General features: G+C 46.2%; 2 protein-coding genes across 3 annotated transcripts; both read left to right on the plus strand.

Annotated features, from left to right (window-relative positions):
• Window positions 1-27908: 27908 nt before the first annotated feature.
• Window positions 27909-29894, plus strand: LOC147959270 (uncharacterized). Its single transcript, XM_087534507.1, has one exon. It carries the CDS (start codon window positions 28004-28006, stop codon window positions 29513-29515), a length of 1512 nt encoding a protein of 503 aa, XP_087390633.1. The 5' UTR covers window positions 27909-28003; the 3' UTR covers window positions 29516-29894.
• Window positions 29895-30040: 146 nt separating this feature from the next.
• On the plus strand, window positions 30041-37361 carry LOC125520242 (uncharacterized). 2 transcript variants are annotated; one of them, XM_087534508.1, is made up of 14 exons: window positions 30041-31516; window positions 31998-32093; window positions 32380-32456; window positions 32828-32898; window positions 33792-33902; window positions 33985-34039; window positions 34486-34547; window positions 34631-34712; window positions 35222-35292; window positions 35370-35451; window positions 35921-35995; window positions 36074-36148; window positions 36732-36851; window positions 36961-37361. In XM_087534508.1, the coding sequence occupies exons 2-14, from the start codon at window positions 32000-32002 to the stop codon at window positions 37141-37143; spliced, it is 1158 nt and encodes a 385-aa protein (XP_087390634.1). In that variant the 5' UTR covers window positions 30041-31516; window positions 31998-31999; the 3' UTR covers window positions 37144-37361. The 2 variants fall into 2 exon arrangements, with proteins under 2 accessions (XP_087390634.1, XP_048541061.1); XM_048685104.2 differs by lacking the exon at window positions 33792-33902.
• Window positions 37362-72089: the final 34728 nt, after the last annotated feature.

A 72089-nucleotide genomic window follows, 5' to 3' on the forward strand; every position in this document is an offset into this window, starting at 1 on the left:
AGTATTTCTCCCCCACTTCCTCCGCGGACTGGGTTTTCCACTCCACCCATTTGTCCGGGGGCTCATGTTCTACTACGGCCTGGATTTCCACGATCTGGCTCCGAACTTCATCCTCAACATCTCAGCGTTTATCGTCGTGTGCGAGGCTTTTCTCCGCGTCCGCCCTCATTTCGGCCTCTGGCTCAAGACCTTCAACGTCAAGCCCAAGGTGGTGCGCGGCAGCCAGGAGGAGTGCGGAGGCGCCATGGCGGGCAAGATGGCCAACGTCCTATGGTTCGAGGGCTCTTTCATGGAGACCCTAAAGGGATGGCAATCCGGGTGGTTTTATATCGCCGAGCCGCGCGATCCGAAATGGACCGCAGCCCCCGAGTTCCGATCTGGACCCCCCACGCGGCTTATGTCCTGGAAAGAGACGGGCCTGTCGTGGGGTGACGAAAAAGAGGTGACCGGATTGCAAACATGCATCCAGTCCCTGGTGAACAAGCCAGTCCGGCTTGTTAATGTAATCCAGGTTATGCTCGTCCGCCGGATCCTCCCGTGCCGACAACGGGATTTTAATCTGTGGGAGTTCGACCCGGCGCAGCATCAAACCCTCAGCAGGCTCTTCGACATGATGTACGAAGATGCCTGGAAGATGCTATTCAAGGGCGCCGAGGCTCCCGCATCCGCTTCCGAGGACCGCGGATATAGCTCGCAGCGTCGCGCTAGGGAGGTATGCCATCTACACCTTTTACATGATGTTAAGCTTTTTCATAGTTTGACTCTATGCGGGATCTAAACTCCCTTACCTTTGACAGGCTTGGCGGGCGATATCCGGACCGATTAACTGTCCGGCTCCGCTGCCCGAAGACCAGCCCCAGCTCTACTAGCGAAGCTGCTGGTTCCGGCGCCTTATGTGGTGCCGGAGAAGAAGGCCAAGAAGAAGAAGACCACGGGGACTCGAAAGAGTGCCCGCAACGTGGTGGTGTCGGACTCGTCATCTGACGAGTCCGAGACGCCCTCCTCCCACGAAAACGAGGGGGAGGAAGAAGAAAACTCTCCCCCCCTAGCGGAGGGCGGAGAGAAGAAGAAGGCCGCCCCAACGGGGGAGGCCGAGAGGTCTAGGAAAAGGAAGACCCCTCCACCGGACTACGCCCCCAACGCCGAAGAGGGCAAAGAGGAGTGGCCAAACAGGGCCAAGCGTCCGGCGAAATCATAAGTTCGGATATCAGAGTAACTCATGATGTTCCTTTGTTGAACAGCTTTCCCTAATGTCGAATGTAATTATGCAATCCGCCCCGGGCCGAATTCGACGAATCGTCGGGCGGCTCCCTGGACTCATCGGACGTGAACTCAGTTCCGCCCGCTGTCTCCCCCCGTACTGCAGACGACGCCGAAGTGGCATCGCGACAAGCTCCGGGGCAGGAGGAGGTGGTCCCGGAGGAGCCGCAAGGCAACCTCCCGGACTCCAGGAGTGAAGGGGATAAGGCTCCCCAGGGCTTTCAGTCCGGCTTTGTGCCGGACACCGCGCCGGAATCTTCCACAGTTCCGGACCGCGGTAGGTGAACTCCTTCCAAGAGGAGCAAGCCTTCTGAGCCGGTGGCCTCCGCCCAACCGGAGGTGCCGGACAATCTGCTGGAGGTGCTTGACGACGCCTCCATCGACGAGGGGCACCGTACTATTATGAGTACGGTGATCCAGAAGGTTCAGTCCGCCAAGAGCGGACTGACTGAAGCTTGCGCTAGCCTTCTAACAGGCTTCGAGGTAAGTAAAAATATGTAAAAATATTACCGCATAGACAGTAGCCCCTGATGCTCTGTTTGGCGTTTGGAAAGAAAAGCCGAATAGAGGATCTATTAAATTTTGCAGGAGTCTAACAAAAAAGAGTCAATATGCGTATGCAGGCTTCGCTGCTATCCACCGCCGCACTGACTGCAGAGGTGGGTGTCCTGAAGCAGGACCTCGAGCGGACTGAGCAAGAGCTCGGCCTTGCCAAGCGGCAGCTCGAGGAGGAAGAAGGTAAGAAATACCTTACAGAAAAAGTGCCTATAAAAAGGCTTGATTGCAAAAAGAGTAACAGGATTGTACTGCTTATTGTAGGGGCCACGACTGAGGTGGCGACCCTTAAGCAGGCGCTGTCTGCGGCCGAAAAGAAAACGGCCGCGGAGCGCACCGAGCGAGATAGACTTGGGGCTCAGGTCGGCGAGGTGCAGCAAGAGCTTCAGGCTCTCATGAAAAAACATGAGAGTTTGGAGCTGGAGTCGAAGGCGCAAGAATCCGAGCTTGCAACGGCCCTAGAGGCTGCCAAGTCTGCCAAGGCCGAAGCCCAAAAGGCCCTCCAAGAGTTGGAGGAGATGAGGAAGATAGCAGCGGGTAAGGCATTCTTTATGCAAAGCAGAAATATAAAAGTGAACTACCTGTTACTTACCCGAATCCGGAGCTCTCCAGGGGCATTGCAGATCTTCCCAGTAGCGTATCTGCTGCCGCCGCATTCTACCGAGCTGAAGAGGGTAGCTCGACGGAGAAGGTGTTCTAGTCTCAGTATTCTGAGGCCGGACACCCTGTGCCCTTGAGCGACCAGCTGAAACAGCTGGTCGAGCTCCACAAGGTGGCCGAGCAGGCCATGAAGGGCTTCATAGTTCGGTTGTGGCCCGGAGAGGCCCTGCCTGGGAGCTATTTCGGGCTGGTGCGGCGGCTGGTGGAAGCCTGTCCGAGGCTTGAGGTCATCAAGCGCTCCGTCTGCATCGAAGGTGCCCGTCGGGCCCTTGCCCGTGCAAAGGTGCACTGGGGTAAGCTGGACGATGAGAAGCTTGTGAAGGACGGGCCGCCGCCGGGGAAGGAGCATCGGAAGCCCGAGAACTACTACAAGGATGTTCTTGTAGGTGCCCGCCTTGTGGCGGATGAATGTACCAAGGATGTGATATTTGAATGAACTCGCTCGTGTTTATCATGTGCGCTGAAAACTTGTTCATATGCGCTAAGCAATGCTTATTGAATTTAAAATATTACTTTCTGTGCGGCCGTTTATCAAAAATTGAGAGATGGCCAGTCGTCGGCTTCTGCCCCCGTGCCACTAGTGCTGGGGTGTTCGGGATAAACCTGAGCGCTCTTTTTCCCATAGTTGGGTCCTTCGAGGGAGGCGCTCAGCACAACGAACCAGACAATTGGACTATAATGCTTGAACACTCTCACTTAGCCATAGAACTCTATAATTTTAAATTTCGGCGAAGCCCCTAGTTCGGAAGACCGAGTTCGGGGCGCTATCCATGCCTTGGCCGGACAAAGCCAGCTCCTCGCTCGAAGCGGCATAAGCCTTTAGGGACTCGAAAAAACCTCTCGAACAGCGACCGGTCTCTCGCCACATCATGACAGTCAGTTTTAGCTTTCTCCACTGAGGTGCTTAACCCAGCTGAACCGGGGCACAATCGCAGTGGTTCTCCTAGTGTTACCTTAGCCGATAGAGCGGAACGTAAGGCACCAAAACATAGGAGCCGGGCAAACCCAACTATTGACCCAAATCATGATTCGGAGCCGATGCATACAGTGCTATAAGTTCGGGGTGCCGCACTTGTGAAAGTGTACAGACTTCTCACACCATTATGAGGGGTACTGAAGCCCCTGGCATGTTTGCCGTACCATGGTGTACGGGTGCAATCATGTCATTTAATAAACATAAATGTGAAAAGAAGATAATGCAAAAATAGACAAGAAGCTAAGCATTGTTTATAGAGAGGCTATTTATCAAAGCCGAACGATACAAATAGTGCGGTAAGCAAAAGATATTGGACTATTCAGTATGTCCTGACCAGGGGCAGGCCGCGGAATTGTATTTAAAACAGGTATACCGCTCGTAACAGAGACCACCTGGGAGTTCCATAATGCGGCATGGCTTGTCTGCCTCCCTGGATCTTGCATCGTTTGTGCGGCAGTCGAATTGCCGAACAGGTCGTCCAAAGTATGGAGTCCTGAAAGTAAGAAAAAATTAAAAAAAGAATCCGGCAGCCCCTAGTACGTTTTAAGCCGTATTTTGGGCATGTTATTGTGCCCCTTCCCCTGTGCCCATGGTATTTCGAGGGCGTAGTTATGTACGCGAGGTACTGGTTTTGCTATGTCGCGAGATCTGGGGTTGGGGCCGCATTGCTACGCTTGCTCAGAGTGTGCCAGGCGGTCTTGCTGTGGGTTACTCCGGGCGCGCTTGGCAGTGTCTGGCTTTTTAATGGCCGGACTGGAGAATTGCCTGAGAAGGCTACTTTGTACCTCCGCTGCGAGAGCCGCCGTATGCTCCTCCGTACGGAGGGAGCGTTCGGTGTTTCCGTTGACCATGATTACTCCTCGAGGGCCTGGCATCTTGAGCTTGAGATATGCGTAGTGCGGCACCGCATTGAACTTTGCGAATGTGGTTCGTCCGAGCAGGGCGTGATAACCACTGCGAAACAGGACTATATCGAAGATTAACTCTTCGCTTCGGAAATTGTCCGAGGATCCGAAGACCACGTCAAGTGTTACTGAGCCTGTACAGTTGGCTTCTACACCTGGTATAACGCCTTTAAAGGTCATTCTTGTGGGCTTAATCCTTGAGGGATCTATGCCCATTTTCCGCACTGTATCCTGATAAAGCAGGTTCAGGCTACTGCCGTCGTCCATGAGGACTCTTGTGAGATGAAATCCGTTGATGATTGGGTCAAGAACCATTGCGGCGAAGCCGCCATGACGGATGCTAGTGGGATGGTCCCTTCGATCAAAAGTGATCGGGCAGGAGGACCATGGGTTGAACTTTGGGGCGACTGGCTCCATCGTGTATACGTCCCGTAGCGCACGCTTCCGCTCCCGCTTGGGAATGTGGGTTGCGTATATCATGTTCACCGTTCGCACTTGTGGGGGAAAGCCCTTCTGTCCATTGTTGTTCGGCGGCTTGGGCTCCTCGTCGTCGCTGTGCAGCCCCTTGTCTCTGTTTTCGGCCCTTAACTTGCCTGCCTACTTGAACACCCAACAATCCCTGTTAGTGTGATTGGCTGGCCTTTCGGGGGTGCCATGTATCTGGCACAAGCGATCGAGTATTCGGTCCAAACTGGACAGGCCCTGAGTATTCTTTTTGAATGGCTTTTTCCGCTGACCAGATTTATAGCTTTGAATCCGGCATTGACTGCCGTGTCTTCATTGCTGTCGCTGCTAACGCGGCGTTTTTGCTTATTCCGACGTGTCCTGCCACTTTTGTCCTTGGTATCCGAATTACCAGGGTTCTTTGATAAGTTGTTACTGCGAGCTAGCCAGCTGTCTTCTCCCGCGCAAAAGCGGGTCATGAGTGTCGTGAGGGCTGCCATGGATTTCGGCTTTTCCTGTCCCAGGTGCCGGGCAAGCCACTCGTCGCGGATGTTATGCTTGAAGGCTGCTAGGGCCTCTGCGTCCGGACAGTCGACTGTCTGGTTTTTCTTTGTTAGGAACCGTGTCCAGAATTGTCTGGCCGATTCCTCTGGCTGCTGAATTATGTGGCTTAAGTCGTCGGCATCCGGTGGTCGCACGTAAGTGCCCTGGAAGTTGTCGAGGAATGCGGCTTCCAGGTCCTCCCAAGAACTGATTGAGTCTGCTGGAAAGCTGTTAAGCCAATGTCGGGCCGGTCCTTTAAGTTTGAGCGGGAGGTATTTGATGGCGTGTAGATCATCGCCGCGTGCCATGTGGATGTGAAGGAGATAATCCTTGATCCATACCGCCAGATCTGTTGTGCCATCGTATGATTCGATGTTTACGGGTTTGAAACCCTCTGGGATTTTATGATCCATTACTTCATTCGTGAAGCATAGCGGGTGTGCGGCGCCTCTGTACTAGGCTATATCACGACGCAGCTCGGAAGAGCTATGTCTGTTGTGTTCGGCCCGGCCGGATTTGTTGTATCCGGAGTGAAGATCATTGTTACATGCCGTAGGGCGCCTGCGCGATCCGTAGATCGATCTTGTTTGTCTTGCCTTATCCTCCAGTATGTCTCGCAGGTCTGGCGCATTTTCCCGTGCTTTAGTTGAGCGGCATCGGGGCATGGCTTGGGTGGAGGGCCGAGAGGCCTCTCTGTCGCGGCCGCGAGGTGGCCGGTCTTCCATGTCATGCACTGGTGATGTAGGTGCTTCCTCCTCTGACCGGGGTAGCGGCCTGCGCTTCGGGTAACTCTTGGAGGGGCGTTCGAGTTCATACTCTTCGGCCGTAAGGACTTCAGTCCATCTGTCAGCTAGCAAATCTTGGGCAGCTCTAAGTTGTTGCTGCTTTTTCTTGAGGCTGCTTGCTGTGGCTAAAAGCCTGCGTTTAAAACGCTCTTGTTTGGCGGGGTCTGATGGTATGACGAATTCGTCGTCATCGAGGCTTGCCTCGTCTTCGGAGGGAGGCGTATAGTTATCATCCTCGACCTCTCAGTCTGCCGCTCTCTCATGAGGGCTGGCTTCTCCATCTTCCTATGCCGAATCTTGCTGAGGTGGGTGTTCTTCGGCGCTATCCGGGGTAGTATTATCTCCCGTGCCGGAATCACCGTTTTTGCTTTGGCGGGATTTAGAGCGGCGCCGCTGACGCCGGCGCTTTGGCTGTTTCTTGGGGGCGTCATCCCCCACTGTTCCATCGCCATCTCCATCTTTTGGAGTATCCACCATATATATGTCATATGACGAGGTGGCCTTCCAGCGCCCTACAGGTGCTGGTTCCTGTTCGTCTCCTACATCGTCGTCCATGCCGTCGATGTCTTCGGAGCCGAAGTCAAGCATGTCGGTTAGATCGTCGACAGTGGCTACAAAGTGGGTGGTGGGTGGGCTTTGAATTTCCTCATCGTCCGTATCCCACCCTCGCTAACCGTAGTCCGGCCAGGGCTCTCCTGATAAAGAGAGAGACTTAAGAGAATTCAGGATGTCGCCAAAAGGCGAATGCTGAAAGATGTCTGCGGCGGTGAACTCCATTATCAGCGCCCAATCGGATTCGATTGGCAGGGGCGCGGGGGGTTCAGAGTCCGGGGAGGACTCCGGATCCTCGGAGTCACGGGTCATGCAGAGTGCGGGGCTAGCATTCGACTCGATCGCTTTTGGGATCGCAGCCCCCGAGGTGACGTCCAACCGCTCATCCTCGATTGGCGCAATAGGCTTCGAGTTAGGGGTCGGAACCGATGCGTGTGCGGCCTCCAGGACACTGTCCGGGGGCAGAGCTAGATCATGGCCCTCGAGATAGTGCGGCGCGCTTGGCCGTGGCTCGAGCCCGTCGAAGATCAAGTCTCCACGGATGTCAGCCGTGTAGTTTAAGCTTCCAAACCTGACTTGATGGCCAGGGGCGTAGCTTTCAATCTGCTCCAGATAGCCGAGCGAATTGGCCCGCAGAGCGAAGCCGCGGAAGACGAAGATCTGTCCAGGGAGAAAAGTCTCACCCTGGACCGCATCGTTGTTGATGATCAAAGGAGCCATCGGGCCTAAAGGCGACGACACAGAGGAACTCTCAATGAAAGCACCAATGTCGGTGTCAAAACCGGCGGATCTCGGGTAGTGGGTCCCGAACTGTGCGTCTAGGCCGGATGGTAACAGGAGGCAGGGAACACGATGTTTTACCCAGGTTCGGGCCCTCTTGATGGAGGTAAAACCCTACGTCCTGCTTGATTAATATTAATGATATGGGTAGTACAAGAGTAGATCTACCACGAGATCAAGGAGGCTAAACCCTAGAAGCTAGCCTATGGTATGATTGTTGTATATGGAGTTGATTGCCTACGGACTACAACCCTCCGGTTTATATAGACACCGGATAGGGTTAGGGTTACATAGAGTCGGTTACAATGGTAGGAGATCTTGAATATCCGCATCGCCAAGCTTGCCTTCCACACCAAGGAAAGTCCCATCCGGACACGGGACGAAGTCTTCAATCTTGTATCTTCATAGTCCAGGAGTCCGGCTGAAGGTATAGTCCGGCTACCCGAACACCCCCTAATCCAGGACTCCCTCAGCCATCATCATCTTGTGCTTGTGATCTCCATCTCCGAAGCACCGTCATGATCACCATCATCACCGGCGCGACACCTTGATCTCCATCGTAGCATCGTTGTCGTCTCGCCAACTATTGCTTCTACGACTACCACTATCGCTTAGTGATAAAGTAAAGCAATTATAGGGCGATTGCATTGCATACAATAAAGAGACAACCATATGGCTCCTGCCAGTTGCCGATAACTCTGTTACAAAACATGATCATCTCATACAATAAATATAGCATCATGTCTTGACCATATCACATCACAACATGCCCTGCAAAAACAAGTTAGACGTCCTCTACTTTGTTGTTGCAAGTTTTACGTGGCTGCTACGGGCTGAGCAAGAACCGTTCTTACCTACACATCAAAACCACAACGATAGTTTGTCAAGTTAGTGTTGTTTTAACCTTCTCAAGGACCGGGCGTAGCCACACCCGGTTCAACTAAAGTTGGAGAAACTGACACCCGCCAGCCACCTGTGTGCAAAGCACGTCGGTAGAACCAGTCTCGCGTAAGCGTATGCATAATGTCGGTCCAGGCCGCTTCATCCAACAATACCGCCGAACCAATGTATGATATGCTGGTAAGCAGTATGACTTGTATCGCCCACAACTTACTTGTATTCTACTCGTGCATATAACATCTACGCAAAAACCTGGCTCGGATGCCACTGTTGGGGAAGTAGTAATTTCAAAAAAATTCCTACGCACACACAGGATCATGGTGATGCATAGCTACGAGAGGGGAGAGTGTGTCCACGTACCCTCGTAGACCGAATGCGGAAGCGTTAGCACAACGCGGTTGATGTAGTCGTACGTCTTCACGATCCGACCGATCCAAGTACCGAACGCATGACACCTCCGAGTTATGCACACGTTTAACTCGATGACGTCCCGCGAGCTCCGATCCAGCAAAGCTTCACAGGAGAGTTTCGTTAGCACGACGACGTGGTGACGGTGATGATGATGCTACTGACGCAGGGCTTCGCCTAAGCACCGCTACGATATGATCGAGGTGGATTATGGTGGAGGGGGCACCGCACACGGCTAAGAGATAAATGATCAATTGTTGTGTCTCCAAGGGGTGCCCCTCTCCCCGTATATAAAGGAGTGGAGGAGGGAGAGGGCCGACCCTCTCTATGGCATGCCCTAGGGGAGTCCTACTACCACCGGGAGTAGGATTCCCCCTTTCCTAGTAGAACTAGGAGCCCTTCCAAGTACTAGGAGTAGGAGAGAAGGAAAGGGAAAAGAGAAGAGAAGGAAGGAGGGGGCGCCGCCCCTCCCCCTAGTCCAATTCGGATTAGGCCTAGGGGGCGCATGAAGGAAATATGCCCTAGAGGCAATAATAAAGTTATTATTTATTTCCTTATATCATGATAAATATTTATTATTCATGCTAGAATTGTATTAACCGGAAACATAATACTTGTGTGAATACATAGACAAACAGAATGTCACTAGTATACCTCTACTCGAATAGCTCGTTGATCAAAGATGGTTATGTTTCCTAGCCATTGACATGAGTTGTCATTTGATTAATGGGATCACATCATTAGGAGAATGATGTGATTGACTTGACCCATTCCGTTAGCATAGCACCCGATCGTTTAGTATGTTGCTATTACTTTCTTCATGACTTATACATGTTCCTATGACTATGAGATTATGCAACTCCCGTTTACCGGAGGAAGACTTTGTGTGCTATCAAATGTCAAAACGTAACTGGGTGATTATAAAGGTGCTCTACAGGTGTCTCCGAAGGTACTTGTTGGGTTGGCGTATTTCGAGATTAGGATTTGTCACTCCGATTGTCGGAGAGGTATCTCTGGGCCCACTCGGTAATGCACATCACTTAAGCCTTGCAAGCATTGCAACTAATGAGTTAGTTGCGGGATGATGTATTACGGAATGAGTAAAGAGACTTGCTGGTAACGAGATTGAACTAGGTATTGAGATACCGATGATCGAATCTCGGGCAAGTAACATACCGATGACAAAGGGAACAACATATGTTGTTATGCGGTCTGACTGATAAAGATCTTCGTAGAATATGTGGGAGCCAATATGAGCATCGAGGTTCTGCTATTGGTTATTGACCGGAGACGTGTCTCGGTCATGTCTACATAGTTCTCGAACCCGTAGGGTCCGCACGCTTATCGTTTCGATGACAGTTATATTATGAGTTTATATGTTTTGATGTACCGAAGGTTGTTCGGAGTCCTGGATATGATCACGGACATGACGAGGAGTCTCGAAATGGTCGAGACATGAAGATTGATATATTGGAAGCATATATTTGGATATCAGAAGTGTTTCGGGTGAAATCGGGATTTTACCGGAGTACCGGAGGGGTTACCAGAACTCGCCGGGGGTTAATGGGCCATAGTGGGCCTTAGTGGAGAAGAGGAGAGGCGGCCACGGCAAGGGCCGTGCGCCCCTCCCCCCTAGTCCGAATAGGACAAGGAGAGGGGGGCAGTGCCCCCCTTTCCTTCTTATCCTCCACCTCTTTCCCCCTCTTCTCCTAATCCAACAAGGAAAAGGGAGGGAGTCCTACTCCCGGTGGGAGTAGGACTCCTCCTAGTGCGCCCCTCCTGGCCGGCCGCACCTCCCCCTTGCTCCTTTATATACGGGGGCAGGGGGCACCCTAGAGACACAACAATTGATCATTTGATCTTTTAGCCGTGTGCGGTGCCCCCCTCCACCATAGTCCACCTCGATAATACTGTAGCGGTGCTTAGGCTAAGCCCTGCGTCGGTAGAACATCATCATCGTCACCACGCCGTCGTGCTGACGAAACTCTCCCTCAACACTCGGCTGGATCGGAGTTCGAGGGACGTCATCGGGCTGAACGTGTGCTGAACTCGGAGGTGCCGTGTGTTCGGTACTTGATCGGTCGGACCGTGAAGACGTACGACTACATCAACCGCATTGTGCTAACGCTTCCGCTTTCGGTCTACGAGGGTACGTGGACAATACTCTCCCCTCTCGTTGCTATGCATCACCATGATCTTGTGTGCGTAGGATTTTTTTAAAAATTACTACGTTCCCCAACAGTGGCATCCGAGCCAGGCTTTATGCGTTGATGTTATATGCACGAGTAGAACACAAGTGAGTTGTGGGCGATATAAGTCATACTTCTTACCAGCATGTCATACTTTGGTTCGACGGTATTGTTGGATGAAGCAGCCCGGACTGACATTACACGTACGCTTACACGAGACTGGTTCTACCGACGTGCTTTGCACACAGGTGGCTGGCGGGTGTCAGTTTCTCCAACTTTAGTTGAACCGAGTGTGGCTACGCTCGGTCCTTGCGAAGGTTAAAACAGCATCAACTTGACAAACTACCGTTGTGGTTTTTATGCGTAGGTAAGAACGGTTCTTGCTAAAGCCCGTAGCAGCCACGTAAAACTTGCAACAACAAAGTAGAGGACGTCTAACTTGTTTTTGCAGGGCATGTTGTGATGTGATATGGTCAAGACATGATGCTAAATTCTATTGTATGAGATGATCATGTTTTGTAACCAAGTTATCGGCAACTGGCAGGAGCCATATGGTTGTCGCTTTATTGTATGCAATGCAATCGCCCTGTAATGCTTTACCTTATCACTAAGCGGTAGCGATAGTCGTAGAAGCATAAGATTGGCGAGACGACAATGATGCTACGATGGAGATCAAGGTGTCGCGCTGGTGACGATGGTGATCATGACGGTGCTTCGGAGATGGAGATCACAAGCACAAGATGATGATGGCCATATCATATCACTTATATTGATTGCATGTGATATTTATCTTTTATGCATCTTATCTTGCTTTGTTTGACGGTAGCATTATAAGATGATCTCTCACTAAATTTCAAGATAAAAGTGTTCTCCCTGAGTATGCACCGTTGCCAAAGTTCGCCGTGCCCAGACACCACGTGATGATCGGGTGTGATAAGCTCTACGTCCATCTACAACGGGTGCAAGCCAGTTTTGCACACGCAGAATACTCAGGTTAAACTTGACGAGCCTAGCATATGCAGATATGGCCTCGGAACACTGAGACCGAAAGGTTGAGCATGAATCATATAGTAGATATGATCAACATAGTGATGTTCACCATTGAAAACTACTCCATTTCACGTTATGATCGGTTATGGTTTAGTTGATTTGGATCACGTGATCACTTAGAGGATTAGAGGGATGTCTATCTAAGTGGGAATTCTTAAGTAATATGATTAATTGAACTTCAATTTATCATGAACTTAGTACCTGATAGTATCTTGCTTGTCTATGTTAATTGTAGATAGATGGCCCGTGCTGTTGTTCCGTTGAATTTTAATGCGTTACTTGAGAAATCAAAGTTGAAAGATGATGGTAGCAATTACACGGACTGGGTCCGTAACTTGAGGATTATCCTCATTGCTGCACAGAAGAATTATGTCCTAGAAGCACCGCTGGGTGCCAAGCCTGCTGCAGATGCAACTGACGACGTTAAGAACGTCTGTCAAAGCAAAGCTGATGACTACTCGATAGTTCAGTGTGTCTCCAATAAGTTGTACAGCTGCAAGATGGAGGAGAATAGTTCTGTCAGTGAGCATATACTCAGAATGTCTAGGGTATAACAATCACTTGATTCAACTGGGAGTTAATCTTCCGGATGATAGCGTCATTGACAAAATTCTTCAATCACTGCCACCAAGCTACACGAGCTTCGTGATGAACTATAACATGCAAGGGATGGATAAGACGATTCCCGAGCTCTTCACAATGCTAAAGGCTGTGGAGGTAGAAATCAAGAAGGAGCATCAAGTGTTGATGGTCAATAAGACCACCAGTTTCAAGAAAAAGGGCAAAGGGAAGAACAAATGGAACTTCAAGAAGAACAGCAAGCAAGTTGCTGCTCAAGAGAAGAAACCCAAGTCTGGACCTAAGCCTGAAACTGAGTGCTTCTACTGCAAGCAGACTGGTCACTGGAAGCGGAACTGCCCCAAGTATTTGGCGGATAAGAAGGATGGCAAGGTGAACAAAGGTATGTGTGATATACATGTTATTGATGTGTACCTTACCAGAGCTCGTAGTAGCACCTGGGTATTTGATACTGGTTCTGTTGCTAATATTTGCAACTCAAAACAGGGACTACAGATTAAGCGAACACTAGCCAAGGACGAGGTGACGATGTGCGTGGGAAATGGTTCCAAAGTCGATGTGATCGCCGTCAGCACGCTACCTCTACATCTACCTTCGAGATTAGTATTAGACCTAAATAATTGTTATTTGGTGCCAGCGTTGAGCATGAACATTATATCTGGATCTTGTTTGATGCGAGACAATTATTCATTTAAATCAAAGAATAATGGTTGTTCTATTTATATGAGTAATATCTTTTATGGTCATGCACCCTTGAAGAGTGGTCTATTTTTGATGAATCTCGATAGTAGTGATACACATATTCATAATGTTGAAGCCAAAAGATGCAAAGTTGATAATGGTAGTGCAACTTATTTGTGGCACTGCCGTTTAGGTCATATCGGTGTGAAACGCACGAAGAAACTCCATACTGATGGACTTTTGGAACCACTTGATTATGTATCACTTGGTACTTGCGAACCGTGCCTCATGAGCAAGATGACTAAAATGCCGTTCTCCGGAACTATGGAGAGAGCAACAGATTTGTTGGAAATCATACATACAGATGTATGTGGTCCGATGAATATTGAGGCTCGTGGCGGATATCGTTATTTTCTCACCTTCACAGATGATTTGAGCAGATATGGGTATATCTACTTAATGAAACATAAGTCTGAGACATCTGAAAAGTTCAAAGAATTTCAGAGTGAAGTTGAAAATCATCGTAACAAGAAAATAAAGTTTCTACGATTAGATCATGAAGGAGAATATTTGAGTTACGAGTTTGGTCTACATTTGAAACAATGCGGAATAGTTTCTCAACTCACGCCACCCGAAACACCACAGCGTAATGGTGTGTCCGAACGTCGTAATCGTACTTTACTAGATATGGTGCGATCTATGATGTCTCTTACTGATTTACCACTATCGTTTTGGGGATACGCTCTAGAGACGGCCGCATTCACGTTAAATAGGGCACCATCAAAATCCGTTGAGACGACGCCTTATGAACTGTGGTTTGGCAAGAAACCAAAGTTGTATTTCTGAAAGTTTGGGGCTGCGATGCTTATGTGAAAAAGCTTCAACCTGATAAGCTCGAACCCAAATCGGAGAAATGTGTCTTCATAGGATACCCAAAGGAGACTGTTGGATACACCTTCTATCACAGATCCGAAGGCAAAACTTTTGTTGCTAAGTTCGGAAACTTTCTAGAGAAGGAGTTTCTCTCGAAAGAAGTGAGTGGGAGGAAAGTAGAACTTGACAAGGTAACTGTACCTGCTCCCTTATTGGAAAGTAGTGCATCACAGAAAACTGTTTCTATGACACCTACACCAGTTAGTGAGGAAGCTAATGATGATGATCATGAAACTTCAGAACAAGATACTACTGAACCTCGTAGATCAACCAGAGTAAGATCCGCGCCAGAGTGGTACGGTAATCCTATTCTGCAAGTCATGCTACTAGATCATGATGAACCTACGAACTATGAAGAAGCGTGGGTTAGCCCAGATTCCGCAAAATGGCTTGAAGCCATGAAATCTGAGATGGGATCCATGTATGAGAACAAAGTATGGACTTTGGTTAACTTGCCCGATGATCGGCAAGCAATTGAGAATAAATGGATCTTCAAGAAGAAGACTGACGCTGACGGTAATATTACTATCTACAAAGCTCGACTTGTCGCAAAAGGTTTTCGACAAGTTCAAGGGATTGACTACGATGAGACCTTCTCACCCGTAGCGATGCTTAAGTCTGTCCGAATCATGTTAGCAATTGCCGCATTTTATGATTATGAAATTTGGCAGATGGATGTCAAAACTGCATTCCTGAATGGATTTCTGGAAGAAGAGTTGTATATGATGCAACCAGAAGGTTTTGTCGATCCAAAGGGAGCTAGCAAAGTGTGCAAGCTCCAGCGATCCATTTATGGACTGGTGCAAGCCTCTTGGAGTTGGAATAAACGCTTTGATAGTGTGATCAAAGCATTTGGTTTTATACAGACTTTTGGAGAAGCCTGTATTTACAAGAAAGTGAGTGGGAGCTCTGTAGCATTTCTGATATTATATGTAGATGACATATTACTAATTGGAAATGATATAGAATTTCTGGATAGCATAAAGGGATACTTGAATAAGAGTTTTTCAATGAAAGACCTCGGTGAAGCTGCTTACATATTAGGCATTAAGATCTATAGAGATAGATCAAGACGCTTAATTGGACTTTCACAAAGCACATACCTTGACAAAGTTTTGAAGAAATTCAAAATGGATCAAGCAAAGAAAGGGTTCTTGCCTGTGTTACAAGGTGTGAAGTTGAGTAAGACTCAATGCCCGACCACTGCAGAAGATAGAGAGAAAATGAAAGATGTTCCCTATGCTTCAGCCATAGGCTCTATCATGTATGCAATGCTATGTACCAGACCTGATGTGTGCCTTGCTATAAGTCTAGCAGGGAGGTACCAAAGTAATCCAGGAGTGGATCACTGGACAGCGGTCAAGAACATCCTGAAATACCTGAAAAGGACTAAGGATATGTTTCTCATATATGGAGGTGACAAAGAGCTCATCGTGAAAGGTTACGTTTATGCAAGCTTTGACACTGATTCGGACGATTCTAAATCGCAAACCGGATACGTGTTTACATTAAACGGTGGAGCTGTCAGTTGGTGCAGTTCTAAACAAAGCATTGTAGCGGGATCTACATGTGAAGCGGAGTACATAGCTGCTTCGGAAGCAGCAAATGAAGGAGTCTGGATGAAGGAGTTCATATCCGATCTAGGTGTCATACCTAGTGCATCGGGTCCAATGAAAATCTTTTGTGACAATACTGGTGCAATTGCCTTGGCAAAAGAATCCAGATTTCACAAGAGAACCAAGCACATCAAGAGACGCTTCAATTCCATCCGGGATCTAGTCCAGGTGGGAGACATAGAGATTTGCAAGATACATACGGATCTGAATGTTGCAGACCCGTTGACTAAGCCTCTCCCACGAGCAAAACATGATCAGCACCAAGGCTCCATGGGTGTTAGAATCATTACTGTGTGATCTAGATTATTGACTCTAGTGCAAGTGGGAGACTGAAGGAAATATGCCCTAGAGGCAATAATAAAGTTACTATTTATTTCCTTATATCATGATAAATGTTTATTATTCATGCTAGAATTGTATTAACCGGAAACATAATACATGTGTGAATACATAGACAAACAGAGTGTCACTAGTATGCCTCTACTTGACTAGCTCGTTAATCAAAGATGGTTATGTTTCCTAACCATGAACAAGGAGTTGTTATTTGATTAACGAGATCACATCATTAGGTGAATGATCTGATTGACATGACCCATTCCATTAGCTTAGCACCCGATCATTTAGTATGTTGCTATTGCTTTCTTCATGACTTATACATGTTCCTATGACTATGAGATTATGCAACTCCCGTTTGCCAGAGGAACACTTTGTGTGCTACCAAACGTCACAACGTAACTGGGTGATTATAAAGGAGCTCTACAGGTGTCTCCAAAGGTACATGTTGGGTTGGCGTATTTCGAGATTAGGATTTGTCACTCCGATTGTCGGAGAGGTATCTCTGGGCCCTCTCGGTAATGCACATCACTTAAGCCTTGCAAGCATTGCAACTAATGAGTTAGTTGCGGGATGATGTATTACAGAACGAGTAAAGAGACTTGCCGGTAACGAGATTGAAACTAGGTATTGAGATACCGACGATCGAATCTCGGGCAAGTAACATACCGATGACAAAGGGAACGACGTATGTTGTTATGCGGTCTGACCGATAAAGATCTTCGTAGAATATGTAGGAGCCAATATGAGCATCCAGGTTCCGCTATTGGTTATTGACCGGAGACGTGTCTCGGTCATGTCTACATTGTTCTCGAACCCGTAGGGTCCGCACGCTTAAGGTTTCGATGACAGTTATATTATGAGTTTATGAGTTTTGATGTACCGAAGTTAGTTCGGAGTCCCGGATGTGATCACGGACATGACGAGGAGTCTCGAAATGGTCGATACATAAAGATTGATATATTGGACGGCTATATTCGGACACCGGAAGTGTTCCGGGTGATTTCGGAGAAAACCGGAGAGCCGGAGGGTTACCGGAACCCCCTCGGGAGAAGTAATGGGCCATATGGGCCTTAGTGGAGAGAGAGAGGGGCTGCCAGAGGTGGGTTGCGCGCCTCCTCCCCCTGGTCCGAATTGGACTAGGAGAGGGGGGCGGCGCCCCCCCTTTTCCCTCTCCCTCCCCACTTCTTTCCCCCTCCTAGTAGGAGTCCTACTCCTACTAGGAGGAGGACTCCTCCTTGGCGCGCCATAGAGGGCCGGCCGGCCTCCTCCCCTAGATCCTTTATATACGGGGGTAGAGGGCACCCCTAGACACTCAAGTTGATCCACGTGATCATATACTTAGCCGTGTGCGGTGCCCCCTTCCACCATAGTCCTCGATAATATTGTAGCGGTGCTTAGGCGAAGCCCTGCGACGGTAGTACATCAAGATCGTCACCACGCCGTCGTGCTGACGGAACTCTTCCCCGACACTTTGCTGGATCGGAGTCCGGGGATCGTCATCGAGCTGAACGTGTGCTAGAACTCGGAGGTGCCGTAGTTTCGGTGCTTGATCGGTCGGGTCGTGGAGACGTACGACTACATCAACCAAACGCTTCCGTTGTCGATCTACAAGGGTACGTAGATCACACTCTTCCCTCTCGTTGCTATGCATCACCATGATCTTGCGTGTGCATAGGAATTTTTTTGAAATTACTACGTTCCCCAACAGTGGCATCCGAGCCTAGGTTTTATATGTTGATGTTATATGCACGAGTAGAACACAAGTGAGTTGTGGGCGATATAAATCATACTGCTTACCAGCATGTCATACTTTGGTTCGGCGGTATTGTTGGACGAAGCGGCCCAGACCGACATTACGCGTATGCTTACGCGAGACCGGTTCTCCCGACGTGCTTTGCACATAGGTGGCTTGCGGGTGACAGTTTCTCCAACTTTAGTTGAACCAAGTGTGGCTACGCCCGGTCCTTGCGAAGGTTAAAACAGCACCAACTTGACAAACTATCGTTGTGGTTTTGATGCGTAGGTAAGATTGGTTCTTGCTTAAGCCCGTAGCAGCCACGTAAAACTTGCAACAACAAAGTAGAGGACGTCTAACTTGTTTTTGCAGGGCATGTTGTGATGTGATATGGTCAAGACATGATGCTAAATTTTATTGTATGAGATGATCATGTTTTGTAACCGAGTTATCGGCAACTGGCAGGAGCCATATGGTTGTCGCTTTATTGTATGCAATGCAATCACGCTTAATGCTTTACTTTATCACTAAGCGGTAGCGATAGTCGTGGAAGCACAAGGTTGGCGAGACGACAACGATGCTACGATGGAGATCAAGGTGTCTCGCCGGTGACGATGGTGATCACGACGGTGCTTCGGAGATGGAGATCACAAGCACAAGATGATGATGGCCATATCATATCACTTATATTGATTGCATGTGATGTTTATCTTTTATGCATCTTATCTTGCTTTGATTGACGGTAGCATTATAAGATGATCTCTCACTAATTATCAAGAAGTGTTCTCCCTGAGTATGCACCATTGCGAAAGTTCTTCGTGCTGAGACACCACGTGATGATCGGGTGTGATAGGCTCTACGTTCAAATACAACGGGTGCAAAACAGCTGCACACGCGGAATACTCAGGTTATACTTGACGAGCCAAGCATATACAGATATGGCCTCGGAACACGGAGACCGAAAGGTCGAGCGTGAATCATATAGTAGATATGATCAACATAGTGATGTTCACCAATGAAAGTACTCCATCTCACGTGATGATCGGACATGGTTTAGATGATTTGGATCACGTAATCACTTAGAGGATTAGAGGGATGTCTATCTAAGTGGGAGTTCTTTAAGTTAAATTAATTGAACCTAAACTTATCATGAAACTTAGTACCTGATAGTATCTTGCTTGTTTTTTGCTTAATTGTAGATAGATGGCTCGTGTTGTTGTTCCGTTGAATTTTAATGCGTTCCTTGAGAAAGCAAAGTTGAAAGATGATGGTAGCAATTACACGGACTGGGTCCGTAACTTGAGGATTATCCTCATTGCTGCACAGAAGAATTACGTCCTGGAAGCACCGCTGGGTGCCAGGCCTGCTGCTGGAGCAACACCAGATGTTATGAATGTCTGGTAGAGCAAAGCTGATGACTACTCGATAGTTCAGTGTGCCATGCTTTACGGCTTAGAATCGGGACTTCAACGACGTTTTAAACGTCATGGAGCATATGAGATGTTCCAGGAGTTGAAGTTAATATTTCAAGCAAATGCCCGGATTGAGAGATATGAAGTCTCCAATAAGTTCTATAGCTGCAAGATGGAGGAGAACAGTTCTGTCAGTGAGCATATACTCAAAATGTCTGGGTATAATAATCACTTGATTCAATTGGGAGTTAATCTTCCAGATGATTGCGTCATCGACAGAATTCTCCAATCACTGCCACCAAGCTACAAGAGCTTCATGATGAACTATAATATGCAAGGGATGAATAAGACTATTCCCGAGCTCTTCGCAATGCTGAAAGCTGCGGAGGTAGAAATCAAGAAGGAGCATCAAGTGTTGATGGTCAACAAGACCACTAGTTTCAAGAAAAAGGGCAAAGGGAAGAAGAAGGGGAACTTCAAAAAGAACGGCAAGCAAGTTGCTACTCAAGAGAAGAAACCCAAACCTGGACCTAAGCCTGAAACTGAGTGCTTCTACTGCAAGCAGACTGGTCACTGGAAGCGGAACTGCCCCAAGTATTTGGCGGATAAGAAGGATGGCAAGGTGAACAAAGGTATATGTGATATACATGTTATTGATGTGTACCTTACTAATGCTCGCAGTAGCACCTGGGTATTTGATACTGGTTCTGTTGCTAATATTTGCAACTCGAAACAGGGACTACGGATCAAGCGAAGATTGGTTAAGGACGAGGTGACGATGCGCGTGGGAAACGGTTCCAAAGTCGATGTGATCGCAGTCGGCACGCTACCTCTACATCTACCTTCGGGATTAGTATTAGACCTAAATAATTGTTATTTGGTGCCAGCGTTAAGCATGAACATTATATCTGGATCTTGTTTGATGCAAGACGATTATTCATTTAAATCAGAGAATAATGGTTGTTCTATTTATATGAGTAATATCTTTTATGGTCATGCACCCTTGAAGAGTGGTCTATTCTTGTTGAATCTCGATAGTAGTAACACACATATTCATAATGTTGAAGCCAAAATATGCAGAGTTGATAATGAGAGTGCAACTTATTTGTGGCACTGCCGTTTAGGTCATATCGGTGTAAAGCACATGAAGAAACTCCATTCTGATGGACTTTTGGAACCACTTGATTATGAATCATTTGGTACTTGCGAACCGTGCCTCATGGGAAAGATGACCAAAACACCGTTCTCCGCTACTATGGAGAGAGCAACAGATTTGTTGGAAATCATACATACAGATGTATGTGGTCCGATGAATATTGAGGCTCGTGGCGGATATCGTTATTTTCTCACCTTCACAGATGACTTAAGCAGATATGGGTATATCTACTTAATGAAACACAAGTCTGAAACATTTGAAAAGTTCAAAGAATTTCAGAGTGAAGTAGAAAATCATCGTAACAAGAAAATAAAATTCCTACGATCTGATCGTGGAGGAGAATATTTGAGTTACAAGTTTGGTGTACATTTGAAAAATTGTGGAATAGTTTCGCAACTCACGCCACCCGAAACACCACAGCGTAATGGTGTGTCCGAATGTCGTAATCGTACTTTACTAGATATGGTGCGATCTATGATGTCTCTTACTGATTTACCACTATCGTTTTGGGGATACGCTCTAGAGACGGCCACATTCACGTTAAATAGGGCACCATCAAAATCCGTTGAGACGACGCCTTATGAACTGTGCTTTGGCAAGAAACCAAAGTTGTCATTTCTGAAAGTTTGGGGCTGCGATGCTTATGTGAAAAAGCTTCAACCTGATAAGCTCGAACCCAAATCGGAGAAATGTGTCTTCATAGGATACCCAAAGGAGACTGTTGGATACACCTTCTATCACAGATCCGAAGGCAAAACTTTTGTTGCTAAGTTCGAAAACTTTCTAGAGAAGGAGTTTCTCTCGAAAGAAGTGAGTGGGAGGAAAGTAGAACTTGACGAGGTAACTGTACCTGCTCCCTTATTGGAAAGTAGTGCATCACAGAAAACTGTTTCTATGACACCTACACCAGTTAGTGAGGAAGCTAATGATGATGATCATGAAACTTCAGAACAAGATACTACTGAACCTCGTAGATCAACCAGAGTAAGATCCGCGCCAGAGTGGTACGGTAATCATGTTCTGCAAGTCATGCTACTAGATCATGATGAACCTACGAACTATGAAGAAGCGATGGTGAGCCCAGATTCCGCAAAATGGCTTGAAGCCATGAAATCTGAGATGGGATCCATGTATGAGAACAAAGTATGGACTTTGGTTGACTTGCCCGATGATCGGCAAGCAATTGAGAATAAATGGATCTTCAAGAAGAAGACTGACGCTGACGGTAATATTACTGTCTACAAAGCTCGACTTGTCGCAAAAGGTTTTCGGCAAGTTCAAGGGATTGACTACGATGAGACCTTCTCACCCGTAGCGATGCTTAAGTCTGTCCGAATCATGTTAGCAATTGCCGCATTTTATGATTATGAAATTTGGCAGATGGATGTCAAAACTGCGTTCCTGAATGGATTTCTGGAAGAAGAGTTGTATATGATGCAACCAGAAGGTTTTGTCGATCCAAAGGGAGCTAACAAAGTGTGCAAGCTCCAGCGATCCATTTATGGACTGGTGCAAGCCTCTCGGAGTTGGAATAAACGCTTTGATAGTGTGATCAAAGCATTTGGTTTTATACAGACTATTGGAGAAGCCTGTATTTACAAGAAAGTGAGTGGGAGCTCTGTAGCATTTCTGATATTATATGTAGATGACATATTACTAATTGGAAATGATATAGAATTTCTGGATAGCATAAAGGGATACTTGAATAAGAGTTTTTCAATGAAAGACCTCGGTGAAGCTGCTTACATATTAGGCATTAAGATCTATAGAGATAGATCAAGACGCTTAATTGGACTTTCACAAAGCACATACCTTGACAAAGTTTTGAAGAAATTCAAAATGGATCAAGCAAAGAAAGGGTTCTTGCCTGTGTTACAAGGTGTGAAGTTGAGTAAGACTCAATGCCCGACCACTGCAGAAGATAGAGAGAAAATGAAAGATGTTCCCTATGCTTCAGCCATAGGCTCTATCATGTATGCAATGCTATGTACCAGACCTGATGTGTGCCTTGCTATAAGTCTAGCAGGGAGGTACCAAAGTAATCCAGGAGTGGATCACTGGACAGCGGTCAAGAACATCCTGAAATACCTGAAAAGGACTAAGGATATGTTTCTCATATATGGAGGTGACAAAGAGCTCATCGTGAAAGGTTACGTTTATGCAAGCTTTCACACTGATCCGGACAATTCTAAATCGCAAACCGGATACGTGTTTACATTAAACGGTGGAGCTGTCAGTTGGTGCAGTTCTAAACAAAGCATTGTAGCGGGATCTACATGTGAAGCGGAGTACATAGCTGCTTCGGAAGTAGAAAATGAAGGAGTCTGGATGAAGGAGTTCATATCCGATCTAGGTGTCATACCTAGTGCATCGGGTCCAATGAAAATCTTTTGTGACAATACTGGTGCAATTGCCTTGGCAAAAGAATCCAGATTTCACAAGAGAACCAAGCACATCAAGAGACGCTTCAATTCCATCCGGGATCTAGTCCAGGTCGGAGACATAGAGATTTGCAAGATACATACGGATCTGAATGTTGCAGACCCGTTGACTAAGCCTCTTCCACGAGCAAAACATGATCAGCACCAAGGCTCCATGGGTGTTAGAATCATTACTGTGTGATCTAGATTATTGACTCTAGTGCAAGTGGGAGACTGAAGGAAATATGCCCTAGAGGCAATAATAAAGTTATTATTTATTTCCTTATATCATGATAAATGTTTATTATTCATGCTAGAATTGTATTAACCATAAACATAATACATGTGTGAATACATAGACAAACAGAGTGTCACTAGTATGCCTCTACTTGACTAGCTCGTTGATCAAAGATGGTTATGTTTCCTAGCCATTGACATGAGTTGTCATTTGATTAACGGGATCACATCATTAGGAGAATGATGTGATTGACTTGACCCATTCCGTTAGCTTAGCACTCGATCGTTTAGTATGTTGCTATTGCTTTCTTCATGACTTATACATGTTCCTATGACTATGAGATTATGCAACTCCCGTTTACCGGAGGAACACTTTGTGTGCTACCAAACATCACAACATAACTGGGTGATTATAAAGGTGCTCTACAGGTGTCTCCGAAGGTACTTGTTGGGTTGGCGTATTTCGAGATTAGGATTTGTCACTCCGATTGTCGGAGAGGTATCTCTGGGCCCACTCGGTAATGCACATCACTTAAGCCTTGCAAGCATTGCAACTAATGAGTTAGTTGCGGGATGATGTATTACGGAACGAGTAAAGAGACTTGCCGGTAACGAGATTGAACTAGGTATTGAGATACCGACGATCAAATTTCGGGCAAGTAACATACCGATGACAAAGGGAACAACGTATATTGTTATGCGGTTTGATCTATAAAGATCTTCGTAGAATATGTGGGAGCCAATATGAGCATCCAGGTTCCGCTATTGGTTATTGACTGGAGACGTGTCTCGGTCATGTCTACATAGTTCTCGAACCCGTAGGGCCCGCACGCTTAACGTTTCGATGACAGTTATATTATGAGTTTATATGTTTTGATGTACCGTTGGTTGTTTGGAGTCCTGGATATGATCACGGACATGACGAGGAGTATCTAAATGGTCGAGACATGAAGATTGATATATTGGAAGCCTATATTTGGATATCGGAAGTTTTCCGGGTGAAATTGGGATTTTACCGGAGTACCGGAGGGGTTACCGGAACCCCCGGGGGTTAATGGGCCATAGTGGGCCTTAGTGGAGAAGAGGAGAGGCGGCCAGGGCAAGGGCCGCGCGCCCATCCCCCCTAGTCCGAATAGGACAAGGAGAGGGGGGGGGGCGGCGCCCCCCTTTCCTTCTTGTCCTCCACCTCTTCCCCCCTCTTCTCCTAATCCAACAAGGAAAAGGGAGGGAGTCCTACTCCCGGTGGGAGTAGGACTCCTCCTAGCGCGCCCCTCCTGGCCGGCCGCACCTCCCCCCTTGCTCCTTTATATACTGGGGCAGGGGGCACCCTAGAGACACAACAATTGATCGTTTGATCTTTTAGTCGTGTGCGGTGCCCCCCTCCACCATAGTCCACCTTGATAATACTGTAGCGGTGCTTAGGCGAAGCCCTGCGTCGGTAGAACATCATCATTGTCATCACGCCGTCGTGCTGACGAAACTCTCCCTCAACACTTGGCTAGATCGGAGATCGAGGGACGTCATCGGGCTGAACGTGTGCTGAACTCAGAGGTGCCGTGCGTTCGGTACTTGATCGGTCGGACCGTGAAGATGTATGACTACATCAACCGCGTTGTGATAACGTTTCCGCTTTCGGTCTACGAGGGTACGTGGACAATACTCTCCCCTCTCGTTGCTATGCATCACCATGATCTTGCGTGTGCGTAGGAAATTTTTTGAAGTTACTACGTTCCCCAACAGCGCAGCCTCTCCTCTCTCTTTCCCCTAAAGCCCAATAAGGCCCATCTACTCCCCGGCTAATTCCCGTAACTCTCTTGCACTCTGAAAAATACCCGAATCACTCGGAACCTTTCCGATGTCCGAATATAGTCGTCCAATATATGATCTTTACGTCTCGACCATTTTGAGACTCCTCGTCATGTCCCCGATCTCATCCGGGACTCCGAACTACCTTCGGTACATCAAAACACAAAAACTCATAATACCGACCGTCACCGAACTTTAAGTGTGCGGACCCTACGGGTTTGAGAACTATGTAGACATGACCGAGACATGTCTCCGGTCAACAACCAATAGCGGAACCTGGATGTTCATATTGGCTCCCACATATTCTACGAAGATCTTTATCGGTCAAACCGCATAACACTATATGTTGTTCCCTTTGTCATCAGTATGTTACTTGCCCGAGATTCGATCATCGGTATCTCAGTACCTAGTTCAATCTCGTTACCGACAAGTCTCTTTACCCGTTCCGTAATACATCATCTCGCAACTAACTCATTAGTTGCATTGCTTGCAAGGCTTATTATGATGTGCATTACCGAGAGGGCCCAGAGATACCTCTCCGATAATCGAAGTGACAAATCCTAATCTTGATCTATGCCAACTCAACAAGTACCTTCGGAGACACCTGTAGAGCACCTTTATAATCACCCAGTTACGTTGTGACGTTTGGTAGCACACAAAGTGTTCCTCGGTATTCGGGAGTTGCATAATCTCATAGTCATAGGAACATGTATAAGTCATGAAAAAAGTAATAGCAACAAACTAAACGATCATCGTGCTAAGCTAACAGAATGGGTCAAGTCAATCACATCATTCTCCTAATGATGTGATCCCATTAATCAAATGACAACTCATGTCTATGGCTAGGAAACATAACCATCTTTGATCAACGAGCTAGTCAAGTAGAGGCATACTAGTGACACTCTGTTTGTCTATGTATTCACACATGTATCAAGTTTCTGGTTAATACAATTCTAGCATGAATAATAAACATTTATCATGAAATAAGGAAATAAATAATAACTTTATTATTGCCTCTAGGGCATATTCCTTCATGTATACCATATCTTTGATGCCGAGGCCGCTCACGAGACGTCCCTCGATGCTCTCAAGGGTGGCAAAAAACTTGTTGCACTCTTATTGTATCACCCTCCAACGCTTCGAGAGGGACATCCACCAGCGCCTGCTCTCCATTTGGTATGGTGCGAACTTCTTGCGCTCATGAAATTCGCGATGAACACATAGCCAAAATGTTGACGCCTTTTGCTTGGCGCCGATCTTGGGATCTTGTCCAATGTCCCTTCAACATTCACAAAGGAGCTCGTCCTCATCCTTTGTGTATGCCTTCGTCCACTTGCTTTGGTGCTTCTTGTTTGCATTGGCTTGGGTGGAGAGCTCGTCTTCGAACAAATGCTCCCCGTCGATGTCCACTTCATCTTCTTCTTCTAGGCCGTAGTTCTTCGGGAACTCGTGGTCGAGCGAGAAGGTGCTGCCCATGCCATCTTGGCCTTACATGAAGGGGTCGACCATCCCACCATGGCCTTGATCAAAGGGGGCAGCCATGAAGGGTCCTCAACCATCTTGGCTTTGGGTCTCGTCGGCATCGAAGGCACACTCACCCACACCGCCTTCGAAGGCAGCGGCACCCGCACCAGCTTCGAAGATGATGTTCTTCATGATGAAACGGTTGTCCGTCTCGTTGTTCGTGGCCGACATTCTGCCGAACAAGTTGCGGGCATCAGGTTGTATGTCAGATGGCATCTCCCGCGGGCGTTTCCTCTGGCCCCTGGTGGATGATCCACCGGCCACATGTGTGGCGTTGAGATCGATGGGCATGGGCGCGGGAGCGGCCGACGCCACCACGCTCACCTCCGGCGAGCAATTCCCGAGAGAAGAGTTTGCGGGTAGGGATGGAAGCCGGGAATCGGCGGCGTGGCAGACATGCACGACGAATCTGGCAGTGGCACACGGGGAAAGGCCGACGAGCCCGTGCTGGCATGGGTTAACCCTAGGTAGAGCAGGGCCTTCCTCGTTGCGGCAGCGAATCTGTCGATGTTCTCTTCCTGTGCAGCGGCGGATGCGGCTTCGAGCTTGCGTTCCTGAGCGTGCCTCCGGCCCTTCCTCTTGGCCGACTGCACGACCTACCGCTCGTTCGTCAGCGGCTTCTTCTTGGTCGGCGCCGCCGTTTTGCGGGTGGCGTCGGGCTTGGCCTTGGTGGGGGCGACGAAGGCAAGGCCAGAGGACGAAGGCAATGCCAGAGGAGGCGAGGGAGGCGAGGCCGGAGGCGGCGTCGAGGATCGGCAAGTCGTCCATGGCAAGCGGGCGGGAGATTTTTGGGAAAGAGAGGGAAATGAGGGTGGCTGTGCCGTCGACTGGCGAGCTGGAGGGAGGAGTACGCGGACGTCGCGTGCGTCTGTTTTATGTCCGCGCCGACGCAAACGAAGTCCAAATTTGGATTGGGAATGAGTCGCGTGACGGACGAAAAACGGACACTCGTCCGTTTAGATCGATGCATAACACGCGTTAGACCGACTTTTATATTCGTTTTAATCCAAATAGACAAGTGCAGATGAAATGAGTGGGAGCGTTGGAGTTCCACAAGGCCCTCCACTATGTGTTCGGTGCCAGAAATTTAAAAAGTTTGCCACATACACTTCGATGCCAAATGTAAAAAGTTTAGCACCAGCACCACAACGTGAAGGATTTGGCACCCATCCACCTCTGGCCCACCTATGTATAAACTAGTAATATATCAGCTCAAAGTAGTGTCTCGCCGGTGGTGCCTCGCATGCAAAAGTACAGTGACTGCCTAATTTATTGCCTCAACGAAATATGGCGTCGGAGCAAGTAGAGGAATCGATGCCCTGAAATTTTTATTTGGCATCGGTTGAGCTATGTAGGGCACCGGTACCAAATATTCAAAAAGTGAATTTAGCATCGGTTTTGACCTATATAGTGGAGGGCCTAACTAAACTCACTTTACAAAGAGTAACCCCGAAACTGGATCTCGCAAAAATACCTCCTCATTCTGAAGCGGAAGTATCGCAGCAAGTTCAGAAAGGCCTCCCAAAGTTCAAACAGAAAAAAGGCCTCCCACTTGCCCCCAATGGCCGCTCCGCCGCCGGTGCTCACCCTGGCGGTGGAGAAGGGCCCGCGCGAGGGAGAGACCCGGCGATGCCGCGCGGGCGCCGCGCTCCGCGTCGGCCGCGTCGCCTCCGGCAACGACCTCGCCGTGCGCGACGTGGGCGCGTCGCAGCGCCACCTCACCATCGAGTTCCTCCCGCCTCCCGCGTCCCGTTGGGCCGTGTCCGATCTCGGCTCCTCCAATGGCACCTTCATCAATGGCGCCCGCCTCCTGCCCTCCGTCCCCGCCCCCCTCTCCCACGGGGACCTAATCATCCTCGGTCAGTCCACCGTGCTCGCCGTGTCCATCGCGCCTGATTCGGATGTGAAACCCGGTCCTAGGCGCTCCTCGCGCCGCGCGGCGGCGGTGGCGGTGGCGGAGGAGAAGCCGACCCCATCCGTCACCCGCCTGAGCACACGGAAGATGGTGGGGACGAGGGCGGCGGCGGCGTTGGAACCCTCCGAAACTGAGAAGGGAGGGCCGGATGCAGCGGCAGTAGTGGTGGAGGAAGAGAGCCACCGGGTAGTTACACGTGGTGGCGGACGGAAGAAGGTGGCTGGAGCGGAGTCCCTCGAAGCGGGTAAGGAAGAGATGGAGGAGGCCGCAGTGGCGACACTCTGCGGTAGGAGGAAGAAGGTTGTGGAGCCCCCTGAACTGGAGAAGGCAGATGAACAGAAAGAGGAGAAGGCTGCGGTGGCAACACGCGGCAGGAAGAGGAAGAAGGCTGTGGAGTCCCCTGAACTGGAGAAGGCAGATGAACAGAAAGAGGAGAATGCCGCGGTGGCAACACGCGGCAGGAAGAGGAAGAATTCTGTGGAGTCCCCTGAACTGGAGACTGCAGATGAACAGAAAGAGGAGAAGGCCGCGGTGGCAACACGCGGTGGGAAGAGGAAGAAGGCTGAGCCCTCTGAACCGGAGAAAGGAGATGAGGGGAAGGAGAACGCCGGGGTGGTGAAATGCCGCGATGGTAGGGAGGTTGCAACGACGGTTGCTCTTCCACCGCTGCCTCCAAAGACAAGGTCCAGAAGGGTCCAGGGAAGGGTCACAAGGGCTCGTGCAAGGAAGGCTGTTCTTGAGGAGGAGGAGGAGGCTGGGGATGAAGAAGTGGAAGGGACTGCAAATGCATTGGAGGAAGTGCCTGTTGCTCAGAGAGGGCTGGCACGTAGAGCGCCAAAAGGGATGACCAATACTGAGTTCGCTGCTTCTCACAACGGGGGTAGGGAGATAAATGAAGGTGGAGGAGAGGCGGAGAATGGAAAGATGGAAGTAGTTAACAGCGGAGGAGAGTTAGAGGATGATGAGAAGGGTGAGAAGCATGCTGGGAGAAGCAGCCTGGACACTATTACATTGCAGGAGTGGTTCGAGGGGATGGAAAGGTACCTTCCAAGGATGATCAATGAAGCTGCTGATGAGATGATAGTGACGCTGGAGGAGAAACATCGGCGCATCAATGAGTACATTTCAGTGCTCGGGAATAGTTCCTATCCTTCTTGAGATTCATGTATAGTCAGGAGTGATGGCCAGTCTAACGCAGGGTGATGCCTGGAAATAACATTGGAGATAATATTTAGTCGCAGGTTTTACAAACAGTAGGGTTTGAGGTATTACCACCATACACTGGGTGATGATTACTGAATTATTCATTCCAGCAGCCACACCAGCAGTGCCTGAGAAATGCTATTGTTCCTGTTGATAGTATTGCACTGGCCATGCTGTGACATATTATACCAGTAGTAATAGGCTAAAGCGTTAAAATGGAACTCTGTAATTGATGATGCATCCTGTGGGTTCACTTCTGATAAGATTACTAATATGTACTGTTCATGTGGATAATGATCTATCAGCTCTCATTGATATGCAACGTTCCCTGAAATACCATGTTCATAGCCTTGACTCCTTCTATGAGTTCCCTTCTTCCACTTTTAGCAGTAAACCAGATAAAGCACGTCTCACAGAAGAAGACCTTGCCTTGAATTCTCATATTTCGTTCTTTACCGAGATTATTCCACCCCCCACTCACACTGTCCAAAAAACGGAAATTTGAGTTATTTTTCATTTTTATAGTGTTTAGTATTCTTTTCATTTTTTAGCTAAGCCAGCTTCAAGCAAATATCTGGAAACCAAAAATCTTGTCATGTCTATAATGGCCGTGCAGCACCTTCTTCTTCCGTGAAGTATCCAAATCAAAGCTTGCACTGATGGGCAGCAAAATCCTGCATTTGTTTCAAAATCTAACAGGAGTCATTATAACTATGAATATGCACATATTTGCCTTATGATGTTTTGTTTGTTTGATGAAAACATTGTCATTCCTAAGCAATCTAACCTTAGACAGCTGGTTGTAAAATATTTCCCATTTTCCCCTCGTAAAAAATTACACAGGAGTGCTCCAATCAAAACTGTGCAAATATGTATGTTAGTTCAGCTTCTTGTGCTCAACATTGTTCCATTTATCTCCAATGTTTGTCTAGATTTTTTCATGTCCATAGGCTTAATAGTTTCATCCCCAGCTCATGTAATCTTTCTTGAGAAAAGAATGTGCTAGTATTAGTTTCTGGAGGGCAGGACAGTTGTCACCAAGATCAGGTGGTAAAGAAAAGTTCAGTCTAGGAGTTGAATCATTTTCTTGTAGTCTTGATCATGGAAACTTTTATTATGTAAAACAAATTGTTCTTTTATCACAGCCCTGGACTCGAATTCATTTAACCTTTTTGACAATGCTCTGTACAATATCATATGTATTCATGACTTGCCAGGCATACCAACTTGATTGGATAAATTTATTTTTGTTCTTTGTTTAGTTCATTGTCCAATTAATGTACTAAATTTATAAGGGAATGCTGACATGTTCTGTGGGCCATGTGGGTTAACTGGATGTTGATGATCACTGTCAAATGCCTGAAGTACACTGAAGTTATAATTTTACATTTTGATTACTGTCTAACTGAGTTCACGGGTTCAAGTCCTGGAAACAGCCTCTTACAGAAATGTAGGTAAAGGCTGCGTACAATAGACCCAAAGTGGTCGGACCCATCCCCGGACCCTGCGCAAGCGGGAGCTACATGCACCGGGCTGCCCTTTTGTCGCGATATCTTATGGGTTTCACCTCTAGCCTACCCCAACTTGTTTGGGACTAAAGGCTTTGTTGTTGTTGTCGTTGTATTACTGTCTAACTGAGTTCTGTATTCATGTTTTATGAGTTTGTCCAAATGAAGGAACTGTGAGCATAGGGTGTTGATTCAAGAGGAAAACCCTAAGTAGGAAGGAAGGAATAAGTAACTGGAAGAAGAAAGAAGTCACCTGAGTTTCCAGAAAACCCTTGGGGAAGACAAGAAAAGAATGAAGTACAGACAAAGCAAAGCTCTAATCCTCCTCAGATAATTTTCTGATGCCCCTCTCCATTTGCAGTAACGCATTGCTTCATACCCCCTACTTATAGAGGATTGTACACCACCTTGGCTACAAAGTTACAAGGCGAGGAGACAACTTTGAAAGGTAAGAATTTCTCATATTAATTTAATTTACCAGGTTGTTTTCAAAGTTTCAATGCATCGACAAACTGAAGTACTTCAAACTACTTGGATTCTATGTGTTCCTTTGTTCCCTCTTTCTACTCTGCAGACATCTTATGCAAAATTATGCAAACTGTCATAATTGTGCCATTATGGCCTGTAGTTCTAGCTTATACTCATGTGGCAGTTTGCGGTTCACCAGTTCTATCAAGTATAATTATTAATGCCAACAGATAATGGTTAAGTTCAGCATATCAGCAGGTTGCATATCTTAAATTGCAGAATGTGGTAACCTCAGTTGGACATAAAAGAGACACATTATCATATATCTCTCTCTCTTAGAAATACGCTGAAATTATACAAAACCATGGGGATGACTTTGCCTGTATTTTGTAATGGTTTGTGCTGTCTATTCAATATCATGTGGCAATTGGCATGCTCTTATTCTTACCATATACTTCTAGCGATGGCTGTCCCACAAGTTGACAAGAAAATGCTTGGTGAACTTGAAGTTATGGGATTCCCCGCCGTTCGTTCAATTAGGGCACTTCATTATTCTGGTACGTCTGTTTCAAATGGGCTTAGAAGGTAATGTTCTTGTATTACAGGATCTTTCTATCATAGTCAGGCGGACAATCCATCAATCATACCACAATAGGTCATCTGGTTCTATGGCCTCACCAATTATATTTGTACTGACAACCGAACCTTCTTACTATTTGTGTTTCTTGAAAGTTCAAAGTAATTATTTAACTGCAGAGATAGGGCGACACGTTTTTTTGTAAACATGTTTTTCTTCTATATCTAGCTGAATGAACTGTAGAAATAATCCACTGTCCTTGTCAGGTAATTCCAATCTTGAATCTGCGATAAATTGGCTTCTGGAACATGAAAGTGACCCAGACATTGATCAGCTACCATTGGTAGGTTTTCTTATGCAATCGTGATTTGTTAACAGAAATCTGTTCTGATGTGGCTTATTCTACACTCACTTGATATCCTCAACAGTGCCATCCTCTAAATATATAGCTGTGAATTGTTTTCCCTGAGATTCCAGCATAAAACCTTTTCCGATTCTGTTAAATACTTAATTCTGAAGCAACTTGCATGTCAGTGCATGTCTGTGTGGCAGTTTAGTTGTCTAGTCTGTAACCTAATGCTCTGTAGAGCTAGACAAACTCTCCAATATAGTTCCTTTATTTTATGTCTACAGTCTACATATCTGCATTGTCATGTCAAACACTTTTTTCAAACCTCCTGTTCTGATTTCTTGGTACTCCTTTGTATGTTTTAGGTTTCAAGAGAAATCAGCATTGAATGTGGTGACACATCAAGCGAAGTGAGAAACAGCGTTCAAGGAATGAGGTTAGTTTTTTCCAGAATGTTATAGAAAAGAAAGCAGGAAAATATTACTCGCCTTAATCTAAGGGTCTAAGTTCTTAGATGAACTGGTTGTTGTATAAACTCAATAAATCAAAATATGATATCAGCACTGCCATGAGTGTGGGCACTTGACTGGCTGTTGCAATTTCGAGAGAAAAATTGCTGCCCTCTCGACTCCACATCACCGGCCTTTTGAATGTACTGGTTGTTGAATAAAACTCAATAGGAAAATATCATGTGTTATTTTGTGGAATTGGAGCACAAATCACTGTTCAATAGCTATCCTGCCAACCATCTGGAAGTCTGCACTTGATAATCCGCAGCATTTTACATTTATGTGTGTCAGCCTGCTATATCAACCTAACACATCAGTGAGCAAACTCTTAAGAGTCTCTGCAGTGCTTAATGGAAAAAGGTGTCGTGTTGGGGATAGCTCAAGGGAGGAAATGACCTTTTTTATATTTTCCTTCCTTTTTTACAAAATAAAATAGCTGATCTGGGGAAATTTGCCATTAAGCCTGAGCACTTGCTACATTTAACAGTCTAATTTCATGCACTGGTAAAATGGAAGCTACTAATGACCAAAAGTTGTTGAATAAGGCAAGTCATGTGTAAGACTTAAATGCTTACTCCCTCTGTTTTTTGCAAGGCTTCCATGCATTTAAAACAAGCTTTGCAAAATGCTTTACCGAAAAAGGCTTTCGCCCCGCTTTATAAATAAAGCAACCACCGAGCACAAGGTTATCAAGGTACCAACCGAACAACACACACAACGCCACCGCAGGCAAAATGCTTTTGAATACAGATCTAACGGTGTCAGTTTTGTGTCACGTAACCTACATATTGTTTATATAATTGTTCGTCTCTTGGTCAAGCTTGAATCTTGGAATGCATGGGTACCTCACAAAAAGAAACAGAGGGTTATTATTACGATTTACGGACTACCGATGGAGAATATGCATTCATGAGAAGCTTATGTACTCCAAGTAACTCAACACATGTCGGTATTTTTTTTATTTGCTATGCTGTTGCATAATAATCATGGGATTGAGCATGGTTGTCTTGTAGGACCCATGCCCAGGCGAGAAAACCAGAAGAGCAAACTACAGCTGGAAGTCAGAAGGTGCTACCTAAACATTTCTTCGTAATTTTTGATATCTCAGTCCTTTCTTGTCATGTTAGTATGTTATGGTTAAGTCTTTTTGTCATTCATGGAGGACTTGAACCTGCCTAATCACTATTGGAAAAAGTAACCAAGCTGAAATTTACATCAATTCGTTTCCTCTGTTTTTAACTCACAACCTCAGTTTCAACGAAGGATTACTCATAGCACATTGAACTAAAAATATTATGTCTGTAAATGAGATAAAAGTGCAGACGTTTTCTTTTGTCATTGTTCCGGTATGCTTACATAATGTAAATATTGTCGTAAAATGTTGACTAGTAGGTACCGCATCTCAGCCACCTGCCAGGCTGCCACTTCACCAGCATTTTGTCTTTATGCCTCACCTAATCCGAGCTAGTGTTTATAGTTCATAATCTTTTGTCACACCCAATTTTTTTTATCAGGAGACTTCAGAGGTGGAAAGAGAACTCAATGCCAATGAACATGAGGAAGAGGATAGAAAGAGGTTTGTACCTGTTTTGAATATATGTTGTCTGGCGAGCATTTTGTTTACCATTCCTGGTAGACTGCAACCCTCGTACATTGCAGGGTTTTAGCACTACATAAGTCAAAGCGTGACGAGGAAGAAAAAGCACGAGGGAGAATCAGAAATCAACTTCAGGAGGATAAGGTCTGACAATATTTCAATGCTATTAAGAAGTAAAAACCATAACACTGCAGCAGGGAAGAGCTAGAATGTGTTTTGCTGTAGTTCTATTTATCATATCTCACCATAGCAGCTATCATGCAATAAGCTCATGTTGGCCTGCACTGTTCTCCGTTTGGATGTCAAAGTCTCTTTGTTGTAACCTGTCGCTTGTCCACCATCATTTTTGCACTTTTGTGTTGCATACTGGATGCAGAAGTAGTAGCTTGTTAAAAAATGATGTCATGCTATATAAATATGAACACCATTGATTTTGGTTTGCAACAAAAAGAGTCAACGATGACACATCCTTACTTTCCACTAAATGTTACAGTACATGCTAGAGGATGATAGAAAGTAAAACTTACTATTGTCAATGAAGATCAGCTCTGTGCTAGTATTGTGATATTTTTGTCAAAAGTATTTGTTAGGCTGTTTTACATATCCTATGAGCATTATCTTAAATGTGGAATTTATTTGTTGTTTTTCTAAAGAGGGAGAGGATTCAAGCTGCTAAAGATGTTATGGAAGCAAAACGGACTCTTGAAGAAAATCAAAGAAAACGGTGGGTTTCGTAGGCAACTCACATCTGCTATTTCCAACTCAAATGTACTCATGGAAACAATATTTTGTTCAATACAGCATGATGGAAAGTCGAAAAGCAGAACAAGAGGAGGAGAAAAGAGCAAGAGAGAGAATCCGTCAGCGTATAGAGGATGATAAGGTCCCATTGAATCTAAACTAACTAATATTTTGAAACTTTGATGTTTCATTCCGTCTGTTATTTTGAATTCAATTTTTATAGGACAATGGTCAATGAATTCCATGCACTCCTTACAGTTGCTTCTTGGGTTTCCACATCAATAATGTTACCCTATATGTCTATATCTCTCCACAGACCCACATCTACATGCAACAATACATCCTTTTTTTGTGTGAATGCCTTTGAATTTCAACTAATCAAATTTGGTCTCCTTGCAATGGAGCAAGCCTACCATATAATTATCAATTCAGTCTACTCATGGCAATATTATCAGTAGAGTGCAATCAATATTTCCTACATGATCAGAGTGAGAATTTTCTTGTGTTTACTCATTAGCCACTATTTTTCTGCGGAACTTTCGGACTTTCAGCGAGATACTGCATTGCTTGTTGGACTTCTGAAAAGTCTTAAATTATTTTCTTGTATGCAGGCAGAAAGAAGGAGAGGGCTTGGTTTGCCACGGGAAAATACAGTAGCATCAGCCCCGATAGTAACTCTCGCAAAGGTCTAAAGTTCCCCATAGTACTATATTACATGAGCAAAACCACCCAAACACATTCCTCACTCTTTTTTGACTGCTCAGGTAAAACCTATTGAACCAGTTGTAACATCAGAACAATTGAGAGATTGCCTACGAACTCTGAAAAAGAATCACAAGGTAAAGTGATCATCCTGCAGTTATGATTTATGATACATGGAGTTGTTGTCTGTTTTGCACAATTAACACAATGAACCTTCTACGCTCTGCCGCATCAATCTTGATTACTATTTCACACAAATGCGGCTGTACGACTTCTGTCGATGCAGATAACTGAAACTAGCCTGTTTGCACACCAGGATGCTTAGTTTCTGCATCATGTGTTCTTTTAGGTTGTTTTGTTTTTTTAGCTTATCTTTTATAGTCTGGAACTGGGCCTTCCATTTTGTTCGCAACGGTCTAACATCAGCACTCTAATACTTCCTCCGTTCCTAAATATAAGTCTTTTTTAGAGATTTCAATACAGACTACATGGTTTGTATATAGACATATTCAGAGTGTAGATTCACTCATTTTGCTCCCGATGTAGTCCATATTGAAATCTCTAAAAAGACTTATATTTAGGAACGGAGGGAGTAGAATTCAGCAGTCTGCTTGAGTGCTTGTGCAAGACATGCAGAATGAAGCTGTATAGCGCAATAACCCCTTGTGTTATGGGGATGCCAGAAACCATCTGACGTGTCGGTTGCCACTCTATTTATAGGATGACAACGCTAGAGTGAAAAAAGCATTCCAAATATTGCTGAAGATAGTCGCCAACATAGTAAAGAACCCAGAAGAGGAGAGGTTCAGGAGGATTCGACTAAGCAACCCTGTTTTCAAGGTAACTGGAGAACGCTACGGGGAAAGTATCGGCTATTTAGTTCCCATATGCTACGTATGGCTCTTTAGTTCAGAAAGCCGCCTCATCCTCAACCCCCGCTGTTTAACAGGACAGGGTGGGTAATCTGCAAGGCGGCGTAGAGTTCCTGGAGCTGTGCGGGTTCCAGAAGCTCAGGAACAACAGCTACCTGGTCATGCCGAGGGGCAAGGCCGACGTGGCGCTCCTCAACGCGGCGGGGGTCGAGATCGCGTCTGCCATGGAGAATCCCTACTTTGGGCTGCTCTCCAAGTGAGCGGGACAGCCTGCATTCATCTCTGCTTCACCATTAAGAGCTCATCTATATTCGGTACTACGAGCTTTGTAAATATTAAAAACCTTTGTGGCAATGAAGTGTGAGTACCAGCGAATGGACGGCACGGCGCTGTAGCTCATAGATCTCGTCGATGGGATCTATCCCCTGTATGTAACTGAACAAATTGTGTTCCAGTAAATCTCATGATTTGTTGGCAACAGTGGGGGCGGTGTACAGAAATCAAAACAAAAATGAGACGAGATGCCTGCAAAACGATGATCGAGCTGTGATGCCATGTCCCTGCTATTTCTCATCTTACCCAAGAAAACGATATGTGATTGTAACTGTAATCAAACCATGTCACTTGTTACAGTGGCGTGTATAGCAGTATAGGTGATGGGAGATTACTACTAGATGCATTCCCCCGCCCCACACATGTTCATGCCCCGTAACGTTGGGTCACTGTTGCTCATGGAGCAAAACATTGAATGCCTTTTATTCTCCGGGTGGAGGAGAAGGGAAAGGGCCCTGTGCCGGCACATGCCATGCTTTGAGCTTTTGCGTGTGCACCTGTACTTTGGAGCTTCAATTCTGCGTGTGGAGGGACCCCGTCCTAGACTCGGAAAGCAGCTTCTTGATAGCAGCTGCCGGGGCCTGGATTTTCTGCTCTAATCATCTTCCCATCAGTAGAACCTTGAAGTTGAGCTATGTGCCATGGATTTCGGAAATTCCTGCCTTGGGCAAAGATTGTTTTCTGATGGAGATCTTCAGCGAGGATGTACTAGCAGCAAGAGTACAAAACCGTTGCATGCTCGATGGAATATGTAGCATGGCAACATCAAATCTGTGACACCGGCTTCTTCATTCTTTTTTGACAAGTGGCACGAACGGATAAACCATGCAAAACACCGGCTAGCACATAAATTACGAGAGCTGGGAAATTCTCTATCTAAAAAATGGACGGAGTAATTTTCACACAACAAACACACGGAACGCGAGAACAAGACCAATGATGCCACTAGTCTATACCAATATAAAAAGACCCAAAGGGACAGATCCAAACCATCACAACCGTCAAATCATATTATCTAGCGGTTGAAATCGCTTCAATGTTGAGCACCAAACACGTTTAACGCTTTAATTACCCACCCCCGCCATTGGTTATAAACACATTTTGACTCAACGTTATCCCGTAAAATCTGTCATGTAATTAATATTCTACCATTCCCGTGAAAAAGTAATTGATATCTTACCAAATACCAACGTGCAACAGATATATCTTACCTAATATAACGTGCAACTAATATCCTACTACCTCCGTCTCGGTGAATAAGTCATTCACGTAGTTCTAGGTCGACGATTTAACTATCTAAATATGTATTATATGTGACAAAATATATATATTTAAAAACTACATCCGTGTAGAAATCTAGTGATATACTTTTCATGATATATAACACATATTTAATTACTCAAATCGATGACTAAGAACTATGTGAATGACTTATTCACATAGACGGAGGTAGTACCTAATATAAACATGCATTGCACGTACATTATTACTAGTTGTATTAAAGGTTCTTAAAAAAAGGTTATCCTTCACCCACAAAAAAAGCCTCCTGATTCATGTAAAAAAAAGTTCTTTCCATTCCTTTAGAGCATGGACTGATTCATGTAAAAAAAGTTCTTCGGATTCCGTTAGAGCGTATACAACCGGGCTTGGTAAATCGGGCTCCTTAAACGCTCGCGCACACGTCCGGACGCGACCACGAACAGTGCTGGATGGCCCGCCGTACCGCATGCTGGGCAGTCGCACGCTTTAAATGTAAACCCTCAAATCCATGCACATGGATCATATAACAAAAATTCGTCACAATTCATCTGTTCAACAAATGCAACAAAGCAAAGTAAATCATAGTTCAACACTAGACATGCCAAAATGAAATTCAAGTCCGAGCGTGACGGATCACTCATCAGACGCCATCCGAGCCACCTGCTCCACCGCGGCCATCCTTGCCGCCTGCTCTGCGTCCACCCGTTTTGCTTCCGTTGCAGCCATCCCCATTCGCGCCGCCTCGTACTCCCTACATTCGTTGATCTTCTTTTTTCTGACAAGCCATTTTCTTGCTTACTCATCCAAGAGGCTTGTGTCTGTCAACATTATCCTCGAATCCTCCGTGTCTCGAGCAAGTTGCAACCTCTCCATCTCAATCTCTATTGATCCAAAGGTCTGGACCTTCTCGAGCTCCCATTCGAAACAAAGTTTTCTTCTTCTCCAACTCTATCGTCTCTCTCCCAATTGCCAACTTGTTGCTCTCAATTAGCTACTTGGTGTTCACCCTATTTCGGTCCATCCTTTCTTTTTGCGCATGCAACATGAGCTTGTACCTCACCTCTTGAAGGAAATATACCCTAGAGGCAATAATAAAGTTGTTATTTTATATTATATTTCCTTATTCATGATAAAGGTTTATTATTCATGATAGAATTGTATTGATCAGAAACTTAAATACATGTGTAAATACATAGACAAATACGGTGTCCCTAGTAAGCCTCTACTAGACTAGCTCGTTGATCAAAGATGGTTAAGGTTTCCTAACCATAGATATGTGTTGTCATTTGATAACGGGATCACATCATTAGGAGAATGATGTGACTGACAAGACCCATCCGTTAGCTTAGCATAATGATCGTTCAGTTTATTGCTATTGCTTTCTTCATGTCAAATATTTATTCCTTTGACTATGAGATTATGCAACTCCCGGATACCGGAGGAATACCTGATACGTCTCCAACGTATCTAAATTTTTTGATTGTTCCATGTGTAAGGGCATTTTTATCCCTAAGTGGTTTTGGTGATTGATGGCAATGCATTTGTGGACTAATCGTGTGCATTGAGCATTTCAGATATCTCATGATTTAGGCACAAGACGATTCGTTGCCCCTCGGAGTCTAGTGAAGACGGAGTTTTCCCTACGTTTTTTTCCGGTGGATTTGAGTCGTAGGAAAGCTGTACTATTAAGAGAGGGTCTGCGTTGGAAAGGTTTGGGTGGAATCATCACGTACACGTCTGTTCCTTTTGCACCCTCTTTCCTTTGCACCTTTGGAGCAACCACCATTTATCCGTGTCTCTGCAAAATGAAGGACTTCTAGTGTCTGTTGTGCTGCGGCATGCGGTAGTACTGCTCATGGGAGCAGTAGTACCACAGTGGCCCACGGTAGTACCGGCCAGGGTCACGATAGTACCGCAGACCCTTGCGGTAGTACCGCTCCCCGGGCACGGTAGTACCGTGGCCTCTGGCCGGGCACAACAACACGAGCGGAAGTAGGGGCGAATGTAATTTTTTACATCCGCGCCCTACGCGGTAGTACCGCTCCCCGTATGCGGTAGTACTGTGTTGGAGTTTTGCAAAGATTGATACTTAGCGGAAGTAGCCACATATGTATTTTTATTTGTCTGTGCCTTCACAGCCCAGACAAACCCTGCCTTGCAGTAGTACCGCAAGGGGGAGCAGTAGTACCACTCCGGCGGGTTTACCGCTCTTAGTACCGCAAGGGGGAGCAGTAGTACCGCTCCGGCGGTTCTACCGCTCTTTGCTTCAACGCATCAGGGCTGGTCTAGCTCCTGCCGCGCATGCGGTAGTACCGCATGTCTGGTGTGGTAGTACCGCACGTCGCGGGCTGAGTAAGTGGATAACGGTTGGATTTGTCCTATCACTATAAAAGGGGAGTCTTCTTCTCCGAGTTGACTACCTCTTCCATCCCTAAGCTCCATTGTTGCTCTAAGCTCCATTTTCGCCCAATCTCTCTCCCTAACCAATCAAACTTGTTGATTTTCTAGGGATTGGTTGAGAAGGCCCCGATCTATACTTCCACCAAGAGAAATTTGATTCCCCCCACTAATCCCTTGCGGATCTTGTAACTCTTGGGTGTTTGAGCACCCTAGACGGTTGAGGTCACCGCGGAGCCATATTCCATTGTGGTGAAGCTTCGTGGTGTCGTTGGGAGCCTCCAATTAAGTTGTGGAGATTGCCCCAACCTTGTTTGTAAAGGTTTGGTCGCCGCCTCCAAGGGCACCAATAGTGGAATCATGACATCTCGCATTGTGTGAGGGCATGAGGAGAATACGGTGGCCCTAGTGGCTTCTTGGGGAGCATTGTGCATCCACACCGCTCCAATGGAGACATACTTCCCCTCAAAGGGAAGGAACTTCGGTAACACATCCTCGTCTTCACCGGATCCTCTCTTGGTTATTTCGTACCTTTACTTGTGCAAGCTTATATTGTGTTGCATCCTTTTCTTGCTTGTTGTTGTTGCATCATATAGGTTGCTCACCTAGTTGCATATCCAGACAACCTACTTTGATGCAAAGTTTAAATCGGTAAAGAAAAGCTAAAAATTGTTAGTTGCCTATTCACCCCCCCTCTAGTCAACTATATCGATCCTTTCAATTGGTATCAGAGCCTCGTCTCTTTATTAAGGACTTTGTCGTCCGAAGAGTATGGTTGACACCGTAGACGGTGAGGAGGAGCACCCCGGTGTGATTCCGTCCTCGTCTACGGCCGATGGGGGAACCTCGATCTCACATGAGGAGTTCAAGGTGGCCTTGGACACATTGAAAACCTCCATGATGGTCGAGGTCAAAGGCATGCTCAAGAACTTTCTTGATGGTCTTAAATTGTCCACCTCACCGTTGGAAGTGGTCGATCCCACTAACAAGGTGATGGATGATAACTCCGACAAGGGGGAAGCTCCTAGTGATAAAGTTCCTTTGTCTAGTGGTAAAAGTGGAAACGACATCTTTGCCCATGTTGAACCTCCTCTTACTTATGGAGGACCGGTTCCCTCCACTCATTTAAATCACGTGGGTTCCCCTCCTAAGATTATGAAAAATGAGGATTTTGACTCTTGGGTCTATCGCTTTAAACGTCATTTAAATCATGTCAATACTAATCTTTGGAGAATCATTGAGCAAGGTTTCTATCCGCATGACCCAAGCAACTTCACCCCTAGAGAAGCCGCAGATCATCAATTCAACGAGAATGCTCTCTTCATCATCCAAGATGCGATTCCATCCGAAGATATTGCACATCTTCGACCTTTCACCATGGCCAAGGAAGCATGGCACGATGTTGTTTCCCTTTACAAGGGAAGCACAAGAATTCAACGCTCCAACTATGAAGTGGTGCAAGATGAAGCCGATGAGTTTGCAATGAATGAAGATGAATAACCTCGTGAGCTTTACCGGAGATTAACCACTCTCGCGGTCTCACTCCAAGATCATGGGAGCAAGGATACGGATGATAATTGGATCAAGCGCAAGTTCCTCAAGGCCATGATGCCTTACCACAAGGCCATGTCCTCCGTCATCCGTCAAAGGCCGGACTTCCATACCTTGTCCTCAAGTGAAGTGTTGGATGAGTTTGTGGCTATGAGGATCGTGGACAAGACCGCCGACAATGCGGTGTTGCATCCTCAAAGAGAAAAGAAAGACCAACCTTGCCTTGAAGGCCAAGGCTAGTGTGGAAGAAGAGGACGAAGAGGAAGAAGAGGAGAGCAACCCCGAAGATACGAAATATGCTTATCATGAGCACATGGCTCTCGCTTCAAGGCAATTTTGGAGCAAGAAGAACACAAGGCTCAACTTCAACAAGAACAACTCAAGTGGCGTGAAGGGCAAGCAACGTGTGAGGACTTACTATAATTGTGGCAATGTGAGCCATTTTTGCGGAGTGCCCATATGAGAAGAGGGATGACAATGGTGGCAAGCTTGTCCGAAAAGACAAGGCCAAGTCCTTCCCCAACAAGAGTAACTTTACCAAGAAGACTCCTCCCAAGGGGTTGGTGGCACAAGAAGAGTACAATGAGGATGATGACGGTGATGAAGACAGTGAGACGGTTGCCATGGCCTCCGTTGCCATTGCAACAACTCCACGGGTGTCCCTCTTCGACTCACCCAACGAGAACATCACCGCCAAGTGCCTCATGGCTAAAGCCACCAACAAGGTAACCCCCAACATCAAAACTACCATCACTACTAATCCCTCTTTGACGGATTGCATTGATGAAAGTGAGGGGTCTAATGAGGAAGAAAATGAATTTGAGTCTTTTATGAGTAAGCTCAAGGGTAAATCCAAGAAGAACTTTGTTGCTCTCTTGGAACAACTTGGTGAAGCCAATGACATGATCGAGGCTCACGAAGACACCATCTCTAAGATGGAGGGACATAGCCGTGACTATGCGGATGAGATATCGAATCTCTCTAATGCTCTTGAGGAAGAGTGTGGTCATCGTTTGGCTCTTGAGGAGTCACACAACGATGATCATGCTAAATTAAAGAAAGATCTTGATCATGCACTTGTTGTATCTCGTGTGCTCAATCCCGGGAAGGCCAAACTTGGGGTTGATCTTGCTAGACTCAAGGAGGAGTTTGATATACTCGACAAGGCTCACAAAGCCTTGAAGGGTGTTCATGCTAGCCTCAAAGAGTCTCATAATCAAATCCAAGTGAAGCTAACTAAGGAGAAGGCCACTTTTCCTTATATGGTCTTAATTGATAATGCAAATGCTACTAACCCTTGTTGTGAGCATGTGCATCTTGTGGAGGAGAATGCAAAGTTGAAGGAGCAACTTTAGAAAGGCCTTGTGTCTTGCATACAAGGTGAGAAGAACCTCAATGACCTTTTGAGCAATCAAAAGGAAGTTGTGGCCAAGGAGGGAATTGGGTTTGCACCCAAGTCCAAGAACAAGAAGAAGAATGACAAGGCCAAACGACCTCCTCCTCTCAAGCAAACTTTTGTGAAGGAGGGAGAGGGTGCTTCCAAGGAGAAGAAGAACAATGTGAATGGTGGTGGTGCCAAGAAGGGCAATGCCACTCCTTCCAACAAAGCTGACGACTTTAACCCTTCTTATGTGTTATGCCATGCTAGTGATGGGCATGTCTATGCCAAATTTGTTGGTTCTCCTTATGAGTACATTGAATGGTCTATTTGGGTTCCTAAGACCCTTGTTACCAACATCAAAGGACCCATTACAAAATGGGTACCTAAAACCAAGCATTGATCCCTTGTAGGTGTTTGCTTCCGGTGGGGATCATGGTTGCTCGATAGTGGAGCCACTAATCATATGACCGGAAGCAAGGACTTGGTGGTGGACGTGCACAAGATTCCATCTATGCCCACCAATGTCGAATGGGGTGATGCCTCATCTTCTAAGGTATTGGGACTTGGCAAGGTTGTCATTTCTCATGATCTCACGATCAAGAAAGTCATGCTTGTTGAGTCCCTTGCATACAATTTACTTTCCATTCGTCAACTTGCACTCATGGGCTTTGCCACTTTCTTTGATATTGATACCGTGGCCCTCTTGTGGAGCAAGACTCTTAAAGTAGCCTTTGTTGGGCATGTTGAGAACGGTCTCTATGTGATTAACTTTTCGGAGTGACCCACTAAGACCGCGACATGCCTAATGGCTAAAGTTGACGTGGGATGGCTTTGGCATCGCCGTTTAGCCCATGTCAATATGAGATCTTTGCAAAATCTTCTCAAGGGGGACCATGTCCGTGGACTAACAAATGTTAGTTTTGCCAAAGATCGTGCTTGCAGTGCTTGTATCGAAGGAAAGCTACATGAGAAGGCTCACCCTCCCACGACTATCATTTACTCGAAGAGGCCTTTGGAGCTCCTTCACTTTGATATCTTTGGGCCTTCATCCTTTGATAGTCTTGGGGGTAGAAAGTATTGCTTGGTGATTGTGGATGATTATTCAAGATACACTTGGGTATACTCCTTCAAGAGGAAGAGTGAGACCCAAGAAACCGTCATTGACTTTGCAAATGAATCTCAACGCCAACACAATGCAAAGATTTCGATGATAAGAAGTGACAACGGCACCGAGTTCAAGAACTACACCTTGGATGAGTTTCTTAGTGATGAGGAGATCAAGCATCAATATTCCGCACCTTACACCCCTCAACAAAATGGTGTAGCAGATAGGAAGAACTGGATGTTGATGGATGCGGCAAGGACCATGATGGCAGAGTTCAAGTCTCCACACAACTTTTGGGCCGAAGCCATCAACACCGCATGTCATGCATCCAATCGGCTCTATCTCTGCAAAGGATTGAACAAAACTCCATATGAGATACTCACTGGTAACAAGCCCAACCTCAAGTACTTTCGGGTGTTTGGGTGTAAGTGTTTCATTCCCAAGAAAGGTGTTCGTTTTTCTAAATTTGAGGCTAGAGCTTATGAGGGCATATTTGTTGGCTATGCTACAAACTCTCATGCTTACCATGTCCTCAGTAAGTCCACGGGACTTATTGAGGAGACGTGTAACATGGAGTTTGATGAGAATAATGGCTCCCATGTGGAGCAAAGTGGTACTTTTGATGTAGGTGATGAAATTCCTCCCCAAGCCATAAGAAGACTGGGTGTTGGTTTTATCCTACCCATTGAGGAACCCCTTGTGGCTGAAGGAGAAGGACAATGTTCCACTCAAGTGGAACCATCACCAACCCAAGACCCACACGCTTCCGAAGAACAAAATGAAGGCCCTCAACCTCATGAACAAGATCAAGGGCAAGATCAACCTCAAGATGGTGTTGAATCACCAAGTGATGCCCAAGATCAAGTTCTCACCTCTGAGCAAGTTCAAGATCAAGAGCAAGCTCAAGATCAAGAACAAGCTCAAGACGACGCTCAAGATGATCAAGTTACCGCTCCTCAACTTACTCCCGAGGAGGAATTGGAGCGTCGTGCCGCCAAGATTTCATCCAAGCTCACTACCAAGGGTCATCTCATGACGAATGTGATTGGAAGCATTCGAAAGGGGGAAGCACTCGTAGAAAATTAGCAAACTATTGTGAACATCACGCGTTTGTTTCTTGTGTTGAACCCCAAAAGGTCTATGAGGCGCTCGAGGATCCGGATTGGCTTAATGCCATGCATGAAGAACTCAACAACTTCGAGCACAATAAGGTGTGGAGATTGGTGCCAAGGCCAACGGGGAATCATAATGTCATTGGAACCAAGTGGATATTCAAGAACAAGCAAGATGCTCATGGGATTATCGTTGGCAACAAGGCTCGGTTGGTAACACAAGGCTACTCCCAAGTCGAGGGTATCGACTACGGTGAAACCTTCGCTCCCGTTGCTCGCCTTGAATCCATTCGTTTGTTGATTGCTTATGCTTCTCATCATAACTTTAAGTTGCAACAAATGGATGTGAAGAGTGCTTTTCTTAATGGTCCTATTAATGAGTTGGTATATGTCAAACAACCCTAGGGGTTCGAGGATCCCTACTTCCCCGATCACGTGTATCAACTCGATAAGGCGCATGGTATGAGCACCTTACCGAGTTGTTACAAGACCGTGGGTTTGAAATTAGGAAAATCGACCCCACTCTTTTTACCAAGAAGGTCAAGGGGGAGTTGTTTGTATGCCAACTATATGTTGATGATATTATCTTTGGTTCCCCTAACAAAGCTTTCAACGAGGAGTTTGCCGCTCTCATGACCTCAAAGTTCAAGATGTACATGATGGGAGAGTTGAAGTTCTTTCTCGGGTTCTAAATCAAGCAAAGAAGAGAAGGAACCTTCATCAACCAAGCCAAATACACTCAAGACATGCTCAAGAGATTCAAGCTAAGTGATGTCAAGCTGGCTTCCACTCCAATGCTCGTCAAATGCCAACTTGACATAGATCCCAATGGTAACACGGTGGATCAAAAGGTATATCGCTCCATGATTAGCTCCTTGCTTTACCTTTTGTGCATCTAGACCGGATATCATGTTGAGTGTGGGAATTTGTGCACGGTTTCAAGCCGCACCTAAGGAAAGCCACTTTGTGGCGGTCAAGCGAATCTTTCGATATTTGGCTCATACCCCAAACTTTGGCTTATGGTACCCAAGAGGAGCAAACTTCAACATTGTAGGCTATTCGGACTCTGATTAGGTGGGAGACAAAGTGGATAGGAAGTCAACTTCCGGAGGGTGCCAATTCCTTGATTGCTCTTTGGTGAGTTGGTCTTCTAAGAAGCAAAGTTGTGTTTCTCTCTCGTCCACCGAAGCGGAGTATGTGGCCGCCGGTAGTTGTTGTGCACAACTTCTATGGATGAGGCAAACTTTAAAGGATTACGGTGTCATTTGTGACAAAGTGCCTCTTTGGTGTGACAATGAAAGTGCCATCAAGATTTCTCTCAACCCGGTGCAACACTTCAAGACGAAGCATATTGAGATTTGGTATCACTTCATCCGGGATCATATTAGGCGAGGGGAGATCGAGCTCAACTATGTCAACACTCATGATAACCTTGCAGATATCTTCACGAAGCCCTTGGATGAAGCAATATTTCGTGAGTTAAGGCATGAGATAAATATCATTGATTCGAGCAATGTGGCTTGAACCCTTGCACACCCACCATACTCATCTTGATGTATTGTTTAGGTGTAGGCATGGACATAGGGGGAGTGTTGTTCTCTCAATGAAGTCTCCCCCCATTATGCATAAATTGATCAACTCTTTCACTAGCCATTTTTGATGGTTCTTGTGCTTCAAAGACGAGTTTTGGTCATGGGCCCAAGGATAATTCTTCGCGGTGCCATACCAATTGACTCAAACATAGGTGGCTCTGGCCACCGCCCTCTCTACGGAGAGGTTGTGTCTCGTGTTTGGTCCTTGTTGTCTTTTGCATTTCTTTTCTTCGAGTCGAGCTTGTGTTTGAGTTGCCTCGCGTGTTAGCTCTTTTGTGTGTCCGGTTGCTTGAAGGTTGCATTGCAAAGGCCGTTTTCCTCTCTTGTTTGCGAAACTTGCACTTTCTTGGGGTTACGGTACTACTGTGGCAAGCCACGGTACTACCGTAGGAGGTGGGCTGCTCTGTGCGTACACAGTTGCATCCTAGGCATGGTACTATCGCTTCCAGCGCGGCAGTAATTTTTTACTGCCGCTGGAAGAGCGGTACTACCGCCCAGCGAGCGGTACTTCCGCTCGGGCGGTACTACCACGAGGACCCGCGGTACTACCGTGCCGTTGTGAGCGGGTGGGGGTTAAGAGCGGGGCAGGGGGAGTTCCAACTCCCCCATACCCATTCATCTCATTTCCCCACCCCGTCTCTCTCTCCTTCCCAAGAACGGCGCCGGAGGACCTCGCCGGATCTCCATCTCCGGCCGCTCTCCTCGCATTCCGACCGGTGGGATCGTTCCCCACCTCGCCCTCTTGCCATGGACCCCGATATTTCCCCAAGTCCTTCCCTTTTTGTTCCGTTCTTGAGCTTCTAGGTCTTGGGGAGATGCATGTGTTGTTCGTGTGATTTTTGGCTAAATCTTTGCAAGAGAGGATTGTAGGAGATTGCTAGTGCAGTAGACATGCTATTTGGAATGATACAACAATATAGTTTGATCAACGGTAGTACCGATCTAGTGTTGTGGTTGTTTCTAGATCGGGATCCATATCCCGATCCGCCGTTCATGTGGCTGTCAAATCCGTGCGGTACTACCGCACTCTCACCCATGAACTGACCTCGACGCGGTACTACCACTTCCTGAAGCGGTACTACCGCCCGGGGCACGAAAGTAAAAAATTACTTCCGCTCCAGGCGCGGTACTACCTTGCTACTCTGGCACAGTACTACCGCCGCTGGAGCGGCTATAATTTTTTACTTCCGTGAGCCTGTCCGGTACTACCGTAGATTTGCACACTTTGATGTATTGTCCTCACAAAGCTCGTGTTTGCTTGTTTCATTTGGTTTTGGCCCTCGTCTTTGCAATAATCCTTCTCGGTTTCTCTCGTGTTTGTGTTGTGTGTCATAGGTGGTGGCTCCGGTTCCAATGTCCGTCGTTCAAATCCCAGCCATGACACGGGCTCGAAGTGCCTGCTCAACCCAGAGGTGGTTCCAGAGGGCTCTAATGCCCCCAACGCAGGACCAAGTCAACCGCCACCAAGACCAAGGAGCCGACAATGGGCATGGATGAGATTCCTCTAGCCGAGTTTATCACTCGCAGGAGGATCAACCCCTATGTGAAGCCCCGTGAGAATTTCAGAGGGAATGAGTTGTTTTGGACCAAGCAACAGAACCTTATCTTTCTGGATGTGATCAAGGCCATGCAGAGCATCTACATAGACGTGCACTGGATTGACATGGTTCACATGAGGAAGGATAATCGCCCGGAATATTTTGGTGAGGCTTTGGACCTGGTGGAGCTATTTGGCATTGAGGACTTGCTCACGTTTCACTTGGACTATGACCCAGAGATTGTGGCTCAATTCTTTGCGTCGGTCCACTTCCATTCTGATGAGGAATAGACCATGACGTGGATGACCAATGGGCATAGGATGACTACTAAGTGGAAGGAGTTCATGGCGCTGCTGCATGTTCGTGATGAGGGGCTCAATTCGCCCGTTGGTGTCCGCCCTCATGCCAACCCCGAGTCGGCCAGCAAGGACAAGCTTCAGCCGTACCTTGTTGAGAAGAAGCTTGGCACTAACAAGAAGACCTGGGTGCTGAATCCATTCCTTGACATCGTGCACCGGATCTTACACAACTCCCTCTTTCCACGCATTGGTGACAAGGATAAGGTGCATGCTTATCTTGTGGACATGATGCTCATCTGTGAGAAGGCGCATCTCCATCAGAGGAACCACTTGATGTCTCACATATCATGTGGTGTGAGCTGCAGTTTGCCGTGCTCAACCGTAAGGTGCTCATCTGTGGACCTTACCTGCATCTCTTGATCTCCAAGACTTGGGAGCAACTCTATCCCAATGAAGAGTTTGAAGCCCCCAACTGGATTCGTCATGAGCCTATCAAGCTGCGCATCAAGAACAAGTGGGCTAACACCACTACCCGGGCTGAGGCAGAGGCTGCTAGAATGGATGTGGATGAGGATGAGGATGAGATCAAGGAGGAGGAGGCGGATGAGGGGCAGTTCTGATGGATACACTCCTCCATCATCTAAGCCCACTTGGGCCAAGAAGCTGAAGAACAAGATAAAGGCTCTGTTTTGCATGCAGGCCAAGGGACAGTACAAGTCCATGTTGCTCAGAAGGAGAGTCGCCGGTGCGACAAGAGGATCTCGAGGACATTCGACGAGCACGTGTCGAGCGGGTCCGAGAGGGTCATCACTCCTGAGGCTGCCTGGATGGCGAAGCAGGGTTACCAGTGGACTAAGTCAGAGGAGGAGCCCATTCCTGCTGCCGAGACCGACGAGGAGCGTGATGAGTGATCACTGCAGCTGAGCTACCACCTGTGTCATAGGTGTCCTCTCTGCCTTTTTGGTGCCTTGGTGCTAAAGGAGGAGAGAGTATAGGATTTGCGAGTCTACTGCCGTGTCTTGTTTTGCTTTGTCGCTTTGCTTTTGTTCTGTAACCTCATTTGCTTTGGTTTGGTTTGTGCTCATGAGACCAGGTTCCCTATCATATGATGTAAGACATATGCACTCTAGCGTATTTTATTGTCTTCCATGCTTAGTAGCCCCTGAGCCTATGCTATCTTGTGCCCTTTACTTTATGCTCATATTCATTACCCTGCCTCCTTGCTTAGTGTTAGTTATATTGTTGCAAGATATGCCTCGTCTATAAAATATAGGGGGAGTGTTGATCCTAGTATGTGTGCCGTGCAGTCCAAAGCATCTCTCTAGAGAGCACACATCTAGGGGGAGCCCGTCTATATTTTATAGATGTTGGGTTTGCCTATATTTCATTTTTATTCCTATGTGGAAATCCCGTATTGTCATCAATCCACCAAAAAGGGGGAGATTTTAAGGGCATTTTTATCCCTAAGTGGTTTTGGTGATTGATGACAATGCATTTGCGGACTAATCGTGTGCACTGAGCATTTCAGATATCTCATGATTTAGGCACAAGACGATTCGTTGCCCCTCGGAGTGTAGTGAAGACGGAGTTTTCCCTACATTTCTTTTCAGTGGATTTGAGTCGTAGGAAAGCCGTACTATTAAGAGGGGGTCCACGTTGGAAAGGTTTGGGTGGAATTATCACATACACGTATGTTCCTTTTGCACCCCCTTTCCTTTGCACCTTTGGAGCAACCACCGTTTATTCGTGTCTCTGCAAAATGAAGGACTCCTATTGTCTGTTGTGCTCTGGCATGCGGTAGTACTACTCATGGGAGCAGTAGTACCACAGTGGCCCACGGTAGTACCAGCCGGGGTCACGGTAGTACCGCAGGCCATCGTGGTAGTACCACTCCCCGGGCGCGGTAGTACCGTGGCCTCTGGCCGGGCACAGCAGCACGAGCGGAAGTAGGGGCAGATGTAATTTTTTTACATCCACGCCCTACGCGGTAGTACCGCTCCCTGTATGCGGTAGTACCATGTCGGAGTTCTGCACAGATTGATATTCAGCGAAAGTAGCCGCGGATGTATTTTTATTCGTCCGTGCCTTCCCAGCCCAGACAAACCCTACCTTGCGGTAGTACCGCAAGGGGGAGCGAAAGTACTGCTCCGGCGGTTCTACCGCTGTTTGCTTCAACGCATCAGGGCTGGTCTAGCTCCTGTCGCGCATGCGGTAGTACCGCAGTGCCCCGCGGTAGTACCGCAAGCCCTTACAGTAGTACCGCATGTCGCGGGCTGAGTAAGTGGATAACGGTTGGATTTGTCCTATCACTATAAAAGGGGAGTCTTCTTCTTGGAGTTGACTACCTCTTCCATTCCTAAGTTCCATTGCTTCTCTAAGCTCCATTTTCGCCTGATCTCTCTCCCTAGCCAATCAAACTTGTTGATTTTCTAGGGATTGGTTGAGAAGGCCCGATCTACACTTCCACCAAGAGAAATTTGATTCCCCCACTAATCCCTTGCGGATCTTGTTACTCTTGGGTGTTTGAGCACCCTAGACGGTTGAGGTCACCGCGGAGCCATATTCCATTGTGGTGAAGCTTCATGGTGTCGTTGGGAGCCTCCAATTAAGTTGTGGAGATTGCCCCAACCTTGTTTGTAAAGGTTCGGTCGCCGGCTCCAAGGGCACCAATAGTGGAATCACGGCATCTCGCATTGTGTGAGGGCGCGAAGAGAATACGGTGGCCCTAGTGGATTCTTGGGGAGCATTGTGCCTCCACACTGCTCCAACGGAGACGTACTTCCCCTCAAAGGTAAGGAACTTCGGTAACACATCGTCGTCTTCACCGGCTCCACTCTTGGTTATTTCGTACCTTTACTTGTGCAAGCTTATATTGTTTCGCATCCTTTGCTTGCTTGTGTGCTTGTTGTTGTTGCATCATATAGGTTGCTCACCTAGTTGCATATCTAGACATCCTACTTTGATGCAAAGTTTAAATCGGTAAAGAAAAGCTAAAAATTGTTAGTTGCCTATTCACCCCCCCTCTAGTCAACTATATCGATCCTTTCACCATGCTATTATATTATCTGTTTTGGATATTTTATATGCATTAATATGCTATTTTATATTATTTTTGGGACTAACCTATTAACCTAGAGCCTAGTGCCAGTTTCTTATTTTTTCTTGTTTTTGAGCTTTGCAGAAAAGGAATACTAAACGGAGTCCAAATGGAATAAAACTTCACGATGATTTTTCTTGGACCATAAGACACCCAGGGACTTGGAGTCCAAGTCAGAAGAGCCACGATGCGGCGACAAGGGTGGAGGGCGCGCCCTACGGGGGGCGCCCCCTACCTTGTGGGCCCCTCGGGACTCCCCTGACCTAGCTCTTCCTCATATATATATTCACATATATTCCAGAACCACCAGAAGCCTCCACAAAAATACTTTTCCGCTGCCACAACCTTCTGTTCCTGTGAGATCCCGTCTTGGGGCCTTTTCTGACATCCTGCCGGAGGGGGGTTCAATCACGGAGGGCATCTACATCAACTCTATTGCCCTTCTGATGAAGCGTGAGTAGTTTACCACAGACCTACGGGTCCATAGCTAGTAGCTAGATGGCTTCTTCTCTGTCTTTGATTCTCAATACCATGTTCTCCTCGATGTTCTTGGAGATCTATCTGATGTAATCTTCTTTCGCGGTGTGTCTGTCGAGATCCGATGAATTGTGGATTTATGATCAGCTTATCTAGGAATATTATTTGAATCTTCTCTGAATTCTTATATGCATGATTTAATATCTTTGTATTTCTCTTCGAACTGTCGGTTTGGTTTGGCCAATTTGATTGGTTTTTCTTCCAATGGGAGAGGTGCTTAGCTTTGGGTTCAATCTTGCGTGATTTCACCTAGTGACAAAGTAGGGGTAGCGAGACACGTATTGAATTTTTGCCATCGAGGATAAAAAGATGGGGTTTTCATCATATTGCTTGAGTTTATTCCTCTACATCATGTCATCTTACTTAAGGCGTTACTCCATTCTTTTTGAACTTAATACTCTAGATGCATGCTGGATAGAGGTCGATGTGTGGAGTAATAGTAGATGCAGGCAGGAGTCGGTCTACTTGACACAGACGTGATGCCTATATGCATAATCATTGCCTGGATATTGTCATAACTTTGCGCTTTTCTATCAATTGCTCGGCAGTAATTTGTTCACCCACCATAGTATTTGCCTTCATGAGAGAAGCCTCTAGTGAAACCTGTGTCCCCCGGGTCTATTTTCCATCATATTAGTTTCTAATCTACTATTTTTCAATCTTTTATTTTCAGATCTATAAACCAAGAAAACCAAAAATATTTTATCTTTTGTTTAGTTCTATTTATCTCTATCAGATCTCACCTTTGCAAGTGGCCGTGAAGGGATTGATGATACGTCCATTTTGCATCATGCTTTTATACCGATAATTATTGCATTATGGGTTGTTATTACACATTATGTCACAATACTTATGCCTATTATCTCTTATTTTACAAGGTTTACATGAAGAGGGGGAATGCCGGCAGCTGGAATTCTGGGCTGGCAAAGGAGCAAATATTAGAGACCTATTCTGCACAACTCCAAAAGTCCTAAAACTTCACGGGAGCACATTTCAGAATATATAAAAAATATTGCATGAAAGAAGTACCAGAGGGGGCCACCCACCGTCCACGAGGGTGGGGTGCGCGCCCTACCCCCCTGGGGGCGCCCCCTACCTCGTGGGCCCCCTGGTGGCCCTCTCATGCCCACCTCTGGCTATATGGAGTCTTTCGTCGAGGAAAAAAATCATAAGCAAGCTTTCGGGACGAAACTCCGCCGCCATGAGGCAGAACCTTGGCGGAACCAATCTAGGGCTCCGGCGGAGCTGTTCTGCCGGGGAAACTTCCCTCCGGGAGGGGGAAATCATCACCATCGTCATCACCATTGATCCTCTCATCGGGAGGGGGTCAATCTCCATCAACATCTTCACCAGCACCATCTCATCTCAAACCCTACTTCATCTCTTGTATCCAATTTCTGTCTCTAAGTCTCAGATTGGTACCTGTGGGTTGCTAGTAGTGTTGATTACTCTTTGAAGTTGATGCTAGTTAGTTTATTTGGTGGAAGATCATATGTTCAGATCCATTATGCATATTAATACCCCTCTGATTATGAACATGAATATGCTTTGTGAGTAGTTACATTTGTTCCTGAGGACATGGGAGAAGTCTTGCTATAAGTAGTCATGTGAATTTGGTATTTGTTTGATATTTTGATGAGATGTATGTTGTCTCTCCTCTAGTGGTGTCATGTGAACGTCGACTACATGACACTTTACCATTGTTTGGGCCTAGAGGAATGCATTGGGAAGTAATAAGTAGATGATGGGTTACTAGAGTGACAGAAGCTTAAACCCTAGTTTATGCGTTGCTTCGTAAGGGGCTGATTTGGATCCATATGTTTCATGCTATGGTTAGGTTTACCTTAATACTCCTGTTGTAGTTGCGGATGCTTGCAATAGGGGTTAATCATAAGTGGGATGCTTGTCCAAGGAAGGACAGTACCCAACCACCGGTCCACCCACATATCAGATTATCAAAGTACCAAACGCGAATCATATGACCGTGATGAAAACTAGCTTGACGATAATTCCCATGTGTCCTCGGGAGCGCTTTCCTTTAGATAAGAGTTTGTCTAGGTTGTCCTTTGCTACAAAAAGGATTGGGCCATCTTTCTGCACCTTATTTACTTTTATTACTTGTTACCCATTACAAATTACCTTATCACAAAACTATCTGTTACCGATAATTTCAGTGCTTGCAGAAAATACCTTGCTGAAAACCGCCTATCATTTCCTTCTGCTCCTCATTGGGTTCGACACTCTTACTTATCGAAAATGCTACGATAGATCCCCTACACTTGTGGGTCATCAAGACTCTTTTCTGGCGCCGTTTCCGGGGAGTGAAGCGCCTTTGGTAGGTGGAATTTGGTAAGGAAAAATTTATATAGTGTGCTGAAATTTACTGTCACTTGTTACTATGGAACATAATCCTTTGAGGGGCTTGTTCGGGGTATCTTCACCCCGAACAGTAGAGCAAAGATTTGCTCCTCGACCTACTAAACCTACTGAAAATGTTTACTTTGAAATTCCTTCGGGTATGATAGAGAAACTGCTAGCCAATCCTTTCACAGGTGATGGAACATTACATCCCGATTTGCACCTAATCTATGTGGATGAAATTTGTGGATTATTTAAGCTTGCAGGTATGCCCGAGGATGTTATCAAGAAGAAGGTCTTCCCTTTTTCTTTGAAGGGAGAGGCATTGACATGGTTTAGGCTATGTGATGATATGGGATCATGGATCTACAACCGACTGAAATTGGAATTTCATCAGAAGTTTCATACACTTCATCTTGTTCATCGTGATCGTAATTATATATAGAATTTTTGGCCTTGCGAAGGAGAAAGCATCGCTCAAGCTTGGGGGAGGCTTAAGTCAATGTTATATTCATGCCCCAATCATGAGCTCTCAAAAGAAATGATTATTCAAAAAAATTTATGCTCAGCTTTTGAAAGGATCAATATGGTTGACTAGAGGGCGGCGGGGGGGGGGGGGTGAATAGGCAACTAACAATTTTTATCTTTTATTTACCAAATTAAAGTTTGCATCAAAGTAGGTTGTCTAGATGTGCAACTAGGTGAGCAACCTATATGATGCAACAAAAACGAGCACACAAGCAAGCAAGAGAAGTAACACTAAAATGCTTGCACAAGTAAAGGTAAGAGATAACCAAGAGTGGACCTGGTGAAGAAGAGGATGTGTTACCGAAGTTCCTTCCTTTTGAGGGGAAGTAGGTCTCCGTTAGAGCGGTGTGGAGGCACAATGCTCCCCACGAAGCCACTAGGGCCACCGTATTCTCCTCACGCCCTCACACAATGTGAGATGCCGTGATTCCACTATTGGTGCCCTTGGAGGCGGCGACCGGACCTTTACAAACAAGGTTGGGGCAATATCCACAACTTAATTGGAGGCTCCCAACAACACCACGAAGCTTCACCACAATGGAATATGGCTCCGCGGTGACCTCAACCGTCTAGGGTTCTCAAACACCCAAGAGTAACAAGATCCGCAAGGGATTAGTGGGGGGAATCGAATTTATCTTGGAGGAAGTGTAGATCGAGGCCTTCTCAACCAATCCATAGAAAATCAACAAGTTTGATTGGCTAGGGAGAGAGATCGGGCGAAAATGGAGCTTGGAGCAACAATGGAGCTTAGGGTTGGAAGAGGTAGTCAACTCGGAGAAGAAGGTGCCCCTTATATAGTGGAGAGAGAAATCCAACCGTTATCCACTTAACCAGCCCGCGATAAGCGGTACTACCACGCCTGCCAAGCAGTACTACCGCAAGGCCTTACGGTACTACCGCACAACCTTGCGGTACTACCGCAAGGCATGGTTGGGCCAGCCTGGGAAGGTCGTGGACAGATAAACGTCCGTGGCTAGTACCACTGATAACAAAACAGTGCAAAATGTCCGACACGGTACTACCTCTGAAGGCACGCGGTACTACCGTGCGGGGAGTGGATGTAAAAGAATTACATCCGCTCCTACTTCCGCTACTCCTACTGTGCCGGACTAGGGCTCATGGTACTACGGCTCCCAAGGAGTGGTACTACCGCGACCACCTACGGTACTACCGCAAAGGCATGCGGTACTACCACAGGGGCCTGCGGTACTACCTCTCCGAATGGCAGTACTACCGCAAGGCTCAGAACAACAACAGAAGGGACTTCTTTTTGCATAGACAAGAAGAAACGAAAGATGCTCCAAGGTGCTAAAGGAAAGGCGGTGCAAAGAGGAGTAAACGTGTACGTGACGATTCCACCCAAACCTTTCCAAAGCGGATCCCCTCTTAATAGTACGACTTTCCTACGACTCAAATCCACCGAAAAAGGAACGTAGAAAACCGCCGTCTTCAATAATCTTTGAGGGGCTCCTAACCGTCTCGTGCCTAGTCATGAATTATCTAAAATACTCGATTAGTCCGCAAATGCATTGTCATCAATCACCAAAACACCTTAGGGATAAGTATGCCCTTACAATCTCCCCCTTTTTGGTGGATTGATGACAATATGGGATTTGCACAAGGAAGAAAGAATAGAACATGAGCAACCCATACATCTCTAAAATATAGACGGGCTCCCCCTAGATTTGTGCTAGTTAGATGAGTGCTTTGGACTGCACGGCACACATACTAGGATCAACACTCCCCCTATATTTTATAGACATGGCATAACTTTCAATAATAATGCTAACACTAAGCACGATAGTAGATAAGAGCATGAACTAAGTAGCACAATATCATAAGCTCGTGATAGATAGAGTGCATATGTCTTACACCATATGATAGATAAGTCTCACACGCTCAAATAAACTCAAACCAAACCAAAGCAAACACGGTTCAACAAACCAAACACAAGCGAAGAAAACACGACACGGCAAATCCCTACACTCTCCCCCCTTTGGCATCGAGACGCCAAAAAGGCAGAGGGGACACCTACAACACAAGTGGTGGCTCAAGCGGAGTAGTCGCTCGCATGCTCCTCGTCAGACTCGGCCGCAGGAATGTGCTCCTCCTCAGAATCAGTCCACCTATAGCCTTGTTTTGCCATCCACTCAGCCTCTGGAGTGATGTGCTCCTCAGAGCCGCCAGAGACATCCTCTCCAAACACCCTCATGATCTTCTTGTCACAGCGGCGACTCTCCTTGGAGGCCACGTGAGTCCGATACTGCCCCTTGGTCTGCATGCAGAACAAGGCCTTCATCCTGGCCTTCAGCTTCTTCGCCCATGAGGGCTCAGTGGAGGGAGGTGCATATCCCGTAGAGCTGTCCTCAGCCGCACTCTCCTCCTCATCAGCTACCTTCTTAGCAGCCTCAGCCTCAGCACGAGTAGTAGTGTTAGCCCACTGGGGCTTGATGCGGAGTCTGATGGAGCCATGACAGATCCAGTCAGGGGCCAGAAACTCCTCCGTGGGATAGATCTTCTCCCAAGTCTTCAATATCAGGAGGAATAGATAAGGACCATAGATGGGTACCTTGTGGGTGAATACCACGAACTGAAGCTCACACCACATGATATGTGAGACATCAAGTGGTTGAGTCTGAGAAACTCGGGCCTCCTCACAAATGAGCAACATGTCCACAAGATAGGCATGCACCTTGTCCTTGTCCCCAATGCGAGGAAAGAGGGAGTGGCGGAAGACTCGGTGCATGATGTCAAGGAACGGGTTGAGCACCCACGTCGACTTGCCATTGGCTAGTTTCTTCTCAACATAGAACAGCATAAGCTTGTCCTTGTTAGCTGACTCGGCGTTCACATGAGGGCGAACACCAACCCGTGTCTGGAGGCCCTCATTTGGCACTCTGAGAAACTCCATGAACTCCTTCCAAGTAGCAGTCAACTAGCGTCCATTGGTCATCCAGGTCATCCTCCGATCCTCCCCAGAGTGGAAGTGGACCGAGGCAAAGAACTAGGCCACCAGCTCGGGGTCATAGTCCAGATGAAAAGAGATCACATCCTCAATGGCAAACTGCTCAATAAGGTCCAAGGCCTCACCAAAGTAGTGACGATGCTTCTCCTCCCTCATGTGATGCATGTCAATCCAGTGCACATCCACATACAGATTCTGCTTGGCCTTGATCACATCCAAGTAAATGAGATTCTGCTGCTTGGTCCAAAACAGTCCATTCCCTCTGAAGTTTGCGCGTGGATGCGCATAGGGGTTGATCTTCCTGAGAGGGACAACCTCAGCAAGGGGAATCTCATCCATGTCCCTTGTTGGTTCCTTGACCTTGCTAGCAGTGGTCTTGACATTGCGCTTGGGGGTATTGGAGCCCTCGGGAACATCCTCTTGGTTGCGCAGACGGTTGGAACCCGTGTCTCGGCTTGGATTGGAACGACGAGAGGGACACCGGAACCACCACCCGAGACACACACAAAGCACAAAAACACACGAGAAGAAAGACGGGTCAAAACAAAGGACACAACAAAACACAAGAAACCAGTAGAAACTGCATATGATAAGTGCCATGAGGAAGATTTGACAGCAGCGGTAGTACGTCCTGGTCGCGCGGTACTAAAAAATTAGTGCCGCTCCTAGTCGCGGTAGTACCGCGCGGTGGCACGGTAGTACCGGGGCTCGGAGCGGCAGTAGAGCCTTAGTACCGCAGCTCATGCGGTAGTACCGCGCCTGAGGACCGGTAGTACCGTACGAGCGGTAGTACCGCACCTGCTAGGCGGTAGTACCGCACGGAATCAGATCCGAACAGATGAATATGAGAACAACCGCGACAACGAGGCGGTACTACGGTTGATCAAATCTACCACAGGACAATATATGAAGTACACTTTCTACGCATCACTACTCTCCTACATCCTACTCTTGCAAAGATTTGGCCTAAAATCTCAAGAATCAACATGCATCTCCCCAAAACCTAGAAGCGAAAGCATGAACAAAAAAAGAGAGGGATTTGGGGAGAGACCTTGATCCATGGCAAGTGGAAGTGGTGGGGAACGATCCCACCGGTTGGAATCCGAGGAGAGTAGCCGGGGACGGAGATACGGCGAGGCTCTCCGGCGCCGTTCGTGAGCAGGAGAGAGAGAGGCAGTGGGGAGAGAGAAAGACAAATGTGTATGAGGGAGTTGGAACTCCCCCCTGCCCGGGTCTTATCCCCACGCGCCCTCGGCAGCGCGGTAGTACCGCATATCATCACGGTAGTACCGCTCGGGCGGAAGTGCCGCACCAAAGCGGTAGTACCGCTCCCCCAAGCGGCAGTAAAAAATTACTGCCATGCTGGGTGCGGAAGTACCGCGCACTCCACAAGCGGCAGTACCGTGGAAGGCCGCGGTAGTACCGTGAGCTCAAAACGATGCAAGAACAAAGAAAATAAAAAGGGGGCTACGCGAGAAAAAGAACGACAAGTGAACGAGACACCGCACGAACACGCTCAGCATGGAGAAAGAAAGAAAGAGACAACAAGGACCAACCACGAGAACCTCTCCAAGGAGAGGGCGGTGGCCGGAGCCACCTATGTTTGAGTCAATTGGTATGGCACCACGAAGAATTATCCTTGGGCCCATGACCAAAACTCATCTTTGAAGCACAAGTGCCATCAAAATCAATTTATGCATAATGGGGGGAGGGAGAGTTCATTGAGAGAACAACACTCCCCCTATGTCCATGCCTACACCTAAACAAGATAACAAGTTGAGTATAGTGGGGTGTGCACGGGTTCAAGCAACATTGCTCAAATCAATGATATTTAGCTCATGCCTTAACTCGCGAAATCTTACTTCATCCAAGGGATTCGTGAAGATGTCTGCAATGTTATCTAGAGTGTTGACATAGTTGAGCTCGATCTCTCCTCGCCTAATATGATCCCGGATGAAGTGATACCGGATCTCAATATGCTTCGTCTTGAAGTGTTGCACCGGTTTAGAGAAATCTTGATTGCACTTTCATTGTCACACCAAAGAGGCACTTTGTCACAAATGACACCGTAATCCTTTAAAGTTTGCCTCATCCATAAGAGTTGTGCACAACAACTACCGGCCGCCACATACTCTACTTCGGTGGACGAGAGAGACACACAACTTTGTTTCTTGGAAGACCAACTCACCAAAGAGCAACTAAGAAATTGGCACCCTCCGGAAGTGGACTTCCTATCCACTTTGTCTCCCGCCCAATCCGATTCCGAATAACCTACAAGCTTGAAGTTTGCTCCTCTTGGGTACCATAAGGCAAAGTTTGGGGTATGAGCCAAATATTGAAAGATTCGCTTGACCGCCACAAAGTGACTTTCCTTAGGTGCGGCTTGAAACCGTGCACAAATTCCCACACTCAATATGATATCCAGTCTAGATGCACAAAGGTAAAGCAAGGAGCCAATCATGGAGCGATATACCTTTTGATCCACCGCTTTACCATTGGGATCAATGTCAAGTTGGCACTTGGTAGGCATGGGAGTGGAAGCCGGCTTGACATCACTTAGCTTGAATCTCTTGAGCATGTCTTGAGTGTATTTGGCTTGGTTGATGAAGGTTCCTTCTCTCCTTTGCTTCACTACGAACCCGAGAAAGAACTTCAACTCTCCCATGGAAGACATCTCGAACTTTGAGGTCATGAGAGTGGTAAATTCCTCATTGAAAGCTTTGTTAGGGGAACCAAAGATAATATCATCAACATATAATTGGCACACAAACAACTCCCCTTTGACCTTCTTAGTAAAAAGAGTGGGGTCGATTAGCCCAACTTCAAAACCACGGTCTTGTAACAACTCGGTAAGATGGTCATACCACGCACGTGGGGCTTGTTTAAGGCCATAGAGTGCCTTATCGAGTTGATACAAGTGATCGGGAAAGTAGGGATCCTCGAACCCGGGGGGTTGCTTGACATAAACCAATTCATTAATAGGACCATTAAGAAAAGCACTCTTCACATCCATTTGTTGTAACTTAAAGTTATGATGAGAAGCATATGCAATTAACATGCGAATGGATTCAAGACGAGCAACGGGAGCAAAGGTTTCACCGTAGTCGATACCCTCGACTTGGGAGTAGGCTTGTGCTAGCAAGCGAGCCTTGTTGCGAATGATAATCCCATGAGCATCTTGCTTATTCTTGAATATCCACTTGGTTCCAATGACATTGTGCTTCCCCGTAGGCCTTGGCACCAATCTCCACACTTTGTTGTGCTCGAAGTTATTGAGTTCTTCATGCATGGCATTGAGCCAATCCGGATCTTCGAGCGCCTCATAGACCTTTTGGGGTTCAACACACGAGACAAATGCGTGATGTTCACAATAGTTGGCTAATTGTCTACGAGTGCTTACGCCCTTCCTTAAGCTTACAAGAACATTTGTCATGAGATGATCTTTGGTGGAGAGCTTGGAAGCAACCTTGGCGGCACGACACTCCAATTCCTCCTCGGGGGTGAGACGAGGAGTGGTCACTTGATCATCTTCAGCGTCGTCTTGAGCTGGTTCTTGATCTCGTGGAAGCTCTTGATCTTGAACTTGCTTGGAGGAGGGAACTTGACCTTGGGCATCACTTGATGTTACAACCCCATCTTGAGATTGACCTTGCCCTTGGTCTTGTTCTTGAGGTTGAGGGCCCTCACTTTGTTCTTCGGAAGCGTGTGGGTCTTGGGTTGGTGAAGGTTCCACTTGAGTGGAACATTGTCCTTCTCCTTCGGCCACAAGGGGTTCCTCAATGGGTAGGATATGACCAACACCCATTCTTCTTATGGCTTGGGGAGGAATTTCATCACCTACATCATAAGTACCACTTTGCTCCACTTGGGAGCCGTTATTCTCATCAAACTCCACGTTACACGTTTCCTCAATAAGTCCCATGGACTTATTGAGAACACGTTAAGCATGAGAGTTTGTAGCATAACCAACAAATATGTCCTCATAAGCTCTAGCCTCAAATTTAGACAAACGGACACCTTTCTTGAGAATTAAACACTTACACCCGAACACCCAGAAGTACTTGAGATTGGGCTTGTTACCGATGAGTATCTCATATGGAGTCTTGTTCAAGCCTTTGCAGAGGTAGAGCCAATTAGATGCATGCCACGCGGTGTTGATGGCTTCGGCCCAAAAGTTGTAGGGAGACTTGAACTCCGCCATCATGGTTCTTGCCGCATCCATCAATGCCCGGTTCTTCCTCTCTGCTACACCATTTTGTTGAGGGGTATAAGGTGCGGAATATTGATGCTTGATTCCCTCATCACTCAAAAACTCATCCAAGGTGTAGTTCTTGAACTCGGAGCCGTCGTCACTTCTTATGGTCAAGATCTTTGCATTGTGTTGTCGTTGAGCTTCATTTGCAAAGTCGATGACGGTTTGTTGGGTCTCGCTCTTCCTCTTGAAGAAATATACCCAAGTGTATCTTGAATAGTCATCCACAATCACCAAACAATACTTTCTGCCCCCAAGACTATCAAAGGATGGAGGTCCAAAGAGATCCAAATGAAGGAACTCCAAAGGCCTCTTCGAGTAGATGATAGTCGTGGGAGGGTGAGCCTTCTCATGTAGCTTTCCTTTGATGCAAGCACTGCAAACACGATCTTTGGAAAAACTAACATTTGTTAGTCCACGGACATGGTCTCCCTTGAGAAGACTTTGGAAAGATCTCATATTGATGTGGGCTAGACAGAGATGCCAAAGCCATCCCATGTCAACTTTAGCCATTAGGCATGTCGCAGTCTTAGTTGGTTGCTCCGAAAAGTTAATCACATAGAGACCATTCTCGACATGCCCAACAAAGGCTACTTTAAGAGTCTTGCTCCACAAGAGGGCCACGGTATCAATATCAAAGAAAGTGCCAAAGCCCATGAGTGCTAGTTGACGAATGGAAAGTAAATTGTATGCAAGAGACTCAACAAGCATGACCTTCACGATCGTAAGATCATGAGAAATGACAACTTTACCGAGTCCCAATACCTTAGAAGACGAGGCATCACCCCACTCGACGTTGGTGGGCATGGATGGAATCTTTTGCACATCCACCACCAAGTCCTTGCTTCCGGTCATATGATTAGTAGCTCCACTATCGAGCAACCATGATCCCCACCGGAAGCAAACACCTAAAAGAGATCAATGCTTGGTTTTAGGTACCCATTTTGTAATGGGTCCTTTGATGTTAGTAACAAGGGTCTTAGGAACCCAAATAGACCATTCAATGTACTCATAAGGAGAACCAACAAATTTGGCATAAACATGCCCATCTCTAGCACGGCACAATACATAAGAAGGGTTAAAGTCGCCGGCTTTGTTGGGAATGGAATCGTTTCCCTTCTTGGCATCACTACCCCTCACGGATTTCTTCTCCTTCTCCTTAGTAGCACCCTCTCCCTCCTTCACAAAGGTTTGCTTGAGAGGAGGAGGTCGTTTGGCCTTGTCATTCTTGTTCTTGGACTTGGGCACGTACCCAAACCCTTCCTTGGCCACAACTCCCTTTTGGTTGGTCAAAAGGTCGTTGAGGTTATTCTCGCCTTGTATGCAAGCTACAAGACCTTTCTCAAGTTGCACCTTTAGCTTAGAGTTCTCCTCAACAAGATGCACATGCTCACAACATGGGTTAGTAGCATTTTCATTATCAATTAACATCATACGAGGAAAAGTGGCTTTCTCCTTGGTTAGCTTTACTTGAATTTGATCATGAGACTCTTTGAGGCTAGCATGAGCACCCTTCGAGACCTTGTGAGCCTTGTCAAGTAGATCAAACTCCTCTTTGAGTCTATCAAGATCAACCCCAAGCTTGGCCCTCTCGGAGTTTAGCACACGAGAGCATGATCAAAATCTTTCTTTAACTTAGCGTAATCAACATTGTGTGACTCCTCAAGAGCCAAACGAAGACCACGCTCTTCCTCAAGAGCATTGGAAAGATCCGAAATCTCATCGGCATAGTCACGACTATGCCCCTCCATCTTGGAGATAGTATCTTTGTGAGCCTCGATCATGTCATTAGCTTCACCAAGTTGTTCCAAGAGAACAACAAAATGCTTCTTGGACTTACCCTTGAGTTTACCCATAAAGGACTCAAACTCATTTTCCTGCACATTAGATCCCTCATATTCATCAATGCAATCCGTCAAGCAAGGATTATTAATGATGGTAGTTTTGATGTTGAGGGTTACCTTGTTGGTGGCTTTAGCCATAAGGCACTTGGCGGTTATGTTCTCATTGGGTGAGTCGAAGAGAGACACTCGTGCAGTTTTTGCAATGGCAACGGAGGCCATGGCAACCGACTCACCATCTTCATCATCATCCTCATGGTACTCTTCTTGAACCACCAACGCCTTGTGAGGTGTCTTCTTGGTGAAGTTGCTTTTGTTGTGGAAAGACTTGGCTTTGTCCTTTCGGATGAGCTTGCCACCATTGTCTTCCCTCTTCTCATACGGGCACTCCGCAACAAATGGCTCACATTGCCATAGTTGTATCAAGTCCTCACACGTTGCTTGCTCTTCGTGCCACTTGAGTTGTTCTTGTTGAAGTTCGGCCTTGAGCTCTTCTTGCTCCAAAATTGCCTTGAAGCAAGTGCCATGTGTTCATGATAGGCATACTTTGTATCTTCGGGGTTGCTTTCCTCTTCTTCCTCTTCTTCTTCTTCTTCAACACAAACCTTGGCCTTCAATGCAAGGTTGGGCTTCTTTGCCCTTTAAGAGCTAAGCACCGCATTGTCGGCGGTCTTGTTCAAGATGTTCATAGCCACAAACTCATGCAACACTTCACTTGAGGTCAAAGTGTGGAAGTCCGGCCTTTGACGAATGATGGAGGACATGGCCTTGTGGTAAGGCATCATTGCCTCAAGGAATTTGCGCTTGATCCAATTGTCATCCGTGTCCTTGCTCCCATGATCTCGGAGTGAGACCGCGAGTTTGGTTACTCTTCGATAAAGCTCACAAGGTTCTTCATCTTCTTTCATTGCAAACTCATCGGCTTTATCTTGCACTACTTCATAGTTGGAGCGTTGAATGCTTGCGCTTCCCCGGTAGAGAGAGACAACACAAAGCCATGCATCTTTGGCCCAGGCGAAGGGTCGAAGATGTCGTAAATCTTCGGGTGGAATTGCATCTTGGATGATGAAGAGAGCATTCTCATTGAATTGATTATCCGCGGCTTCTCGAGGAGTGAAGTTGCTTGGGTCATGCGGATAGAAACCTTCTTCAATGATTCTCCAAAGATCAGTATTCACATGATTTAAATGGCGCTTAAAGCGATAAACCCAAGAGTCAAAGTCCTCATTTTTCACAATCTTAGGGGGAGGACCGGCATGATTCAAATGAGTGGAAGGAATCGGTCCACCATAAACAAGTGGTGGTTCCACATGGGCAAATATGCCGGTGCCATTTTTACCACTAGAAGAAGGAGACTTTTCACTACTAGCTTCCCCCTTGTCGGAGTTAGCATCCTTCACCTTGTCAGTGGGATCACCCACTTTCAATGGTGCGGTGGATAGTTTAAGCCCTTCAATGAATTTAGTAAACATGCTTTCAACCTCGGTCATCATTGAGGTTTTCAATGTCTACAAGGCTACATTGAATTCCTCACGGGAGACCGAGGTTCCCCCATCACCCGTAGACGAGATTGGATTCACACCGGAGTGCTCCTCCACACTATCTACGGTGTCAACCATACTCTTGGGACGGCAAAGTCCTTAGTAAAGAGACGAGGCTCTGATACCAATTGAAAGGATCGATATGATTGACTAGAGGGGGGGGGGTGAATAAGCAACTAACAATTTTTATATTTTCTTTACCAAATTAAAGTTTGCATCAAAGTAGGTTGTCTAGATGTGCAACTAGGTGAGCAACCTATATGATGCAACAACAACGAGCACACAAGCAAGCAAGAGAAGTAACACTAAAAAGCTTGCACAAGTAAAGGTAAGAGATAACCAAGAGTGGACCCGATGAAGACAAGGATGTGTTACCGAAGTTCCTTCCTTTTGAGGGGAAGTACGTCTCCATTAGAGCGGTGTGGAGGCACAATGCTCCCCACGAAGCCACTAGGGCCACCGTATTCTCCTCACGCCCTCACACAATGCGAGATGCCGTGATTCCACTATTGGTGCCCTTGGAGGCAGCGACCGGACCTTTACAAACAAGGTTGGGGCAATCTCCACAACTTAATCGGAGGCTCCCAACAGCACCACGAAGCTTCACCACAATGGAATATGGCTCCACAGTGACCTCAACCGTCTAGGGTGCTCAAACACCCAAGAGTAACAAGATCCGCAAGGGATTAGTGGGGGGAATCGAATTTATCTTGGTGGAAGTGTAGATCGAGGCCTTCTCAACCAATCCCTAGAAAATCAACAAGTTTGATTGGCTAGGGAGAGAGATCGGGCAAAAATGGAGCTTGGAGCAACAATGGAGCTTAGGGTTGGAAGAGGTAGTCAACTCGGAGAAGAAGATGCCCCTTATATAGTGGAGAGAGAAATCCAACCGTTATCCACTTAACCAGCCTGCATAAGCGGTACTACCGCATGGCCTTACGGTACTACCGCACAACCTTGCGGTACTACCGCAAGGCAGGGTTGGACCAGCCTGGGAAGGCCGTGGACAGATAAACGTCCGTGGCTAGTACCGCTGATAACAAAACAATGCAAAAAGTCCGACACGGTACTACCGCTGAAGGCACGCGGTACTACCGCGCGGGGAGCGGATGTAAAAAAATTACATCCGCTCCTACTTCCGCTACTCATGCTGTGCCGGACTAGGGCTCACGGTACTACGGCTCCCAAGGAGCGGTACTACCATGACCACCTGCGGTACTACTGCAAAGGCATGCGGTACTACCGCAGGGGCCTGCGGTACTACCGCTCCGAAGGGCAGTACTACCGCAAGCCTCAGAACAGCAATAGAAGGGACTTCTTTTTGCACAGACAAGAATAAACGAAAGATGCTCCAAGGTGCTAAAGGAAAGGCGGTGCAAAGAGGAGTAAACGTGTAAGTGACGATTCCACCCAAACCTTTCCAAAGCGGACCCCTCCTAATAGTACGGCTTTCCTACGACTCAAATCCACCGAAAAAGGAACGTAGAAAACCGCCGTCTTCAATAATCTTTGAGGGGCTCCTAACCGTCTCATGCCTAGTCATGAATTATCTGAAATAATCGAGACACACGATTAGTCTGCAAATGCATTGTCATCAATCACCAAAACACCTTAGGGATAAGTATGCCCTTACAGCTTTCTCTCAGTAATCGCTCCATGCTCGATACTTCTTGTACTGGTTCTTTTATGATGAAGACTATTGAATTCAAATGGGATTTATTGGAAAGAATTAAACGCAAGTTTGAAGATTGGGACCTCGACGAAGTTAAGGAGTCAGGTATATCACCTAAGTTTGATTGTGTTAAATCTTTTATGGATACCGATGCTTTCCGTGAATTTAGCACTAAATATGGACTTGACTCTGAGATGGTAGCTTCTTTCTGTGAATCCTTTGCTACTCATGTTGATCTCCCTAAGGAGAAGTGGTTTAAATATAATCCTCCCATTGAAGTAAAAGTAGTTGCACCTATTAAAGTTGAAGAAAAGACTATCACTTATAATGATCCTGTTGTTCCCACTGCTTATATTGAGAAACCACCTTTCCCTGTTAGCATAAAGGATCATGCTAAAGCTTCAACTGTGGTTCGTAAGAGTAATACTAGAACACCTACTCCCTCTGAGCAAATTAAAGTTGAACCTAGTGTTGCTATGGTTAAAGATCTCTTGGCTGATAATATTGATGGGCATGTTATTTACTTCTGTAATGAATCTGCTAGAATTGCTAGACCTGATACTAAAAATAAACATAGACCGTTGTAGGCATGCCTGTTATTTCAATTAAAATAGGAGATCATTGCTATCATGGCTTATGTGATATGGGTGCTAGTGCAAGTGCAATACCTCATTCCTTATATAGAGAAATTATGCATGATATTGCACCTGTTGAGTTAGAAGAAATTGATGTTACAATTAAGCTTGCCAATAGAGACACTATTTCACCCGTTGGGATTGTTAGAGATGTTGAAGTCTTGTGTGGGAAAGTCAAATATCCTGCTGATTTTCTTGTTCTCGGTTCCCCACAAGATGACTTTTGTCCCATTATATTTGGTAGACCCTTCTTGAATACTGTTAATGCTAAGATAAACTACAATAAGGATATTGTTTCTGTTGGTTTAGGGGATATGTCTCATGAGTTTAACTTTGCTAAATTTCATAGACAACCCCATGATAAAGAATTGCCTAGTAAAGATGAAATTATTGGTCTTGCTTCTATTGCCGTGCCTCCTAATGATCCTTTAGAACAATATTTGCTAGACCATGAAAACGATATGTTTATGAATGAAAGAAGGGAAATAGATGAAGTATTCTTTAAACAGGGACCTATTTTGAAACACAACTTGCCTGTCGAAATCCTAGGGGGTCCTCCTCCACCCAAGGGTGATCCCGTGTTTGAGCTTAAACCTTTACCTGATACTCTTAAATATGCTTATCTTGATGAGAAAGAGATATATCCTGTTATTATTAGTGCTAACCTTTCAGAGCATGAAGAAAATAAATTATTGAAAACTCCGAAGAAGCACCGCGCTGCTATTGGATATACTCTTGATGATCTTGAGGGAATTAGTCCCACTCTATGCCAGCACAAAATAAAACTGGAGAAAGACGCGAAACCGGTTGTTGATCACCAACGACGGTTAAATCCTAAGATGAAAGAAGTGGTAAGAAAAGAAATACTAAAGCGTCTGGAGGCAGGTATAATTTATCCCGTTGCTGATAGTCAGTGGGTAAGTCCTGTCCATTGTGTCCCTAAGAAGGGAGGTATTACTGTTGTTCCTAATGATAAAGATGAATTGATCCCACAACGAATTATTATGGGTCATAGAATGGTAATTGATTTCCGCAAATTAAATAAAGCTACTAAAAAAGATCATTACCCTTTACCTTTTATTGATCAAATGCTAGAAATATTATCCAAACATACACATTTTTGCTTTCTAGATGGTTATTCTGGTTTCTCTCAAATACCCGTGCCAAAAGAGGATCAAGAAAAGACAACTTTTACTTGCCCTATCGGTACCTTTGCTTATAGACGTATGCCTTTTGGTTTATGCAATGCACCTGCTACCTTTCAAAGATGTATGACTGCTATATTCTCTGACTTCTGTGAAAAGATTGTTGAAATTTTCATGGATGATTTCTCCGTTTACGGAACTTCTTTTGATGATTGCTTAAGAAACCTTGATCGAGTTTTGCAGAGATGTGAAGAAACTAATCCTGTCTTGAATTGGGAGAAGTGCCACTTCTATACCTACTATTAAAGGGAATAGGTATTCTTGGTTTCCTCCTGCTTAGGTGGTCCTACGCTATGTTTTTTTGTTTCAATGCGTCCGCAGCTCCGTACGGTCTCAAGCTTCGATGGTTGGCAAGGTGGTATTAATCCATTGCTCATAGAGGACTCTTCCCGTATGTGTTTGCTGGTATGGGCCGCCTCCTCTCCATTGCTTCTGGGCTTGTGCAGTTGCTGGGCCTGCTCTAGGGCTACTTAAAATAGCAAGAATAATGTTGGGGCTGGAATTCGAACCTATGACGTCTCCTAACTAAACCACAGTTGTAACTAACTAAGCTATATCCATCTTGTGATATGTGGTGAGTTCGCTTAGTATTAAATAGTTCCACCTTGCTCCTTTAGTGTAAAAGTTTACCAATTTATATATGACTGTTAGTTTAGAAGAATCATTCAATCGGATCAAGAAGATATAATAAGAAAGAGGGGCCAATAAAGGAAGGAGAGGGATACATGCACGTCATGCATTTATCTGCGTTGGTCAAAACGGGCTCGTGACATGCATATGCGCTGGTTAAATAAAGACGGACTCGTGGGATGTGCTGCATCATGCGGGCTGGTGTGAGATCGTGCCTTAATGAATGGCACATAGGGAAAGCCTCGTGCGAGATGTGCTGCCTTGCATGCATAGCGGCTTGGTGGTCTATGGTTCTCTAATTATAAACGGGTGGGCTTGGTGAGATGAGCTTATTAGGCAACAAAAGAGTAAAAAAAGCTTATTAGGCAACAATCTGGAAATATTCAGAGAATAATCACACCGAGAAAACGTCCTCATGGATGGACATGGTTGACAACGTGGATTCCCGGTGGATAAAAAATGAGTTTTTTGGGTGCATTCTACGAAGGATCTTTAACGGCATATCGAAGGAAAGTTTTTTTGTTGCATTTTACCGGATGATTTGTTAACAATTCAGATTTATGTTACAAATAATTATGTATTATCTTCTTTTTTTCATTTACTACTACATTGAGGTTGATGTAGTATGAATTTTACTGAATTGACACATCTTCGCTTTGAGGTAATTTTTATTTTGTAGCAACTGACGTGCATCAATGAGTAGCTCGCAGAGGGCGGTCCTCACATCTACCTTCACAATATTAGTTTTGCAGGGTAGAAACATTGCTTTGTTTGCATGGTTCAAAGATAATGTGATGGCCGACCTCGTCGCCTTAGGTTAATCACTTTCAAAGCGCCGTGGCCACGTGAACGGCCACCATTCATAGAGGTGGGAAGGAGCAAAAACATATGTGCTTCCATGGACTGTGTGTGGGTAGGTGGTGGTGTTCACGAGAGGGGTAGGGGTACGGCTGTGATATTTTTTCTTCTTCCGTTGCAACGCACGGGCATGTGTGCTAGTTAAGGTTAATGAAGGTATTGTCTTGGGGCATAAAATTTCTAAAAGAGGTATTGAAATTGAAAAAGCTAAGGATGATGCTATCGAAAAGATGCCATGTCCTAAGGACATAAAAGGTACAAGAAGTTTCCTTGGTCATGCTGGTTTTTATAGGAGGTTCATTAAGGACTTCTCTAAAATTTCTCGGCCTCTGACTAATCTCTTACAAAAAGATGTTCCTTTTGTTTTTGATGATGATTGTGTAGAAGCATTTGAAATACTTAAGAAAGCTTTGATCTCTGCACCTATTGTTTAGCCTCCTGATTGGAATCTACCATTTGAAATCATGTGTGATGCTAGTGACTATGCTGTAGGGGCTGTTCTAGGACAAAGAGTTGATA

This window comes from Triticum urartu, chromosome 7A (assembly GCF_056163025.1).
Source record: "Triticum urartu cultivar PI428250 chromosome 7A, HENAU_Tu73, whole genome shotgun sequence".
NCBI lineage: Eukaryota > Viridiplantae > Streptophyta > Magnoliopsida > Poales > Poaceae > Triticum > Triticum urartu.

Bases quoted from the DNA above. Each gene is read 5' to 3' on its own strand.
- LOC147959270 (XM_087534507.1), top strand. From the start codon at position 28,004: ATGGCCGCTCCGCCGCCGGTGCTCACCCTGGCGGTGGAGAAGGGCCCG.
- LOC125520242 (XM_087534508.1), top strand. From the start codon at position 32,000: ATGGCTGTCCCACAAGTTGACAAGAAAATGCTTGGTGAACTTGAAGTT. The intron at 32,457-32,827 runs GTAGGTTTTCTT...TGTATGTTTTAG, and splicing joins ACATTGATCAGCTACCATTG to GTTTCAAGAGAAATCAGCAT. The intron at 33,903-33,984 runs GTAACTCAACAC...GTTGTCTTGTAG, and splicing joins GAGAAGCTTATGTACTCCAA to GACCCATGCCCAGGCGAGAA.